The sequence below is a fragment of the Ipomoea nil genome, unplaced genomic scaffold (genome assembly GCF_001879475.1).
Source record: "Ipomoea nil cultivar Tokyo-kokei standard unplaced genomic scaffold, Asagao_1.1 scaffold2759, whole genome shotgun sequence".
Classification (NCBI taxonomy): Eukaryota; Viridiplantae; Streptophyta; class Magnoliopsida; order Solanales; family Convolvulaceae; genus Ipomoea; species Ipomoea nil.
In genome coordinates, this window is record NW_017619187.1 from 2563632 (window position 1) to 2627687 (window position 64056).

At 33.1% G+C, this 64056-nt stretch overlaps 5 protein-coding genes and 1 long non-coding RNA gene across 6 annotated transcripts; 3 read left to right on the forward strand and 3 right to left on the reverse strand.

Moving 5' to 3' along the window:
- The first annotated feature begins 1631 nt into the window (after nt 1–1631).
- Nucleotides 1632–2635, forward strand: LOC109156889 (HMG-Y-related protein B). The gene is made up of 2 exons (XM_019304769.1): nt 1632–1811; nt 1897–2635. Exons 1-2 carry the CDS (start codon nt 1758–1760, stop codon nt 2389–2391), a joined length of 549 nt encoding a protein of 182 aa, XP_019160314.1. The 5' UTR covers nt 1632–1757; the 3' UTR covers nt 2392–2635.
- An 8468-nt stretch (nt 2636–11103) lies between these two features.
- LOC109156858 (phosphoglucomutase, cytoplasmic) lies at nt 11104–21711 on the forward strand. The gene is made up of 19 exons (XM_019304723.1): nt 11104–11208; nt 11336–11435; nt 12685–12766; nt 14427–14482; nt 17304–17417; nt 17622–17684; nt 17847–17966; nt 18068–18168; nt 18577–18636; nt 18748–18847; nt 18954–19111; nt 19219–19314; nt 19429–19492; nt 19697–19778; nt 19883–20052; nt 20169–20245; nt 20870–21002; nt 21163–21279; nt 21370–21711. Exons 2-19 carry the CDS (start codon nt 11355–11357, stop codon nt 21439–21441), a joined length of 1746 nt encoding a protein of 581 aa, XP_019160268.1. The 5' UTR covers nt 11104–11208; nt 11336–11354; the 3' UTR covers nt 21442–21711.
- Nucleotides 21712–22818: 1107 nt separating this feature from the next.
- On the reverse strand, nt 22819–23815 carry LOC109156860 (21 kDa protein-like). Its single transcript, XM_019304724.1, has one exon. It carries the CDS (start codon nt 23736–23738, stop codon nt 23109–23111), a length of 630 nt encoding a protein of 209 aa, XP_019160269.1. The 5' UTR covers nt 23739–23815; the 3' UTR covers nt 22819–23108.
- Nucleotides 23816–34608: 10793 nt separating this feature from the next.
- On the reverse strand, nt 34609–40268 carry LOC109156824. Its single transcript, XR_002050121.1, has 3 exons — nt 40181–40268; nt 35072–35074; nt 34609–34620 (listed from the first exon to the last, which is right to left on the reverse strand). It is a non-coding gene; the product is annotated as an uncharacterized LOC109156824 (long non-coding RNA).
- LOC109156823 (protein PLANT CADMIUM RESISTANCE 2-like) lies at nt 38855–40449 on the forward strand. The gene is made up of 4 exons (XM_019304681.1): nt 38855–39154; nt 39287–39358; nt 39768–39980; nt 40207–40449. The coding sequence occupies exons 1-4, from the start codon at nt 38938–38940 to the stop codon at nt 40281–40283; spliced, it is 579 nt and encodes a 192-aa protein (XP_019160226.1). The 5' UTR covers nt 38855–38937; the 3' UTR covers nt 40284–40449.
- A 4585-nt stretch (nt 40450–45034) lies between these two features.
- LOC109156819 lies at nt 45035–60012 on the reverse strand. Its single transcript, XM_019304677.1, has 19 exons — nt 59912–60012; nt 58325–59396; nt 57852–58079; nt 56480–57756; nt 56077–56321; nt 54914–55700; nt 54687–54724; nt 54034–54125; nt 53773–53883; nt 53561–53686; nt 53360–53488; nt 53136–53231; nt 51888–52055; nt 51620–51795; nt 50478–50635; nt 47820–47940; nt 47718–47734; nt 45398–47578; nt 45035–45299 (listed from the first exon to the last, which is right to left on the reverse strand). The coding sequence occupies exons 2-18, from the start codon at nt 59216–59218 to the stop codon at nt 45444–45446; spliced, it is 6798 nt and encodes a 2265-aa protein (XP_019160222.1). The 5' UTR covers nt 59219–59396; nt 59912–60012; the 3' UTR covers nt 45035–45299; nt 45398–45443.
- Nucleotides 60013–64056: the final 4044 nt, after the last annotated feature.

A 64056-nucleotide genomic window follows, 5' to 3' on the forward strand; every position in this document is an offset into this window, starting at 1 on the left:
TTAATTATTAACACATGAAATCTATATTAAGATAAAATTGCTGGAGTATTTTGAATTAATTAATTTGTATTATGTACCATATTGAATTTAGATTTCACCACATATAATACTCTTGCCCTTAGCAATACAAAACAATTTAGTATCCACATATCTCTCTCATATCATGTACATGTATTCATCAATACAAGATGGTAGACATTAGTGGCAATTGTAGACAAATTGGTTGAACAGTTGATTTGATAATCATAAGTGATGGAACTAATTGAAATGAGATCTGAATCAATCAATCTCGAATAATGAATAAGAACAAGATAAAGAAAATATTAAAGAAAAGGACAAAGATTGTTATAAAATTACTCATTGAATTCTTCATGTATTACAAATGAGATGTAGTAAATTAGTAATTAGACCAATAACATGTGTTTACTAAGAAAAAAAGTGTGCTATTTAAATTACTCATCTTAACTAATTTTCTGCAAATAAGGCGGTTCAAAAGAATAAGTTTTTGCTTTATCGATACGTCGCCTAATCCTGGAGGCTGACCCTTGTGAGATAACCTTGGAAGTCGACCTCATTGTCCAAGTATTTTCGTGGACTTCGTTTCCTTTGACGTGGCTACATCTAGTGGTCAAGTCTAGGTAATGGGGTAACATCGGGACCGTGAGGCGACATGACCTTGACTTCCATAGGTAGCTTTTTGTTAACTCCGAGTCTCTCTAGCACATATTATGAGCTCATGCCTAGTCGACTCGACTTTCCAATACGATTGGTCTTTTGGTTTGAATGCTTTGCCTTTAATTCGTGCAACATCTCTTAAACTTAAAAGTTTAGACCGAGTATGATATATCAATTAATAATATTCCAAGTTCAATTTCACAAAATTGTCTATTGTGCTTAGAGCATCCGCATCAATTGGGGAGATTTAGGGGATAATGTAAGAGTGATTAGGAAAGAGAATGTGGGAGTGTGGAGAAAAAGAAAAAAAAAAAAACAAAAACTGAAATTGAAAAAAAAAAATTAATAGAAAACTGTAGCGTCAGGCGTGCTGACAGCGAGCCTGACGTGCCACACGGGCGCGTGGAGTGCACGCGCCCGTGTAGCAATTGGCTGTGCACATTTTGCGCACAGCCAGCTTTTTATTTTTAGTTTTTTTTTCTGACATTATATTGATATTTGTAGGACAAATCTTTTCTAAAATAACTCTACTCCACATTTGTTATTAACCCCACCTAAAATAATTCATCTGACAATAATTCCATAATAACCATTAATGTGGATCCTCTTATTATTCTTGTGGTAAAATTTTTGTTCGCATTAATTAATAAGTATACACTATACACTCCATGCCACTTTGCAAGTTTTGAAGGAATAGGATACTAGGAGTGAAGAGCCAAAAAATTCAAATTTGGATTTGAAATTGTGTGGAGACATAGGGCCATAAACGTAAATTCCTGCGCTCAAAATTTTTGAAATCAGACAAGGAAAAAGCACAGCCACGTCACCGATCCGTGGCACACCCTCCACAGCCTCTCGCATACCGTCCAATTCAAGCCGCAACGATCACTTGACAACCGTCCGATCTCCACTTCCTCCGCTCTTCTCCTTCATCCCTTTTTTTAAAATCCCTTTCGCTCTCAAAATTTTCACCATCCCCAATTCTTCTCCTTCTCCCTATCCTCTAAAAATTCGTTATTTTTCTCTCTCTAGAACTTGCGTTGACCGTTGACCGCGGTTTCTTTCTCTAAGGTTGTAACATCATGGCCACTGTCGAAGACCAGCCGGCTAACTCCTCTCTCCCACAATACCCTGAGGTAGTTAGTTACTGTTTTTTTTTTTTTTTTTTTTTTTTTTTTCATAATTTATCACCTTGGAACTAACTATTTTGTTGTTGTTTAGCTGATAATGGCGGCGATTGAGGAGTTGAACGAGAAGGGTGGGTCCACAAAATCGGACATTTCGAGGCAGATAGAGGCGGCGCACGGCGGAGAGCTGCCGGGATCTCACGCCACACTGCTGACGCACTACCTCGACAAGATGAAGCAATCCGGGCAGCTGGTGTTGGTGAAGAACAACTACATGAAGCCGGACCCAAATGCGCCGCCGCGCCGGGGCCGCGGCCGTCCGCCGAAGCCGAAAGCGCCTCTACCGCCGGGGTACGTCCCCCCGCCGCCGCGTCCTCGTGGCAGGCCGCCCAAGCCGCGTGACCCGTTCGCTCCGGTGGTTTCGCCCATGAAGAAAGCTTCCGCCGGCGGCGGCTCTGGCCGGAAACGTGGAAGGCCCCCGAAGTCCTCCACTCCCGCCGCCGCTCCCCCTCCAGCCAGCGGACCTCCGAGAGGGCGAGGCAGGCCGCCGAAGGTGAACCCGGCCGTGGCAGCCCCCGTTGGGGCTTGATTGAAATAAGAAATAACTTCAGTGACTGTAGTGCTAATCATTCTCCTTAGATTTTGCATTTTAGTCCTTGTAGTTTTGGGTTAATTTTAATTGTAGCGCTTTGTTTTGTTACTGTATGTGAGTCGGTGAATGTAACTAGGGATGCTGTAAATTTGTAAGAGGCAAATGAAGGTGGAGGCTTTATAGGCCCTTCTTGTTTTACTTTCCTCTTTTTAATTTATTGGAGTGATTTTTATTTTATTTTTACATTTTTGTTACTTTTTTTATTTTTACTGTCTTTGTAATGGGAGAATATATAAATGGCTATGAGTTGAATGACTTTTAGGTATATCATGAAGGTGTCTTGCTTCTATAAGGCCTTCTTTTGATATTTATTGGATCCCTATAATGCCAGTGCTTTTTAACTTTTTAGAAAGAAAATATTCCAATTTGTATTTTTATATCATTATTATATTTTTACTTTGTAAGAAAAGGGGAGCACCCAAAAAAAAATAAAAAATTGATTATTGTTTTTAATGTCTTATTTAATAACTTTAATTTCTTTTTAGAGGTGTAACTAAGAAGAAAAAAAGCACTAAAAATTATATTTTACACATTTGTCTTTCATAATTTATGCTTCAAAACAAATTTCTTTAAAAAAATTAAAATTTTAATAGACCAACTATTGCTTAAATAAAAATAAAAAATGAAAAATGTCAATAGTTAAACTATTTTTTTTTGAAATTAACTCTTAAAGGGATTACTTCTCAAAATCTAGGTTGAGTAACACAATAATTTTGAAATTAAAACAAAAATTAATGAATATGTACAACAAAAATTAGGTTGTATACTTGTATAGTTGTATATGTATACGGCAAGCATGTTATATATTGCATGAAGAATGCAGTTTTGATGGCAGCAAACATTTTCTTTTGTTGTTTCAATTCAGTCTTTGACATTGACAACCTACAACCCTCTTATACTTAGGTATAGTCATGTCACTTGCAAGGTTTTTTTTTTTGTTTTTTTTGTTTTTTTTTTTTGTTTTTTGTTTTTTGTTTTTATACTCGGAAATAAAAATTTTGTCAGTTATCACATATTCACATATTCTGATTTTATTAAAAGCAAAAAATTTGTGGACCGATCAATATATGCAGTATAAAAAGAAAGTAAACAATAAGAAGTGACCAAGAGGGTGTTGTTGATATTTAAATATGAAAATCATGCTCTACTATTTTGACTACTATTTTTGAGATTATATATATATATATATACACATACATACATACATACATACATACATATATGTGTGTGTGCGCGCGCGCGTGTGTGTATATATGTATGTATGTGTGTGTGAGAGAGAGAAATATATCTAATACTCCGTACCTTTTAATGCAATGCTTTATGGTTTAAAAAAATAGGGAGAATACTTTTTGTTGGATGTAACTTCTTTTCATTCTTTTCCTAACTAATAGATATAATCGAAGTACTTTTAGTTTAGTTATTTTTTTAAAACATTTTTAGACAGAGACATTTAAAAAATTCAAGATAAAGGGAGGTAAAATTCAAATGAGAAAATAGTTTACTTGTAAAAAGTGATGATTGATTACAGTCGCACATTATGATTCATCAATATGATAAAAATTTTTCTCAAACAACTAACCTAACAACTTAGTTTTGTTAGTGATCGAATTACTAATACAATTACAATGTTGGAATGCCGAATCTTGTATGCGTGTGATGTTAAAGAGCTTCAAGCTATGCCTTCTATTTGAAAAATTGTTAATTAGAGTTTATTTAACTCTTGATTTCTTTACTATTAGTGAGATTTTTCACTTTGATTATTGACTTCTTTTACAAGATTATTGAATTTACTTTGTTTATTTTAATTCTCAATTTAAAAATTATTTAACTATTCAGTTTAAAATATCCTAAATTCACCCATTTTGTGAAAATTTAAACAAACTTCACCTAATTGCAATTAAAGTTATTTTAAACTAAAGTATAACGAGTCTAAATGTTGATAACTAAAACTGAAACAAATTAAAATTGAAAGTTCGAAAGTGAAATAAACTCTTTTAATTATATTCTTTATGTGTCATCTTTTCCTATTTTAATTTATTTGAACCCTAATATTTATTTTTAGGGATGCTTAAAGATTAAGATTTTTAATTTTTTTCTCAAAAGTGGAATTTATAATATCAAAATTAAAAAAAAATGATGATGATTATGACTCTATAACACAAAAGAAGACAAGCAAATTGAGGTTTATTAGAAGTTTAACTTAAATTTAAGGATATTCTTGCTTTGCAAATTAATAGAAAAGATAAATCGTGAGATGTGTCTCAACTGAATGATATGCACCAAATAAAAACTAAATTTTATATTTGGTCTTTGGTAGGATCAGAACTTTGCACATTATGAGTGGTAGCCAAGGAAAGTTTATGGAGTTGTACTTTTTTTTTTTTTTGGGGGGGGGGGGGGGGGGGGGAGGGGTAGTGATTTGGTGCCAAACATTAAATATTAGGTGTTTGATGGGTGAAACCTTTTGCCTTGTTAGGTGGCAGTATATTAGAATCTGTGTTGAGTCTGTTTTCTTGCTTTCCATTGACATAAATTTCTTTTAGCATAAAAGAGGAATGGAAACAATTGAAGCAAAGAATATGAAATGATGGCAATAATATTTAAATTGTTTGTACTATCTTTGATGCTACTCATACTCTCTTTGCTTGGGGGGGGGGGGGGGGAGGGGGGATTATAATTTAAAAAAATACCACATTTAGTCCTATGATTATCAAAGTATTTTTAATTTTGTTCACGAATTTAAAAATTGTCAATTTTAGACTTTTAGTGCATAAGAGGTATCATAATTACAAGGTGGGTATTACAAGTAGCATAATAACGCAATTTTGGACTACCTTTCGAAATTTGTGCTTTTTGTTAAGATAAAAAGTATCAAAGAGGTGATCGGTGTGACTCCAACTGTAATATGATAGTGCTGTACGGAAGTCAAATTGAGAGTTGATAGTGGACATATTCATTGTGGTGCAAATGAATGTGCCTTTTTAATTGTTTGAACTGATTATCTTCTTATCATTGAGTTGCAATGTTTTGGTACCCTTTCAAATGGTCTAAAATTATTGTGTTTTTTTTTTTTCTTCCTATTTTATCAGCTATAAATGATCTAAACCTTTTATAATTTTATTTGTTGTTATTCTCCTAGTATGTTTAAAGAAAATACAATTGTCACTTCTTTTACATACTAGTTTTTTACGCGCATTGCGCGATTGGGATAATGCCCAATGAATTTTTTTAAATAAGTATTTTAAAGTATATTAAGGCAAGATTATATTGAAATTGTTCGTGCATAGATAATTGAAAGTTGAATTTGCGTATTTAAATAGGTAATTCTTCTCCCAAAGGTTGAGTCCCCAACCCCAAGGGCCCCCCACACTCCGACCCGACAGAGCATTGTGGGAAGTTGTAAATCACGGTGACTCAATGGTTTAGCAGACCCACTTTGGACATAATTCCTGCATTGCCGCCGCCGAGGTTCAAACCTTGGTCTCTTCTCCGAAATACTACCCACTACACCATTGAGCTAAGCTCGTGCGGTTTAAATAGGTAATTCTAAGTTTACAAATGCAAGATAATATAGTCAATATTGATTATAATTGTCAATAAAATAATTGTATAGGTATGGTTGAAACCAAATACGGGACATAAGGGAGAACAAATAAAAATTAGGGCATAAAATATTAAATATATACTAATATTGTTTGAGGAGATTCCGACATTAGGATTTGTGGTTAAGTTCTATTAAGACTTTAATATTAGAATTAAATAAATGGTGTAGTTATAATTCTATATTAGACTTTAATATTAGAATTATACTAACGGTGAATTAACGAAAAAGTTAAATGGATAATCATATAATTAAGGATAAATTAGAAAATCTTAAAAGAAAAAAAATTAAAACCTGAACAATATGAACCATTCATTTGATTTAATAATTTGGCGGTCATTTTTTCTACCCAATGTTAATAATTAAATAAATTCGTTGGTCAAATCCGCTAGTATAATCCGTTAATGCTAACCGCTAACTGCTGATTGTCAAACAAGGACATTGCGAGGTAGTTCTCACTTCAATTTGTTGTGTGATTTGAATACTCTCTTTGTCACAAAATCTCTCAAAAGTAGTTAACATGGTTGGCTTTATTAATTATATTTTTTTAAATTTTTTCATGGTATTAATAAAATACTTGATAAATAAATATATAGCATTATTTTATGTTATAACTTTGATATTTAATTAGAAAAATAGTGCACAAAAAAGATAATAGATAATGTAGTGAATATAATTAATTGATGAATTTGAATGTAAAAAATTTTACATTTGAGAAAAATAAAGATAATATAACTAATGAAAATATTTCTTTTAATTAATTTATTGATAATTAATAAAAAAAAATTTCACTGAATAAAGACATTGTAAGGACAATGTAGCGAATATAATCAATTAATAAATTTGAATATAAAGAATTTTTATATTGAAGAAAACTAAAGACAATATAACTAATAAAATTATTTATCTTATTTAATTTATTGATAATGAATATATATATATATATATATATATATATATATATATATATATATATATATATATATATATATACATATTTTGAATAAAGACATTGTGGACACATAATTCTAAATTAAAGAAATGCATATGTATTATTTTTTGTTGTAACTACTAAATTATTATTTATATAATTTAATAAGGGTAAAATAGAGTACTAATTATGCCAACTTTGATTGGGATGAGGTTCGAACCTAAGACATTTTTTTTATTGAAATCAATGAGTAAGTTAACGGTGAACTAACGGCAATTCTTAAAATTTTAACGGAATTAGTAACGGTGTGTGGGTATTTTAGGAAATTTTAGTGTAAAATTTAAATATGATCAATCTTTTAATCAATTTGAGCCATTCATTTGATTAAAATCTGTGACCGCCATTTTTTCTACCCATTATAGGCCTAACTCTCTTGGGCTCTTATTAGTATAGTATATATAGTAGATAGTAGATGTTGGTGTGCACGCATTATTTAATGGCTCCCTACCAAATGTTTAAAGAGCATTTAATTTGGGATGAGAGAACTTCCAATCATATTGTTCTTCTCCCAATCAGTTAAATTCCCAATCCTAAGACAATAGTGTGAAAATTTTGAAGAGATTTTACTGATGTGATTAGGAAAGAGAAAATATGAGGAAAAAAAAGAAAAAAAATTAAAATCTAAAAAAAAATAAATTAAAATTACGCGCCCGACTGGGCGCGAGAGTTGCGCCTCACTCCCCCCATTTGGGAATTGAGGCGCAACTCTCCCTCCTCACATGTGGATCCCACGGTCCCACCCCTCTGTAAAATCCTCATTTTTGCAGGACAACCCCATCCCTCTCTCCTACATCTTCCCATTTTCTTTTTAAAATCTGTGTAAAATTCTCCTATTGGGGATGGCCTAAGGGCCTCTCACACTCCGCCCAATAGAGTATTTGGAAGGATGTAAATCATGATGACTTAATAACTTATACATGACCAAATGTCGGTGCGCACAAGAGATCTGCACTTTGAACATAATCCTTACACTATCGTTGCCGAGATTCGAACATTGGTCTCTTCTTTTAAATATTGCCTACTGAACCAATAAGTTAAGTCTGTAAAGACTCTTCCAACCATATATGTGACATTAGAGGTTGCATGCACCAACCAATTTAGAACGTGAAAAGTGCAGAGAGATGGATGCTCAATCTTTTTCACCGTGACAATGCCATTCTACTTCCACTCTATTATATTAATTGCAATTCATTTTACAAAGCATACACTGACACACTGTACCTAATTAAATTAGTAAGTACTAACAGGAAAAGAGAAATTAAAAAATAACATGATAATTACTTTCTACGGAAGAGATAGTTTAGACAGTGTAATTAATAAAAACTGTGACTCATAATTTTTTTTTTTTTTATTAATCAAAATATGTCAAGTAAGTAAGGAGAATAAATGGAGCAAAAAGTGAGAGCACGCGTAATATTACTCTTAACTTGACTTTGATGTCTTGTCATTGCTAACATGACAATTATAGAATTTCATTGCACAAATTTGGTAGTTGAGTCATTCAATTGAGTATATTTTAATTTGGTGACTATTATACTTTTGTCCATAATAAAAAGGGTAATTTAACTAAGGGAAAATGGCACTTTTTCCCCCTAAGTTATATACTTATAGCATTTTCCCCCCTCAATTATTTATGTAAGCACATTAGCCCCCTCAATTATTTTAAAAGTGGCAGTTTTTCTCCCTAATATATTAAATTGACATTTCTACCCTTAAAGTAAACATTTTATTTATTTTATTTCTCTAACAAATTATTGCGTATATGTAGCGATTACCACGGTTCGGTTCGAACTGAACCAGACACTATAGCAATCGAATTAAAAGTTTTCAGTTATGATTTAGATCTAGAACCCAATATTTGAATTTCAATTTATTAAATTTAAGAATAAAAAAAAAAACTGGATCATGAACCGTGAACCGGCGATTCCGGATCCAGTTCGCGATTTTGAACCGTCTTTATTTTAAAATTTTATTTTTTTATTTTAAAATAGTCTAAATTCAACAATAAATGTATTTTATTTTTTCATTTCGGAACATGAACCGTCCATTCCGGTCTGCGATTTTAATAAACTCTAAATATCGCGTTTTGATTATAAATTGTAATTGAAATATTTTGGTTTGGTTGCTATAGTATCTGTTTTGTTTGAACCAAATGATAGTAATAATTTGTTGGAGAATAAAAATAAATGGAATATTTACTTTAAATATTTATTTTAAGGTAAATATGTCCATTTAACATTTCAGGGGAAAAAAGAGCCACTTAAATAATTCAGGGGGGAAAAGTGCTATAAGTATATAACTTAAGAGGAAAAAGTGCCATTTTCCCTTTAACTAATGTTTGCTTTTATTTTGTAGGTTGTCAAAATATATACACAACAAATCAAACCAACTATATATATATATATATATATATATATATATATATATATATATATATATATATATATATACACAATAAATCAATACTTAAATCGCGAAGTTGCCAAACAATGAAACAAACAAAAAGTTAGAATTATTGGACTAACTTTGTTGATACTAATCAACTTATGTATATAATTTGCCAAAAACCAGCTGAAGAATCGTACTTGGTTTATTGGAGATCTCTTCTAAAGTAGTTCTAGAAGAAAGGAGAAATATATGATGACTTACTATTTAAATTTAGAATGAATTAAATATTTGTTGTATCAAATGCGTATAAAATATATTTTTATATCATTACAAAATTAAATTAAAATGGATAAAAATATTTTATTTGATTTTATTTTAGGTGACAAGGGAATCTGTAATCACTTTTTAAAGATATAAATATATCTTGAGACTGATTCAATATCTCTTTTTATGTTGTTGGTGTGTATATATTATTTTCACTTTATTATGACTTAAATTTTAAAAAGTTTACCTGTATTTTCAAAAAAAAAAAAAAAGTTTACATGTATTTTCAAAACAAAAAGAAGAAAAGTTTACATGCAATATCAACTTTTTTCCGTTTGATGGAAAAGTTTACAGCTTCGAACACGGTTTAGAATTTTATCCTTTAAGAAGCCTAAAATCACCTTCTTGTTTCTTCCAACCAACAAAGGAAGTCCTAGACACTTTCCAGCTGTGTCCCCTTGCCTAACACCAATTCAAGGATATTAACGACATCATTCATGTTTTGTTGGTCCACATTGGAACTGAAACAACCACTAATTTATCAAAAGTAATCATTTGGCCTGAAGTTGCTGCATACAAATCCAAAACCTCCTTCATTTGGTAGCCTTTCAATTGTGTTCGCACGCAGAAAAATGAAGTAGTCATCCGCGAATAAGAGATATGAGATTGGCGGTGCCCCTCTCGCAATGCTCACCCCATACAACAACCCTCTGCTCATTCTATTATCAATCAATGCACTCAAGCCTTCGGCAACCATTAAAAATAGATATAGCGATAAATGGTCACCCTATTGGAGTCTCATTCCCGGAATGATAGGCCCCAACTGCCTTTGTTCATAAAGAATATGATATTTGATAGAGCTTATTATTTCCAAAAAGATGTTTATCCATTTTTGGTTAAATCTCATTTTTAGAATAACAGCTCTTAGAAACCGCCACTCCACCCTATCATAGGCCTTGCTCATATCAATTTTAAGAGCTGCCACTCCACCATTCCCCTAAGTCTTTCGTTTAAGGTAGTGGTGAGTCTCGTATGTCAACATTATGTTATCTATAATTAGAAGTCGCGGACTCGCGGCACAAATGCACTATGCATTTTATAAATGATCTTATCAAGGAGGGGTTTCAATCTATTCGCACATACGTTTGCTGTAATTTTGTAAGGGACATTACATAGTGCGATGGGTCGAAGATTCTTCATTGTCTCGAAGTTAGAGTTAGAATAATGTATTTTATAAAGTAAAATGATGTATTTTATGTGTTTTTGGACAGATTGTGAAAATGAGGCGTATCATTCTTTCAAAAACTTGCGGTTCCCATAAAAGCCCATAGGAATAATCCGTTCATCGTATTTTTTGATACCGCGACACGTCATACCTTACACCGAGGCTCTCGCCGAAGTGGGCCCCATTTCCATTTATTTATATTTTTCCACTTGGGTTATTTCACTCTCTTCCGAAGATCCCCAAAACACCACACACGTCCCTCCCTCATTTCGCCAACCTCTTCCTGTAAGCTCTCTCTCTCTATCTCTCTCTGTATGTATTTATGTATGTATGTATCTATGTATGCATTTCGTCTGTGCAATCGCTTAGCTAAGCGAAGTTACGTTTTTTGTGTATGCTGATTGATTTGCAGTTGGAGTGAAAACGGAGAAATGGCGATGTTCAAGGTCAGTCGCGTTGAAACCACGCCGTTCGAAGGCCAGAAGCCTGGAACTTCTGGTCTCAGGAAGAAGGTTCGACTTTCGAGACCTCATTCATTCACTATAGCTACTTGTTTTGATTTATTCTTTTAAATTTTTTTTTAGTTATTTTCTGGAATCAGCTAAAACTGGTTCCTGTTCAAACTCCTATACGTATCTGTTAAATCGACTCGATATGATCACTGAAATGTGTTTTGTTCAATTTGATCTACTTCAGTGGCTTTCTTATGTTGCTCTGTTTTGATTAGTTGTGATCTGTGATTGCAATGCGTTTTGATCGGAATGCGGATTTGGATCCTATGCATCTATGATCATCGGAAGTAGATCTAGTGGGAAAACTTTCATCTCTTTATACTGCTTTACCTCTAGACCTCTATGGTGCGACCATTTAACGTTAAGATTTTGCTCCAGACACTGTCATTATAAATGCACAACTTTTATGTATATATGAATCAGATCAAGCATCTACACCAATTAAAACTGCTACAGATGTGTAGAGAATTTGGTGATTTATTAATATTATTTTATTGGCTTAATGGTGGAAAAGACAAATTTTTATACTTTATATTCTAATCTATAAATTTTAACTCTGTATCTTGTTATATTCAATTATGCTTAACAATTATATTTAGATCTTTACTTTCAAAAAAAAATAAAAAAAATATTTAGATCTTTAAAATTTGACAATTTAACCTTTGTACTTGCTAATTTATATCTTATTATTGATCTAAGAAAAAAATCAACTTACCTTGACTTTACTGACTTGGCTATTAGTTGACACAAATTATTTTAAAAATAGCACCTTAACTTCATTTTTAAACACAATGTATCAAATATCTACAATTTTCAATCTAAAAAAGTTCTACCTATACAAAATTAGGTTCAATATTATAGCCACCAACTACTTTCTAAATCATGAAATCAAGAGAGTATTATTTTTAGGGTTACATAATACAATTGTATATAGTTTTCACATGATACAAATGTTTGATATTAAATTGTAAAAATTTAGATGTTTGGATAATTGTTTAATGGCACGAAGTTCCTTTTTTTTTTTTTTTGGTTTTTTCCCCCCACCAATAAATTTACTTTATTACTTTAATATTATTAAAGGATTCTTGAGGCTGTTAGACAATCCAATTTCTGTCCTACTTATGTTAAATGCTTGTAATTCTATATTATTTTACAGTTATTTCCATGATTTTGCTTCAGAAAATCTTGTAAATTTCACTTGGTTGGTTAGTGCTTGATTTTAATAAATTATTCTGATGAACTGTTTCAGGTGAAGGTATTCAAGCAGCCTAAGTACTTGGAGAATTTTGTTCAGTCAACATTCAACGCCCTTGGAGCTGAGAAAGTCCGAGGTATAAAATTGTGATTTTTTTTTTTTTTTTTTTTCCTTTTTCCTCCTGTATTTTTAAGTTCTATTATTGCCAAAGCAATGTGCCCTGGGTTTGTTTGATACAACAATTCCATGTCGGTTAGAATTTTAGGTGGTAGAATTGTTTGGATTTTTATTTGTTTGACTTCGGTAGTTTTCATTAAATTGAAGTCTAACTATGTTTTATAAAGATGTGGGCTATAGGGTGCTCCATATTTTATTTACTGTTATTATCATTTCTATAATTGCTACCATTATTTTAGAAATTATGGTGTTGATACTGAGGTAGAGAGAAAATTTTGTCATATTTGAAATGCAGTTTTAATTTGTTTTTGATGATTTGATGATATATGCAATTAATTGAAGATGACTGCCTTGCACCTTTTTTTTTTTTGGTTCCATTTCCTTTTGAAAGGAAAGATGATATATTAATCAAATAAGTCAAGCCTCAAGCAGTCTAAAATAACTGGAGATGGAACAGAAATTCTAGAGATACAATCAGACATAGAACATACTGCCCTAGCTAGTGTATGAGCAACTCTATTCGCTGACCGTTTTACATAAGTAAAATCAACATTAGGAAAATTCCTAGCTGTTTCTTTAATGTTTTCCATGATAAGACCTGAATGGGAGAACACTATTGAAGCTTGCAATTCTTGAATAACTTGAAGGGCATCGATTTCCACTTGAACATTGTTGAACTGCATGTCTTTAATCCAGCTTAGTGTTTCCCTTACACCCACTGCTTCCACTCCTTTAGCCATAAAAATCCCTCTCTAAGGAATGCATTCGCTGCCACAAAATCCCCATTTTCATCTCTAATATCACACACCATTCCCATCTTCCTTGAGTTCTGATCTATAGCTGCATCTACATTAATTTTAATCCACCCAGTTGGGGGTCAAGTGACTGACAGCGACTAGGAAAAACCTGTGCTTGCATATTTTGCACTGAAATCTTCCACAGAAAATAAAAGTAATGCAGGTTGAAAGGTAGTTTCATTCCCTAATTGTTAAATTCACATTTGATTGAGTTAAGGCTGACTTTACATCTACTCTGCTATTTGTCCAAGCTCTTAAAACAAAACTCTGTCTAAGGCATAGTTCACTACTCAACCCGAGGATGAAAGAAGTAACCTTAGAATATCATTTTACTTATATATATATTTTGATCATGTGTTCCACTATGGATATGAATCAGGGTTTGATTCCCATTGTTTTCTGTTGGCTTACTGTATTAAGTTTGGTTAAATTGATGTGTAACATGAATTTCATTGCGTAAGTTTTTGATTAAGGCTAGTTCATACATAAAGTTTTTAGTGATTATGATTATATGAGGAATTGGTGTCTTCATTATGGAAACTGTGTTTATGCTTTCATGGAAGATATTTAGAGTTTCATGTTTCTGTGATATCTAAATCTGTGTTCTAAGTGCTGGGGATGAGATTGGGTTTCCTTTTATAAGTTTATTAGCGTTAATAGTTAGTTTGGCATCTGCATTACCAATTAAATGGCTTTCCTTGCCATTACTGTATTAAAACAGTTATTTTCTTTTTAAGTGCATCTCGATGATATACTTTCTATCAAATTATTGATAGTCATACGACTACGTGCATCCTTGTAATTGCATTGCCATCTGTGCAGGTGCTACACTTGTTGTCTCTGGTGATGGTCGGTACTTTTCCAAGGATGCAATCCAGGTGAGTTTCATGAATTTCTTAATGGAACTTTTAGGTTGTCTTAACTAGAAATTATCATTTAATTGGGGGGAGAGAATTTGGTCACCGTAATCCTAAATCAGTGATCACAACTCAATTCAGACCATATTTTATAATTTCATGGTTAAAGCTGTCTCCTTGCATTTTGGGGTGATCTGGCATCTTCTAATTTGCCTGTGATATTCAGTGTTGCTTATCCTTCCATAAACATTTAGAGGAACTGGGAACATAAGTAAAAGCTTATGTTTGTGATTCTGTGCTGCTGCTTTTCCTTCTATAAATGTTATAGGAACATAAGAAAATTGAATATTTCAATTTGTAAATTCTGAAGAAACTAAAGGACCTTATACTTCAGGTTGTACAAAAAATTTTCTTGTGGTACTTCTATCTTCCAATGTACAAATGCTGCATCTATCATTATGTAGCGTGTATGCCATATCATCTTAGTTTTTGAAATAGCATATGTGTCTCAATATCTGTTATGCAATAAGGAGTTGTCTTCAAATCTTTGCTTATTTGATCTACTGGCTGTTATTTAGACAGTAAAACATCTGCTTATTAGAGTGTATTTTGGGTTTTATAGTGAGATTTTTAGATTGGCATTCATGGTGAAGTGATGATGAAACTATGCCTGTAGTGTTGGGTATGTGACCAAAAGCAAGAAACCCAATATAATTGCTTTATAAATGGTATCTGTTGTTGCTACAGTTACTGGAAGCCATTATCATAATATTCTGTACAACCCCCAAAGATGACTTTGGAAGTAACTACATACTTGACCCAGGCAGTTGTTTCATTGTGTGTGATTTTTTGGTATTGAATGTTGTGGGTGAATATTATGGTTTAGTCTTGAGCTTTGGAATCCATATATAAATATATATTTATATTGAAGGTATGGGGGTGTTAGGAGCATAGGCTTGACTTATCTCCATGTATCTAATGTCAAGACTCAAGAACCCGCTAAATATAAACAGGCTAAACCTTGGAGCTAACTGTACATTGACATTTGTGGCCTGAAAGAGTTGAAAGTTGCTTAGTTGGCATTGGATTTGCTGCTTTGGTTGCACTGTCTTGGTGTAATGCTTGTGTGTTGCATGTGCTTATCACTATATGGGTTGAGAGATATTAGTGGTGAATTAAAATGTTGTTGAGAAGTTGAATTCAATTGTTGAAAAGTTATGGGAGGGGTTGATAGAAAATGGTTAACTTCTTTAGCATCTCCTATTTTCAAAAAAATCAATATTTTCAACATCTCTTATTGCAACTTCAGAACCTATCACGCAAACGTCCATCTTAGTATTTTCAAAGCCATGTTCTTCCTTCAAATATTATTGAATATCATGAATGAATCTCAGCTTTGTATTTTCATTGATCAATTTAAACTAAGTCCTCTATAACAATTTGTCAATTTCAACACCTTTATTTTTTCAATTTTAGCAAAATTGTTACAATTTGCTAGGCAAGCAAGATCTATTGCAGGTTGTTTATCCTGCATGGGATCTAAGCTCATTAGCAAACTGTAAGTTCCTTCAGTTTCACCTTGGGGGAATTGGATGATTGTTTTCTAACCTCTTTAAGCATGTGATTGTCCTCCCTTCAAGGTAGTATTCTTCCTTTGAATTCTTGGTATCAGCTATAAACATATAGCACATGTTGGAATATATCATGGTAAAACTCCTTTGTTATGGTTGTTTGAGTATAGGATATATTTCTTTGGATTGGTGCAAGTGTAATCTTCATCCCATCCTTAACAAGCTTGTATGATAATCCCATTCATCAAATTGTCATGGTCAACTAAACACAAGATGGGCATGCACTCTTTCATATATGTAATATCATGTACTACTTATAGCATTTTCCAATTGACAAAGGGACTTGACACCTCTCTGCCACCACAATTTCTTTTCTTTTTTCATTCATCCATTTTGTAAGGATTTTGTGTGTCTTTTAATGTATTCCCAATAAATTAAATTTGCAAGGCTATATGTAATAAACTAATAATGTTCTCACAACTCCTTCCTTCCATCAATTATAAGATTGAAAGCACATTCTGATAGTGGACCTCTGGAACAGGTTGTGTTGTGAGCTTTTGTTTGTTTTCATCTTTCAAACCAATAAGTGCTGGACTATATTCTCCTTTATATGGTCCTGATAGGATAAGTTGATTTTGGGCAATTCCCACAATGGTCTGCTGGCCAATAATTTGAATGCCCATGGGTACATTAAATGGGAACAGTACTATATTGTTGAGCAGCCATTGACCTTGAGGAACCCCTGGCTCTGATGACACTTGATACTGGGAGAAACATGTTAGGTCTGATCTTTCTGAGGCAAAGAAATTTGTAAAAGCCCTAAGGTCTTATTTTTGCAAGAAACAGGCAGAGAAAGAAAATCAATTTTTCGTTTCTAGAACAGTTCTATATTTCGATATGCACTATATTTCTACAGGTGTATTTATAGGTATGAGATATGCTTAATATATCTAGTGAATTAACTAGTTTTAGAAACTAAAATTAAGAAATTAAATTAAAAATAAAGTTGGAGCCAAATTAATCTAGGAATGTAAAGTATTAGGATTTTAATTACTAAATCTATGAGGAAAAAGTGAAAACTATCCCTAGTCATTTTAGGGAAATAGTATTGATGATCTTGATTTTTGCCAACTTGTTAATCTTGATGAACTGGTGAAAACCAAAGGAGCTCCTGTATTGATCAGGATATTGCTTATCAAACTATTAGTCATCCTACAGCGTTTCATATAGGGTTGGCAATTTGAACTTTATTCTATCTGTTCTTTCTGCAGATCATTATTAAAATGTCAGCTGCAAATGGAGTCAGACGTGTTTGGGTTGGTCTAAATGGATTAATGTCTACTCCTGCTGTATCTGGTGTCATTCGTGATAGAGTAGCGGCTGATGTAAGTTCTTTCCTGCAGTTGTTTCTTGTTTGTTTTTCTGCCTCTTAGTGTGTGTTTCAGGGCTTATGCAAGTTCTTTCCTGTGGAAAGATATGTTTTGTTTCTTGTTTGTTCATTTGGCTGTTAGTGTATTTTCTTCTCTTGTTACATAAAACTATATCCATAACTATTCTAATCTCTGTTTCTCTACTACTCCTGAATGCAGGGATCAAAGGCAAACGGGGCATTTATATTGACTGCTAGCCACAACCCTGGTGGCCCGACTGAGGTTGGTTCCTGCAGTCCTGCATTGTTTATTCTGATATCCTCTTTTTCCTTATGGCACAAGCTGTCAAAATGATTGAAAATACCCATGTTTCTTGTGCTGATGGATCTATTGCATGCTCCTTACTAGAATCTTTTACTTTTATTTGTTGTGGCTCTCTTATAGGATTTTGGAATTAAATACAACATGGAAAATGGTGGTCCTGCACCAGAAGGTATTACTAACAAGATCTATGAGATCACCACAACAATAAAGGAATACTTGATTGCAGAGGACTTGCCTGATGTATGCCTTGCTCCTTGGGAAATATTTTTTAAATTAATAATTTAATTGTCCTTTGATAATGTAGAAATCTTATGTATTTTTATTCTTAAATTAAATTACAGGTGGACATCTCTGCAGTAGGTGTGACAAGCTTCACTGGACCAGAAGGACAGTTTGATGTCGATGTTTTTGATTCAACTACTGACTATGTGAAATTGATGAAGTATGTTATCTATGCCATTTAATTTGAATAAGTGGCTGCTCCTCATTGATAGTTAGTATTGAATTAATAAGTTTCCTCTAATTTTTATGAAGTTATTAATGCTGTGCAAGTTATTGCAGAGTTAAAAAAAAAAAATCTTTTTAAAATCAATTAGTAAGTTTCATGGTTGCTGAGTGATACTACTTTTATAGTTCTGGTTTGCTGTTTTGTTTTTCCCATATCTTGCTCTATGTGATGAACTTTGAGATACATAGGGAGTTATTTTGTGACTTATTTATCATTTGAATTTTATTTAAAAGATTTTTTTAGCTGCAGTTTATAATTTTCCCAATTTTTAGCATTCCTTGGATTACATTTCTTTCTTTTTTTTTTTTTGGCCAAAAATATGACATGCTGATCTCTTTTCAGGTCAATTTTTGATTTCCAGTGTATTCAGAAATTGCTTTCATCTCCAAATTTCACATTTTGGTAAGTGCTATTTTATTGTGTTTTGATCCATTGCTAGGAATTCCTTTCTTAGAATTCTTGTTTTCCATTTAAGAATGTTTGTTGAATGCTAAAACATGTATTATGACTTAGCTATGATGCACTTCATGGTGTTGCTGGAGTTTATGCTAAACGTATATTTGTGGATGAGCTGGGTGCTAAAGAAAGCTCCCTGCTAAACTGTGTTCCAAAGGTCTTGATCTTATCCATATTTTGTAAGAATGAAATTATTGATGTTATACCACTTGTCTCCCTCATAGCAGTATTTCTCTGTTTTCTATATTATTTCATCTGAGCAGGAGGACTTTGGTGGAGGTCATCCTGATCCCAATCTGACCTATGCAAAGGAGTTGGTTGCTCGCATGGGACTGTCTAAGACTCACCCCGAGTCAAACCCACCTGAATTTGGAGCAGCCGCTGATGGAGATGCAGACCGCAACATGGTCCTTGGGAAGAGGTGATTTTTTCTTTTTCCCACTTAAAATTCCTTTCATGCTCAGTGTTGTGGGTTTTATTTCGTTTTATTTTTATGAAAGTTTATAAATTTATTGTTTTTGATTGCAGGTTCTTTGTGACTCCTTCTGATTCTGTTGCTATAATTGCTGCTAATGCAGTTGCTGCAATCCCATACTTTTCTGGTGGCCTGAAAGGAGTTGCCAGGTCTTCATTTTGCTTGACACTCTTTTTACTATAATCTAGAATCCTGTAAATGGTTTCCCAAATAATACCATGCATGCTTAATGCCATTACTATATGCAACTGCTTTAATCACAGGAGCATGCCCACATCAGCTGCTCTTGATGTGGTGGCTAAACACCTCAACTTAAAATTTTTTGAGGTATGGATTCTTTTGCCTTTTTTTGTTTTTTTTTTTTTAATTTTATTTTATTTTATTTAATTTATTGCAGTTTTTGGGTTAAAGGGTACATCAGTTGTGACGTGGGATTTGAACTGCTAAACACTAAGCCAAGGAGACCTCTTAGCATACACCAAGGGTCTTGCCTAAATCTTTGTTTTAATTAATGTTGCTATCTGTTTCCAGGTGCCCACAGGTTGGAAGTTTTTTGGTAACTTGATGGATGCTGGAATGTGCTCAGTTTGTGGTGAAGAAAGCTTTGGAACTGGTATGAGTTCTGGCCTCGTTCGGTATTTAATTTCATACCAATATCCTTACTTCTGCGGGCATTTTATATATATTTTGGTTTTATTTATATATATATATGAACAGGCTCAGATCATATTCGTGAAAAGGATGGAATTTGGGCTGTTTTAGCCTGGCTAAATATTCTTGCCCATAAAAATAAAGATCTAAGTGGCAAGCTTGTAACGGTAGAAGATATTGTTCGCCAACATTGGGCCACTTATGGACGTCACTATTATACTAGATACGACTATGAGGTATCTATTACTCCGTATTATTTATTAGTAATTTATACATGCATTATTCACATCCATGAATTATTATTGTAGGGGATTATGACATGTTATTAACAACTGACCTTTTGTTCTGCAAGAATGTTGATGCATCTGGTGCAAAGGAACTGATGGCTCATTTAGTCAAGCTGCAATCCTCCCTTGATGAAGTTAACAAGTAACCTACTCTTTATTTTCAGGAGACTTTCTTTTATAAATTTTCAGAATTCTCATGCATACTTTTGGTTACTTTTCAAACTTGTTCTTGGTTTTAATTTTTGGTTACCTCCTTGTATATGAAAAATACAACATAAAAGAATAAAGGTCTCTGTAACTTTTAATTGATTATACTAAAGAATATAGCATCGATGCCCGAATAACTTTACAGCAACCACCTTTTTTTATTTGTCTTGGAATATCCTGGTTAGAAATTCTGTGAAACCAAGAAGATATGATCAATATAGTACCTCTACTGGGATTTGTTTAATGAGCCAATGCTTGCTTTATTGTGTGCTATTGTTTGATAGATGATTTCAAGGTCAACTTTCCTCTTCGATTTTTAAGTACTAAGTTGTTGGTTATGGTATCACAATCACCCACATCTAATGAAAAGGTCATACTGAGTGTTCCCTGAAACTGAATGCGAGATGCTTTGACCTCTGCATTAGGATACCAAAGTTTGGAGCATTTGTTGCCTCCATCCGAAACCACCATTTAAATGTGCCCTGTTTAGGTTATTAACCCATCACCGCTGTCCTTAGGCTATCGAACTGACATTGTTCTGTTTCCTTCATATTTACAGGATTGTAGCAGGAATACGGAATGATGTTTCAAAGGTTGTCCATGGTGATGAATTTGAGTACAAAGATCCTGTTGATGGCTCCATCTCAAGTCATCAGGGTATCCGGTATCTCTTTGAAGATGGGTCACGATTGGTAAGGAGTTTTCCTCTGCACTGTCCATGGTTTATAGTGTTTGTGAATTTGCACTGACATGCTACTACTTTAATCTATATTGATGTTCTAAATACATTTCTCGATATTTATGTGACACATTAATTACTCTGGAATCTCCGATTTATGTGATACACGCAAGGTTTTCCGTCTGTCTGGAACTGGTTCTGAGGGTGCAACCATCCGACTGTACATTGAGCAATATGAGAAGGATGCGTCCAAGATTGGAAGAGAATCTGCGGATGCACTTGCCCCTCTTGTAAGCTTTCTTGTAGCAAGCTTTACTATACCCTTGCTGCCTGCTTAGTTTTTTCTTTTTCAAAATATTGACTCTTTAATCTTGGCACAGGTGGAGGTTGCTCTTAAACTGTCTAAGATGCAGGAATTCACTGGCCGATCCGCCCCAACTGTTATAACATAAATAGTTGGTCTGCTTTAATTATTAGTCTGTTTTTTTTGTATATCCTGACAAAACTATAATAAAGTGTTTACCGTTATTATATTGACCGTTCGGTCAAACACACCGCATATATGAACAACTATATATGCAGAGGAATGAGAGGATTTTGGGGTTATCATTTTGTAGTATTGTATGATTCTATGAGTGTATTGCTGATTGAGTGATTGGTTATCCATATCCTCCGTAAGTTTTGTTTTAATTTTTACAATATAGCTTTGAGCCTTTCATACTAGGGGGGTGGGTCTTCTTTTGCAAATTGCCTACTCTTGAGTCTTGATGCATATTTTTAGTATGAGATTGTCGGTCTAGGTTTCAAATGGATTTTGACACAAATATAATTAGCTAACAGCTAAGCAATTACCTAAAAGCTAATTAATCATCCAACACCTAAAAGCTAATTAATCATCCAACACCTAAAAGCTAATATAAGTATGGTAATATCATATGTGATCTATAATAATATTGGGTAGCTACAACAATTTTAATGTTTATGATTCAAATCATTTGATTGAATCAAACATTACTTATATATTTATCTCACTCAATAAGAATTAGGTAAAGAGATTGTCTCAATCAATAGCAAGGACAGATACTGCAAAATATTGGTGAGGATCAAAAGTTTTATTTAATGTAGCTTAAGGATCAGAAGTGAATAGATTCCAAAGACAACATTATATTGTGGTCACCTTACCACAATATTCTTTCTTCAACAATTCCATCTTCGTCTTACAACTGTCCCTTATTTTTATACGGAGACAACTTTTTTCATAGTTTATGAACTTCATTTGTTTCTTCATGTTACAAAATAATTTATATTAACAAAACTTACCCATTAAATTCAAGAAAATTTGTATCCTGTTTGGTTAATTGGGCAAGTCTCTCTCAGATAGTCTCGATTGTAGATACAGATAGCTAGGTGATCATGATTGCCATCCAATTTTTAAGACTATGAAATTTGATTTTAACATTTTTCACTTGCCAATATGGTAGAAATAGGAAAAAGAAAACACATACAAAAGGAAAAAAGGAGAAATTAAGAGAGAGTGTGGGGAACCACTAAAAAAAAGTGTATGATTGAATCATAGTATACTAAAAAATTGCATGATTAACAATTTAATGAACTCCATTATTAATTCCCCATAACAAAAAATTGCAATACGTGTATAATATTTAAAAAAACTCACACAACAACTAGTGGGTGGGGGAGGAGGGCAGCTGCTCCCACTGCCCCACCGTAGCTCCGCCCCTGACAATAACAACAAATATATATACTTATGTATAAGCTAAGGTGACAAAATTGTATAAAAATATACTCAAGTTTTAATTTTCTTACTAACATACAAAAAGACAATATAATTGATACCGAAATATCTTATACAAAGTCTTACATTTATACCATTGGATATGAGAAATTAATTTTTTTTAATAAAAAGTAGTAAGTTTAGCAAGTATATATGTGGACTCAATATAACTCGATCGATCTCCTGTAGCCATTTTCCATGAGCGGAGGAATAATAGCATAATGGGCGACAAACCAAAAGAAACTACATATTATTCCCTCATTTATACTTCACTTTTTACTTTTTACAATTCACGATGACGCCGTAACTAACCTAACGCCTCATTCATCACGGCGCCGTTATATTACTCGCGAAATAGTTAACCAAAGCCAATGCATTGCTCGTCACCTGCTTAACCTTCATGACGCGATCACAGACGTCCGTTTTCAGCGGCCCATCCCCCACGCCCTCGAATCCGTCCGCACACGTGTCCTCGTTCGTCTCCGCCGCGCTCATCCACGTCTGCACATTGCTCATCTGGAACCTCAGCTCCTCGTCCGAGCCGCCGAGCTGCTTCAGCTGCGCCAGCGAGTCGTGCATTTGGTCCACGCTGTCGCTGAACGCCGAGGAGCAGTCCTGGAGCGCCGCCGCGGCTTCCGGCTCGGCCCCGCCGAGCCGCGACAGGTTGTCCAAGTGAGCCGCCGTGTGCTTGGCTCCGTTCAGGCTCAAGCTGATGGCGGCTCGAGCCAGCCGGCCGCGGTCCTGCTGCACGCGGCTCGCGAACGGCGCCATGGTGTTGTAGCATATTTCCGGGTATAGTGTGCTTTGGCAGCTTGTACGGATGAACTCCGAGTCGTTCTCGGCGCCGCCGGGAGCCGGAGTTGGGGCGGCGGTGTCGAGCGGCCCCACCGCGGCGGAGCGGTGGAGGAATATGACGGTGAGGAGGATGTAGATAGAAAGTGAAGGTGTGGCTTTCATGGCTTAATTAGCTTGAAGCTTTTTAGACTTGTTTGGAAAGTTATAATACTACAAAGTGTGAGGGAAAGGAGAGGTTGATGGGGGTATAAGTAAGGAAAATGTTGTATCTTTGAAATTACCTTTATGCCCTTGATATGTGTGAATTGGCTACATTTGGTGGATTTGGCATTATGCATGTTTGTATGTTGCATGTCTTGATTGTGAGGATGTGATGATGAGTTTGATGTGGGCTTTCACACATATCAAGGGCATAAAGGTAATTTCAAAGATATATATATAACGTTTTCCTTACTTATAAGTTTGATGTGGCTTTCACCCTATCATACATCAACTCTTACTTTTGGAAAATGATAACTAGTGTATCCTAAAAATAAAACTTTTACTATATATTTTAATTTTATTTTATTAGAGAAAGTATGAGAAAGAAATTAAATGCAAAATAAAGGGAAAAGAGTGAGATACATATAGTTGAATAGGATTAAGGACAACCATCGCTTCACATACAAGAGCCTCGGCTTCAACTCACTCTAGATTTTTGACCTTGGCCCAAAATAATAATTTGGATAGAGTAGTCCTTTAGTGAGTGAGGGCCTACGACCCAAGACAGAATGGTGTGAGACATAAGGCACGCTCGATCTATCACTGTTTTGGAAACTCAACTATATAGTGTTAGGGTAATTATGGAAACCGTTGGAACTTAAGAAAGCTAGACAATAGTTATGAAAAGTTATTTACCTAATTTATGTGGTGGACCATTAAAGAGACTCCCTAACTTGTCATTTTTTTATTTTATGCGGTAAGTCAATTCACCAGTAATCTATGAAAATAAATAATTTTTCTTTTAAAATGTATGAGTGACTAATATCTTTGAAATTACATTTATGCCCTTAATTTGTGAATTGGCTCCATTTGGTGAACTTGGCATTATGCATGTTTGTATGTTTGCATGTCTTGATAATGAGGATGTGAGGCTGATATGGGCTTTCAGCCTATCATACATCATCAATTCTTACTTTTGAAAAATAATAAGTGTATATTAAAAATAAAATTTTCACTATATGTTTTAATTTTATTAGAGAAAGTAAAAAAGAAATAGTAAAATAAAGAAAGAAAAATGCGATTATTTTTATTATGAACTAATTAAAATTAAACATGCTAGGTAAGTAAAGGAAAAAATGAGTAAAAAGAAAGGAGTTGAAAGTGAAAATACATACTATTGAGTAAGTTTATAATAATAGTATAAAAGTCGTTGGAACGATTATAGAAAGTAGTTTGTATTGATGAGTTCTGAGTTCAATATTGAGCATGTCCTTGTTGTTACATGGACTCATCTTTTATACTATATAATGGTAATGGTTACAATAATTGACACAACGTAACGGCCTCCTAATCACTGGAATAACTCCCCTCAATAAGTGTCATGACTCCTTAGAAATTATTGTGCGCTCTCCTTTATAACTTATGCTCTTTGATGATGCGGTGCTCTAATAAGTGTATTTGGCTCTGCATTAGTGCATTGTTCCACATACTCTCTGCTTGACTCTGACCATTACTATATGATTATGTTAATTGCTTTGACTCCTTCAGACCAAGAATTTTTTGGGTCGGATATAGTACCATGTAACCCATAATATATATTTCATAAAACAAAATACTCCGTAATTAAATCGTACATCCTCATATAGTGCCATCATATTATATCATTTTTCTTTAAAAAAAATTTCCACCCACAGAATATTCCCCAAGCCTTAGTCACCTAGTGTTGGGTCCATGGGACTATACCTATTTAATCATAAAAACAAATAATAAGACTAAAATATTATTCTCAAAGTCCCACACTGCTTATTTCATTGTCATTTTTATAGTCAAATGCAATTAAATTTTAACTTTTTAACTTTTTATGTTTCCAAGTTAGATGTTGACAATTTATGTACGGAGTATTAACTATTATTTCCAAATTTAATTTAAAAATTAAAGAATTACTCGTCTTGTTTTTAATTTTATAAGCTTAAATTCCAAATTTAAAAGCTTATTATATATTGCTCCTACTTTGAAGACTGATGGAGAAAGTAAATCGCAAGAAATGTCTTATCTTTACTTATTTTTATCGAAGTACATATTCTTTTTTTAAAAAATGTTATATTTTTTTTTTTAAAATTGCAATTAATGTTAAATTGTTCATAATTTTATTATTATTATTATTATTATTATTATTATTATTATTATTATTATTATTATTATTATTATTATTATTATTATTATTATTATTATTATTATATTCATTGGTTGTCCATGGCGGCATAAATTATTTGACCTTATCAAGAGTTTTAAAAAGTATATATTATGAATTAAATTTAGGAAAGAAATTTGGCAGCAGGACTCTTATTTTTATTATTAGTTAAATATTGTGTTTTGCATGTTTAAATAAATGTTCCATGAGAAATTATATTAAAATTATGAGAAAATAATGACAATAAAAATGATTAATACATTTAAAATGAAAAAGAAATGTAAAAATTGAAAAATAATTGAAAGTATATAAAAATAAACATAATGTTTTTTTATACCAAAAAAAAAAACTTAATATATAAGCTATTATATCTAATGGTGTTAATTATTTAACAAATTTTTACGACTTAAAGTGGAAAAAGAATGTGGTAATTAAAATTGAAAAAGATTTGTTAGTGTATAAGAAACTAAACACAATATACAAGCTACCAATGCAACTAATTATACCAAAAATACATTTTGTATTTTATTATTAAAATCTTAATTATCATTATTAACTCTTATATAATTTTTAAGTATACAAAATATCAATATAACTTAATTATTACATGGACAAAACAATGGAATGTTTCGGTGCATCATATCATATCTTTACATAGTAGAATAAGACGGTTGATTTTCTTACAAATGATTCCCTCCATCATCGTAGGGGCTTACATGTTATTGAGTCCCCTAGACCCCTAAAACGACGCTTTAACAACGATATGCTTGATGTTGCTTCACTTCATAGAATAATCAGAGAAGATTAAGTTATTACTTTTCCCTCCAATCTAAAAAATATATATTACTTAAAACTTTTTATTAAAACTTTAATATTATTGATTTTTATATAATTTTTATATTAGATTAAATATAACACACATTTCTATGACATTAAAGAAGCAAAGCGTTATCATTTCGGATCTCACACTTTATTCATTAGCAATATATTTTTACTTTATTGTTTGGCCTCTAAAATAATAGCTTTTGCAATTTTGCCGCTCTTGGGTCATGTCAACGATATATATATATATATATATATATATTCTCATTAATCATATAAAATTTTAATTAGAGTGGGGATAGATGGATGTAGTATCAATTGTCTAGCAATACCAATACAAAATTAGATATGAATCTAGCGATGCAAGTACACTTGAATATGGTGTTAGAAGATACTTAATATTGATTCATAACGCATTTTTTTGAATACTATTAACTCTATTACAATGCAGTATATGTCCATACTTTCTCAACCTACTGAAGCACAGAGAGTCAATAACGTCTACTGAAACTCAAACGCATTTAATATTAATTATAATTAATTGTATGCATTGATCGTGAATAAGTAAATATATAACTGGTGTAAGGTACTCAACTCAATAATAATATTTTAAAAGTGATTATTTTGATAATTTAAAAAAATTATTATAAATACTTTTCACACTACACCTATCTTTAATTATAATTGATGGTAGATGCCTCCAACACTAATGTTTATGGATTTTTTTAATGATATTTGCTTGTTGGCTAAATTGTTCACTAGCAAAAAAATAAAAATAAAAAATTCACTAGCATCACATTTTTGTCCATCTCTCTAGAAAAGTAGTTATCTCCACACCTTGGTTGGCAATCAACTAAGGTATGCCCTCTTGGAATTGATGATTTTTCAGTTACATATGATTGTTGCAAAGGTTGTCCACCACACATTCGATGCAACTAAGGTATGTATAGCCTCTTGGAATTCATCAACTTTCAACCATCAAAATTTGCACTCCAATTCCAGAGCCTACTACATCTATTTTAGAGACTTAGCGGGTTTGATAAACAGTTGTTAGCTGATTGTAGAAAGATATTTGGTAAATTAGCTATTAACTGATATTGATTATATGTAAAATAACTTTCTCAAAAAGTTGATTGAAAAAAACTATTTTGAGCAGCTTTTTGAATTTTAATATTTTGAAACAATAAACTGTTATAAAATGCTAATCAATTAAACACTTATATTGAATGTTTAACCAAGTCAAATAACTAATAGTGATCAAATAAGTCAAAATTGACTGATAAACTAACTAAATCAATTAATTCTGCACTTTACTGGTATACGTCAACAAAGTTAAATTATCAATTTCATCATTTTAAGTTGATCAATCGGTTGAGCTATATCCGAATTTGTTATCTATGGTTGCTACAAAGGTTGTTCCACCATTGATTATCAACTATTTTGTCATGAGAGAGAGAGAGAGAGAGAGAGAGAGAGAGAGAGAGGATGAATATTGTGCCTACTTTTCCATTCACAGACGGCAGACAAAAAGCAAAAGCTTGTGAAGAGATGAAGACAGCCCCTTTCCACTTGTGACTTTGTGTCTATGTTAATGGCCCATCTCATAATTCATAACTACCATTATATTTATTTCCGTATCAATAAATATCCCACTTTCTTAACACTCAATCATATCATCATATACTTTTATTTATTTCAATTCTGTCTTGACCACAATAAAATAAATCAGTCTAAATTGCTTATAATTGATCAACTCAAAACAAGAAGACTAACAAACCATTTCTACTAAGAGTTGAACTTGAAACTTTATGCTTATTAAGCCAACAACTCGACCAACTTTACTAGTATTATAGCATATATTTTTTGATTTATGAAAAAGTCTGTAACGCCTAATCGAATGTGCATTCTAGGTGAAACGTAACCTGTCTTGTGACCCTAACTGACAAAGGATTACAATGAGCTAGGTAACCAACCTACGTTGCCCCAAAATTGACCAGTTCAAACTAAGAAGAGTAATAAACTGCTCTCACAAAGAGTCAAACATGAAACTTTGTAGTTATATCTCGGACATCGGTCTAGTCTCTAGTGTATTAAAAATCTTACTTGAGACTTGTTTTTAGTACCAGGGTGAAATTCGATTTCTGCCATAAGCCCATAAATATTAGGGGTTTGAATTAGGCTCAATGTGCATAGAAATGTACAGTTTAGTGTTTTTTTTTTTTTTAAAAAAAAAAAAAAAACTAAATTAACTAGATTTATTTTTTCATGGGTCTGTATGTAGGTGAAATCATATATGGAGTCTATGATATAGTTTGGCGAATCGGAATCTTAGTACGTTATAAAAGGATTATTACTTGCTATTGCATATCCAATTACTTCCACCATCATTTTATACAAAGTGACTTGGCCAAAAAAGTTATGCAGAGGTGGATTTCGTGGTCCCACTTATGGAAATATAATAGAGTTCTACTACATGTATACTCAAATTCTACTCCCTCATATCACTTGTACTTCCTGATATGACAAATAATGATAGGATCTTTTCATCATGTGAACCCTAAAAAAAATGTTTACATTAATGACTTGTGAGAGGGAGTATAAATTGAGAATAAAAAGTAGGAGTAGATGTAGTATTTTCCAATATAATATGGATGGAGTTGATGAAGGCTGAAAGTGGAATAGTCAATGGTGGAGAATTTGCTCCATAAAAGTGACCCTAATTGTAACTTCATTACATAGTTTTAGAGGTATGTGAAGACACAGTTAGATTCAATCTGAACCACATGTTGGTAAAAGTTACTCCGTATAGAGGAATAACAGTAAACAATATATATAGGAAAATTACCAGATTTTTGAGAAGTAATATACCTTTTGTGAACTATTTAGCACACAAATAATGTCAAATTAGTGACTAAGGATCAATAGAGAGACTACATCTGCGGGAAACCCTAATCAAGATAGTTGAATTGTTAGTTTTCATGAGCACCCCAGGTACATTAGAGAAAGTCTCTATACTATACAATTCAAAGCATTTTAGAAAGACTCTTGTATAAATAGTGATGCAAACCCACTTCCCAAATCAATGTGGGACAAAGGCTACTTTAAAGCATTTTCTCTTTATTTTTCCAACTCAAATGGGTCTACTTTGAGAATCAATATCTCATTCACCCATTATCCGTTTTGAGCGTACAATATATCAATCTCTTCGTCTTACTACAAAGAACTCGAATCCCACTTTGTTGAACCGACCCAAATCAAAAATGAATCTTACTAATAATTGTACCACAAAACAGCCACTTAAAATGTCATTTTAAGCTATTTTTCCCAACATCTATAGCATAGATTAAAGTTGAATGAAAACGAAAATGTACTCTCCTATGAGTTATCAAGTTCGAATATAAAATCTCTCATTAAACACTCCCATCGTTTCTAAAATAAAGAAATATATTTAAAATACAAAATAGACTAATCTTTCTTGTTCGTATAATTGAATGATGCCATTTGAACATGCATTCTAATGGGGGGGTTATTATATATATATATATATATATATATATATATATATAAGAAAATGGATATAGGATTTGATAAAGGATACGCATGCCTAAGCTAAGTTGTTTTTGTATTGCGGCTATATAATAAATACTATAAACACCATTTGTTGTGTTCTGTCACTTTCATGTTGATTTTTTAATAGACAAAATTCATTGCACTTTGTATTATTTATTAGTAGGAAGTACAGAGTATATTCAATCGTGACTTTCATAGATTTTTAAAAACTTTAAAAATTTGAAGGTATTAAATTCAAACTTTTAGAGAGTTTTTAAAAGTCAAACGGTATTTAATCAAGATTTTTAAAGAGTCGTTCAAAACTTGCCACTAACTATTATATCATTGGTCATGATCTTATGTTCACTGCTGGAAATTATGAAATTTCTGACCACCTAAAAATGATCTTAAATCAAGTTGAAAGCAAAAAGTGGTCAAAAATAGCAACAAAGGTTTTTCCGGACACCAAAAGTGGTCGGAACAAGATTTTCAACTTGATTTAAGATCACTTTTAGATGGTCGGAAATTTCAGAATTTCCAGTAGTATGTATAGAGCACCATTCACTCAATTAAGGGACAGATATTACTAATTAATAACTATCTCTCATTGTACTAAGCCCTCACATTTCAGATATTACTAATTAATAACTATCTCTCATTGTACTAACTACTAAGCCCTCACATTTTAATTAGTCGAATAGCTCCGACCCATTTCGAACCGACTGATTGACTTGTACTCATCTTATTAATACATTCTCATTCTCATATCTTAATTTCTAGTATTGTAAATTGTTATTAATGTAACTCTAAACTCCTACTTGCCGGTCTAATTTATGCCATCAAGTATATATCAACTTGCATTTATTTATAACACCGCTATTAAACAACAACATGTTGTTTGAGTTGAAATTTTTTAACTTAACCTAAATTTCAAGGTTGAGATGTATAAATGAAATAGAAAATGTTAAAAAAGGTTCACCTCGTGTAAAGTTTGACAATAACTCATCTCTAAATATAATCAATCAAAATCTAATATAATTATAAAATCATAAGATGTATATTACCAAAAAATAATTAATAATAACTTGATTAATTAATCTAAGTGTACAAATCCCATTAATGACAACGTACGCACATGCCACTAACTAAACGTACGAATGTCATCGGCTAAACATGCTTGTTCTATCTGTCAAAATTTAATTTACACTAGCTGTTTTATTTCCATTTAAATTGTATACACTTTTTTTTTTTTTTTAATAATGAGTATATAATTAATTAATTAATATATTATAATTAATCATCGTTAAAACCTACGATATTATGATGTTAACAATATACGTTTATAATTTATACAATTACAAATTAGTCTAACCTTCTTTAGTGATACTCAATAACACAACACTAAATTGAACGTCAAAATTGCTATAAAATGCATAGTTGGATGCAGGGACGGAGCCAAAGGGGACAGGGGGCAGCTGCCCACCTCACCCCACCTCTACCCCATATATAGTCTTTGTATGTATATGTGTATATATAGTACAAGTTTTAGTATTAGTATAAAAAAAACTATTAAATATTAATAAGAAATGAGTTAGATTAGTTGGTAGAGTACATGTTTTATACTAGTAAGGTCAAGGGTTCAAATCTTTGCATCAACATAGTTTTACAATTTTATGACTCCTTCCCCTCACGTTTTTATAATATTTAATAACACACAATTTTTTGACTCCTTCCCGTATGACTTCAACACAGTCACGTTTTTAATAGCTTTTTTAATATTTAATACACGCGCGCGCACACACACACACACATATACAACATTCTTTTATATTAATAATGAGATGTGTAATTTATAATGTGTTTTCTATTCAAATTATTTTATCAAATTAATTATGTTTTATATTTTGTTATGAATATTTTTATAAAGTTTCGATGTGTTTTATTTCTCGTCTATATCCAATAATATTTACAACTATATTTTTTAGGTGATTTATTTATTTATTTTAAAATTATCTCTTTTGTTTTAATGTTTCGCCTTTACTGGAAAAATTTTCTGAATCCGTCTGTACTTTTTCGCCCCCCCTCAACCGAATTTCTGGCTCCGTCCGTGGTTGGATGCATATAATATGTTAACTAAATGCACATAATCACATATCTTTGATTAATGAGAAAGTCCACAACCACTATACACTTTGAGTGAAGACCACCTTGTAACCCTTATCGATAAAGGACTACAATGAGGTAAACCATTATAAATTATCTATAGTTGGCTGGCTCAAACCAAGAATATTGTCAATCCATGTGGTTACCAAACCAACAACATGACCAATTTGGATAGTATTATCCTCACATAATCAATTACTATACGTACGTAATCTCGATCAGGGCTCACAATATTCATATTGAACCGTAATATTTGGAAGAAAAGACTAAAGTTTGAACTTCGACAGTGGCATAGTGGGGATTATGTTCAAAGTGGGCAGATCTCTAGATAGTTATTGAGTCACCGTGATTTACATCCTTTCAAATATTTTTTCTGGTCAGAATGTAAAGAGCTCTTGAGGTTGGGGATTCAACCTTTTGGGAGACAAAGGGGCAGGGTCGGTCCAAATTGGTTACGTTTTAATGGTGTGTGAATGGCAAGGGCAATGGCAATGGCAATTGTTGGCGGCCACTAATGAATAGAAGGTGGTTTGGATATATAGCGGCTGGGTGGAGGAAGGCCACAACCCACTATTCTTCCACATATATTTTGAGTATTTTCCAAAGCATATATGCATGCGCTAATAAGCCAATTAAAAACAAATTTTGGTCCCCCATCATATCAAACCCATGCTATGCACCATGTCTACACCATCACTAAAAATGAAAGACTTTCTCCTTTCTTTTTTCTTTAAGATATGGTGTTGATAGGATTATTGAATACACTTGAAATAAGTAATAATTTTTATTGACAAAATAGAAAATTCAGTACTTCCAAGTTTCAATCTTGCGTAAAGCAAACAACTTGCCATAAGTTCGTAATAGAAATTATTAAGTATGCTATGTAATCTCATTCCTACCTATTCACATCTTCACATACCTCAGTCCTAAAGGGACTCATCCATCCTTAACCAAAGATCAAGGATTCGATCATTGGCTTTGGGAACGAAACAACCTTAAATTTTCAGGTCAATTGTTCCACCCAAAAAAAGATATCTACAATCCAGCGAGGGAATTAGTCACTGTGTATTTAACGGTAAAAATCCTGAGTATACCCAAAAAATACCTCAGCCCTAACTAACTATCCACAGCCTACTTTTGTCGATGCCACCCCCGCTCTCTCTATCACCATTTATCAATTCTAGCCATATATATCTACTTATCTCATCCCTAACTTGTTAGAGCATTATATTAGACTATATTACAGTAGAAAATTACCAAAGATTTTCCAAACTTTTACCATTTGCAATTCTTAGCGGCCTTTTTTTTTTTTTTTTTTTTTTTTTTTTTTCGTTTTCTTTTATTGCAAATTATATTGTGGACCCTAGTCCAAATTATGTACTTAAAGTAAAATGAATGTACATAATATATTAACTATACATACATAACGGGGATAGATTTCACATGTGTACATGTACATAATTTTGCACATGATCCACAATGTCAATGAGCCCTAAGTCGTGATATAACTATTGTTCTTGTATTTTCTCTTTTATCTTTAGTGTTGGATTTTCCCTGTTCATTGGGTCAAGTAATATACCTCCCTTTTCAAAAGATGAGATCAAACAAATGATGTGTGTGTGAGACTAAATGAGTAGAACATAATTATCGTACAAAATATTTTAAATTCAACTTTTCTACAATTTTTTTTTTGAGTTGAGCTCTTGTCATGCTCATTGATACAATATATTGATTCTATCATGAATGAATATATAAAAGTTTGAAAAATATTTCCTATAATTAAACCGTTGCTACTATTTTCATATAAACTTCATTTCTTCAAATAACATTTGATTATTTTAACTAGGGACGTACATGAGATGACACGTCTTTTCTAACATAATTAATTAATTAGAGTTCTCAAGTTACTGACACGAATATGCATGATTAATTTTGACGTATGATTTTAGTTGCGTGGACGAAAAAACATATGAGATAACAAAAAGGATAAGCTTGAGAAGTTAGGAGAATAGATTGCAAAGAAAAATGAGAGGCAGGTCACGTCCTCACATGCTGGAATTGAAGGAAATTCACATGCAGAAAAGACAGACAATCTTGGATACAGGCAAAAATGATAAGCTGACAGGTTGATCTCGTGACAGAATTATTGACATCAGAAAACTAAAAACAAATTTGCATTGCTAGGCCTAATTTAGCACACATGGATCGATCTTTTGTTGTTGATGTTAACAAATCATATATATATAACAACTTTAAACATTCACTGCCACAATTTTATAAGGATTATGTAAATATTTTTGTCAATAATTTTTATAAGGATTATATAAATGTTAGTCCCATAATATATCCCATGTCTCATTTTATTTGTTAGGTTTAGTGTTTATTGGTTAAATTAATTTTTGTTTATTATTATTATTTTTTTAATTTTAATAATACTTTTAAAATAGTTTTTAAATATATAATTTTTTATATACTAATATTACATCTAATATTATGAAAAATTAAATTGTAAATAATCTAAGTAAAATTTTGTTAACTTAACTAGACATATAAAATGGACAAAGAGAACCTACTAATACCATGAAAACTATGCAGGAAGTGTAAATCACATTAAAAATTTTGTGCGACTAATTCAACCAAAAGAGTATTTAGTAATATAATAATCAAATTTGTGACTTTTAAAATATGATAGTCATGCTTTAGTCACTCGGTTACCCTTTTGGAACCAGAATGACATTTTTTTTGGGGGGAGGAAGGGGGGGGGGGGGGGGGGGGGGATATGAGGGGGTTGGGGGGAGGGAGAAGAGGTTAGGAGGAGGGAGTAATAAATAGCTTGAAAACTGTGCAAAATGAAGAATCATTGTTACACGTAGGTAATAAGAGAAATAAATCAAAAAAAAAAAAAATCTTCCATGATTGGGCTTGGTGGATACCAAGTGGGCCGTATTATTATAGGTATTAGGCTATATATTGGATTTCAAATCTTGAGTTGATTTCTTTTGGTCCATAAAAAATTATTATTATTATTATTATTATTATTATTATTATTATTATTATTATTATTATTATTACTATTATTATTATTATTATTATTATACATAACAAAAAATAGGCAATGATAAATCAGTCATTACTTAAAAAGTTATTACATAGATCTCATGAATACCCTAGCTAATATTAGACTCCTATATTTACTCTCCTTTTAAGGGAATAACTCATTCTTCGAAATACTATTTCAAGAATAAAATGCCTTGTCAAACAATAAAATAGGACAATTCCTATAAAGTTATTATATTTTTGACCTATTCTGTAAACCAAATATTAGACTCCTATATTTATCTTGAAGGCTGCACCATTCCCATATGAATTTTGGGCTTTACTTAGGTTGATTGAATGATGGTTTTACTGATTTGGCAAGGTTGACAGAAGGCTTCATTTGGGCCTTTAATTTTTATTTTTATTTTTTGTTTGAAACGTTTTTGTTCCTTTATTATTTTCTGCTGATATGAGTTTTTTTTTTTTTTTTTTTTGGATTAGGGGTTCCATTTATTTATTTCATGGATTAATTGCACTAGCATTATAAAACATTTTTTAATAGTGGATTGCTATGACTTCGATTACAACCCTAATGCAAGTGAGGATCTTGGAACAAGGCAAATTATATAATGCATCGGGATCTATCTTGCATTTATTATGAATCTTGGTCCAAAGTAACATTTATATTATGTCCATACACTTAATATATTATGTACATATTATAATTAACATATTATGTACATGAGTTTTTTGCACTTTTGGTCCCACGACTATAGTGGCACTAGCAGACTTGATCCACGACTTTTGAAACTTGCAATTTTAGTCCACGACTATTGATTTTTTTGCAAAAATGGTCCTTCCGGTCACTTTTCCGTCAAAATTCCACCGGAAAATTTTTGGTATCCATTTTTAACAGGACTAAAATTGACATTTCACTTATCTCAAAAAATAAAAGAAAAAAATTGACATTTGACTACATACAATATTACTGGGCTATATACTACTGCCCCAGGCGGCGAAGTTCCTGGAGCAGGTAGGGCTGTCAGTAAGCGGCGGAGCGGCCGTGGCGTTCCCCGGGCTAGTTGGGTTATCCGGCAGCAGCATTGGAGGCGGAGCCAGCACGCCTGCGGGATCATCCGAAGACATCGGAAAAGCTTCGTTGTATAGATTTCCGGCGAGAGAAGCGGCGGAGATTCTCAAATGCAATCGCTTTTACCTTTCCGTTTTATGTATTTCCTTTATATTTTGAGATAAGTAAAATATCAATTTTAGCCCTGTTAAAAATGGATAAAAAAAAATTCCGGTGGAATTTTGACGGAAAAGTGGTCGGAAGGACCATTTTTGCAAAAAAATCAATAGTCGTGGACTAAAATTGTAAGGTTCAAAAGTCGTGGTTCAATTCTGCTAGTGCCACTATAGTCGTGGGACCAAAAATGCAAAAAACTCTTATGTACATGCAGTTATTTATATATACATGTACATAATTTGAATGTTGTTTTAGATTAGAGTTTACATTATAAGATAAACCTTGGTCGATATGTATCATGTATGATAATTGGTGAAGCAATGTCCTAGCACCAATCAAAAAAAAAAAAAAAAAAAAAAACCTTGCTAGAGCTGGCACGTGAGTTGACCAATCAAAATACAATTAATAATACCAATATTTAAAAACTCGACACACCTCAGGTATTAATTGAAAATTATGTGTTGACCTGGCTTGTATACTATGATGATTAGAATTGATCACATAATCAAGATTTCAACATAAACATAATATTTTAGATCTTCAAAAATTATTAATTGTTTAATAATCTTTATTGATCTTCAAATTTTTTAAATTATTTTTGAGTTCTTGAATTCCCTGCATACTTCACAAATCTATCAAGACGGTGATCTTGATTCACAATACATCCGCACAAAGAAAGTTTGTGTTTGTGAATAGTACAACGTAATAGGAGTGAAGAGTTAAAAGGGAGAGGAAATTCATCATATTAACATGTTATGTGTATGCAATTAACATATTATGTTGTAAATTAAAAAAATTAAAATTGTATATATATAACAAAATCGGGTTAAGTTAATGTATATAATTTAAAATGAAAATACAAAATCTCGGTATAAGGTCTCTTAATTCTCTACTAAAATGAAGATCTAGCTGTGAATTACGGTCCACACAATTGACTGACTTAATTTTTTTTATTTAAAAAAAAAAGGAGAAGAAAAAAGAAAAATCTCTCAAAAGGTCCATTGACTTGTTCAAGTCTTCCTTCTAAGCTTTTAATTTGGTGCCCAACTCTCATCCGTATTTTAGTGGAACGGTCCATTACACACATCTCTTTCAATAATAAATAGACATTAATAATAGTAATAGTTTAAAAAGCAAAACTCTCATTATATGTTCAGATTTTATTGGGGAGGGATAAAAATTATACTTTACTTTTTCTTTTTAAATTAATCAGATTATGTTATATTCATAAAAAATTAAAAAGATATCAAATGATAATACGTACATATAGTATAACTCGTTCTTGTACTAAAATATTACGAGTTCGATTCATGTTAACATCATCTCGACTGAGACAATTACAAGTGATCTTTTTAGTGCAACTTAAATCTCTTGTGTAGTTTACAAGTTATTACATAGGAATATGATTTACTCATTGCATACTTTCAATTCTTGTTAACACCCTCTTGGTCGAGCCCATCCCACATGATCTTTTTAATACAATTTATATTTTTTTGTGTAGTTTGTGATATATTACACAAAAATATAATTTATCTGATGTACACTTCTAAGTAGTGATGGTTAATTTAATAACGAGAAGTATTAGTGGCGTAATAAATATTCCAAATAATAAAAGCATTTGCAACTTGCAAAGTATAACTCCTTTTGAATAGTATGCCCATCTTATCAAGTTGGCAAGTCTTTGTTTTTGTAGAAAGTTGGCAAGTCGTTAGTCATCATAAAATAGACTAAGCATTAATAATGCCAATTTGACTTCGATTAGGATAAAACACAATAGAAATTGAGTGTTTGTCATTTGTTAAATTAAAAAAATAAAAAGATGAAACTAAAATATATAATAGTTAAGTTTTTTTCAATTCATTTATAAATTTATGTTATGCATTATCTGAGTTACACTTTAAAAAAAAAAAAATGGTGTACATTTTAGCATATGAATTGGTAAAATGGCGTAAAAAAAAAATTGCGTATTCGTCATATTTGACTAGTCAAGATTCAAAATTATCTTGACGCGTTTCAGTTTGTGTGTGTCCAGTCAAATATCTGCACTCACAAACAAACATGATGGAGTGCTTAAATACTTGAGAATTTCTGCTAACTTTGTTATCCAAAATTCCAATTCATAAAAACAAAATACTTTTCAATCTTCCATAGCCATGAATTCTTCTTCAGCTTCATCTGACTACCACAAATTCACACCGTCGCCGTACGGCGACGGCGTGAAGACCGGCGTGCCGGTGAGCTCGTCGTCGACGACCAGCCATGCCTACAGTTCCGAGGGCTCTCATATTGCGCCCAACCTGCAAGTTAAGCCTAAGATCCGCGGCCCCTGGTCGACCGGCCTATGCGACTGTTTCTCTGACCCCCGTAACTGTGAGTTTTAATTTATTATTATTAAGCTTGAACGACGACTTTGACTCCGCCGGAGCGTGCGCGGCACGCTCCACCCCTTCTCTTTAAAAGGTGAATGATGTATTATTGATTTGTATGTTTGTTGTGGCGCAGGTTGTATAACTTTGTGGTGTCCGTGCATCACTTTTGGACAGATTGCTGAGATTGTAGACAAGGGTTCTAATTGTAAGTCTTTAATTTTGTCTTCGCAATTCACATAGTAAACCACTCCGAACAATCAGACCTAGAAACAGACTGCCTTACAACCATATGAGCTGCCATTTGCTTTGCAACAATATGGGTTGTCATGTTCCCTGATCGTTTTGCCAATTGCATGCAATTCACATAGTTAATACAACCGTTTCTTGCATCAAATTAAACCTTTTTGGCACGTTACAAATGTTGTATAGTAGTTTAATTAGTGGCTCCAATTCTTAATTTTAAGCCCAGCCCAGTCAAGCTAATCAGACCATTGACGTGATAATTTACAAGTTCAACTCCCTCAAGAACATCCTATCATATCAAACTTCTTGGTTTGAGTCAATTAGCTATGAACAACCTAGACTAGTTTATCATTAATTGTTTAAATTTGCAGCTTGCGGAGTGAATGGAGCCCTTTATACAATTTTAGCTTGTGTGACTGGTTTCCCATGCTGCTACTCATGCTTCTACCGGTCAAAGATGAGGGAGCAGTACATGTTGAAGGAAACTCCCTGTGGGGACTGTTTGGTGCATTGCTTCTGCGAGTCCTGTGCCCTCTGCCAAGAATACCGCGAGCTTAAAAACCGTGGCTTTGACATGTCTATTGGTAATTTATTAACTCTAAAACTTCATATTTTATAGTATATGTTAATGTGACATTTTTCATTAATGCATGCACATAACTGTGGTGCAAGGTATTTAGCGCCATTACCACTAATTGAAATTAAGGTTGTAATAGAAATATAAGTCTATATATATATTGACGGCATATAAAACAATATAAATTACAGATTTTGTATCACAAACAATAAAAGTTATTTGTTGTTTTATAGGATGGCATGGAAACGTGGAAAGGCAAAATCGTGGAGTTGCCATGGCGCCATTAGTTGAAGAAGGGATGAGCAGATAAGAAGGCTAGTTGGGCTGCCTTTTCAACTTTTGAAAATACTAAAATGCTCTTTTAAATTGGGTGTATCTTTTAAACATTTTTACTTTTTGGAATGTATTTATTAATTTTACTTTGTGTAAATCTTCGGATATAAATAATTTTAATATTTACTAAAATTCGCATGCAATTTGTGTCCCGGAAACAACATTCTAATAATGCAATTTACACATTATATTAAAAAGTGAGGCAAATTATGTTGTGCATCCGTATGCATCATTCGTGATACGGATACAAAAACGACGTCGTTTTGTATTAAAACGCGTGTCCTACTTAAAAAAAAAAATCAGTTTCGATTCCTAGTAACAACATTATGTTATTCATTTTTTAGTTCATTCATTATTGATTTTTAGTTATGCAATTCTGGATGTATAGTTATGCAATTCTGGATGTGTAGTTATGAAGTTATGGATGTGTAGTTATGCAATTCTGGATGTGTAGTTATGAAGTTATGGATGTGTAGTTATGCAATTCTGGATTTATAGTTATGAAGTTATGGATGTGTAGTTATGCAATTCTGGATGTATAGTTATGAAGTTATGGATGTGTAGTTATGCAATTCTGGATTTATAGTTATGAAATTATTGATGTGTAGTTATGCAATTCTGGATTTATAGTTATGAAATTATTGATGTGATGAAATTATGGATATGTAGTTATGCAATTCTGAATTTTATTTTTTTTAAGTTAGACGTCAAAACGACGTCGCTTTTGCATCCGGATGCACCATGCATGGTGCATACGGATGCACAGCATAACGCTCCAAAAAGTGCACCATTGGTGGAAGGAATAAGGAGTCCATTTGATAGAGGAAAGAATTATAATGGCCCAATTACAAGGTTTAAGTCAAAACAATTAGACAACTCTACATTGGTTATGTTCAAAGATGGTAGAAATCTAAGTCAAGCCTAATTGCAAAACATGAAGAAGAACTCAATGCTTTTTATAATTTAGTCATTATTGTGTGGACCATAACTAAAAAGTATATTATTTGAAAGTACATTATTTTGTATATTATCAAATAATGTACATTCAGTATATAAATAATGTATTTTTAGTATATTAAAAATGATCCAAAATGTTAATGTGTTTTCTTTGTTTTTTAATCCAAATTTTCTAACACTAATTTGATTAAGATTTATGTTCTATTTAATTTAATTAGATCAGAATATATAATTAGTCTATGTAAATAGAAGTAGCATCAAGGATTGATGTAGTTCGAGACCACTCAAAATAGTGTCTTACTATTACTAAATCAAGATACAAAATCCAAAACTCTATGAAGTCATATTGCCCTGTTTGGTAACATAGTTAACTTACCAATCAATTTGACTTGATTAAACAATTAATATGATTATGTTTGGTAAACTTAATTGAAAAGGTAGGTGAAAGCTGTAAAGCTATATAAGTTAGAAGCTGAAAACTGAATAACTCTAAAGCTAGCTGATTATGTTAAAAATATTTGGTAAAATTAACTTTTTGATAAGCGGATAAATAAAAAGACTAAAAAGAATACTTTCATAAAATTTAAATAGATTTGTTTACATACTAAAATTAAACATTTTCAAATAAAACTATTAGCATAATCATGATCTAACATCTTATAATTAATGAACTAACAATATTGTTGTGAATCTTCTTCATCTCAATAGAGGTCTCACCTAAATTTCCATTAACTCAATCAGTTAACAATTATTTACCAAACACCTCATTATTCTTATTAAATACTGAAAATATAATGCAAGATGATCTCGATATTATTATATAATAATGACCATCATATGAGTGGAATACACATTATTGAATAATTAGCATTGGAAATTGCACTGGCACATAGTTGTGCCAGCTCCATTAATCACACAATATACATACATGATAGGTTTCTTCACAGCTGCGGTGCACAGTGGGAAACACGCACTATCAGGTCCAAATTTGCATTGGTTTATACCAGTCACACTTGTGCATGTCTCCCCATCAACCATGACAACATCTGCAACCCAATAATATACAATTAATCATAATAAATAATGAAATCTATTTTGAGTGACTGACAAGCTAAAGAGAAACCTGCAGCTATTATCCGAAGATGTGCACTAAGTAAATCTTACATTATAGAAATAAACCAGCCTAGGAAACCAAGAAGGCTAGAATGTCAATAGGTCGTTTCTGACCTTATGAACCTAGTTGGTATTTGACCACAAAGAAATCAAAAAGGCTAAAAGGTCAATAGGTCACTCCCAACCTTGTAACCCTAGTTAGTAAAAGACCATAAACCAGCCTAGGAAACCAAGAAGGCTAGAAGGTTAATAGGCCCCTTTCAATTAACCTTGTGACCCTAACTAGTAAAAGACCACAAGGAAATAAATCAGCTTAGAAACTAAGAAGGCTAGCTAGAAGTTTATCAATAGGCCGCTCACAGCCTTATAACCCTAACTGGTAAAGGATTACAAGGTGGTAACTAGTCTAGGATACCAAGAATGCCAGGAGGCTAATAGGTCGATCTCAAATGAAATATATGTTTATTGCCTACAAATGGAAGTAAGAATAATACCATAGGAGAGGAGAGCAGCGATGAGGACGACGAAGACCAACAAAGCTGATGCCTTTGGCATTTCAACTTCGATCAACCTTAAATTTTCTTAAACAAATGTGTTTGTTTTCACTCATTATTTTTGCATCTTTTATAGTGCTGGACTATAGCTACTTAACCCAATTTATTGCTTGCCGTGTAATATTAGATGAATCCCAAAATTAATTATCCCATAAATTCAGTAAGCATTAAGAAATTGTACCCAAAAATATGTGGTTAAATGATGACTGGTAACTGTAAGCTAGCATTAATGAATTCCACTCAAAAATCTGCTATTAAATGACATACTCTTTGCGTCATCAATTATTTGTTGTATCTTCATTGCTTACTGTATATAACAATAGCGTTTTCTCTTCCTTGATCTGTTAGCACACCTAGCTACCAAAATGTTTACATAATCGAAAAATGGTCACATACATGAAGTCTAAGACTATTCTAATCTTTAAAATTTTGCTTCTTGAAAAGTGATATGGCATAAGTCATGTCACTCTATATTAATTAAAATTTCTTTTAAGGGCATCTTCAATAGTGGGGGTTTTATTGTGGTTTTTGAGGAGTTTTTGTAAGTATGATTAGGAAAGAGAAGATGATAAGAAAGAGAAAAAAGAAAAAAAAAATAACAAATATTGATTTTCAAAAAAAAAAAAAAAAAGTGAAAGAACGGCCAGCAACACGAGTGCACGCGCCAGCTGGGCGCAATTGTAGGCTTCACGCGTGAAGCACGAGACTAGCTTTAAAGTGTTGTGGGTCCCACTATTCTGAAAAAAAAACCCCAAATTAACAAAGGAATTGAGTTATTCTCTCTCTTCCAAATTGACATCTTTTTATTAATATCATTGTAATTTTCAAATGTATAGGGATGGCAACGGGGCGGGGCGGGGGCGGGGAGTATACTCCCCGTCCCCGTCCCCGTCCCCGCTACCCTGACCCCATCCCCATCCCCGATCAACTTATAGTCAAAGTGTGAAACTAGTAGAAATAAAAAGAAAAAAATTGAAATGGCAATTAAAATTCAACTATTTTTAATAACATACGAACTAATGAAGTTCAAATTCCAATTCGAAAGAGCAAATATATACTAAAAAATAGTTTAACATTCAAACATTATGAATTATATTGACTTATTGTTGTTATACACACAGTAGTGCAATACACGTATTATTCCAACGTATACACATTCAAATATTCTATTTCCTAATCCTAAAATAATATTCTATATATATTATTTATTTATTTTTTTAATTTTTTTTATTTTCGGGGACGGGGCGGATTGGGGAGTGGTATCCCCTTCCCCATCCCCGTCCCCGAAATTTTTTCCCGTCCCCGTCCCCATCCCCTACGGGGGCGGGGATCCCCAACTGGGATGGGGCACATTGCCATCCCTACAAATGTATGAATAATTTAGTAATAACACTATGTTTTTTTTACGTTGACAATAGCTTCTCTGTAACAACTTTACTTTATATACTGTACACAATTTAGTCTGTAATTAATGTGTTAGTGAAGAGTTGAACTTCTTGGACTATTTATCTGATTCCTTCAAATATTTTCTCTCTGATTTTTTTTTTCTAACTTTAATTCAAACAATATCTAACTTGATATACACTATGAATCACTAATTATAGCAAATATAAATGTATAAATTGCTTGAAACTGATGCCCTACTGTCTTTTGTTTCTTTATTTTACTAAATTTTTAGGCTAACTTCTATCAATATGAACAAATTAAGTACTTAACACTGTATTTCATATTATAGAGTAACTTTACTTTCCATACTAATGTGTTTTTAACTTATATGGAACCTGCAACTATAAAATAATTCAGGCATACATATGAAATAAATTTAAGTCCATGAAGGAATATGTTATACTTCACAGTTGCTGATAAGAGTTTAAAGTTAGACTATTGGGAGAAAGTTAGACATTTTGTCGCACACATAACTCATATGTTTTCTGAGAAGTGAGAGTACTCTAAAACTGCATATTGTGTATCTTATTTCCATCAATGCAAGCATATAAGAATTATATAAGCATAGTGTTAGATAAACCAACATCAATTCATTTAGTCCTACCAAAAAGTCTTAATAAGTCTAGTTAATTAACTTCTACCACCATACAAAACCAAATGAAAATCAGAGAAGAGCAAATTAAAAACTGACTAGAATAGTTCAAATAGTTATACAAATGTTTAATGATGAAAAACATTTCACACAAAAACTCAGAATTAAGCACACCACCCAACTGGATCCAAGCTCTACATATGAAATCATATGATAATATATATAGATACATGCCCCTAAGGAAAATACCAACAAAGAAAGCGCCACAACAACCATGACAAGAAGCCTTGGATCAGAGCAAACATACATCTGAAAATGTTATTTGTTAGCCCTGCACCAATTTATTTAAAACAATATTAACAATAACAACAACAACAATAACTTAGAACCATAAAACAACAAAAACTAAATAAATAAATGACAACACACCTTTTTATTGGAAGAAATATGCAAATGCATCAATAGAGTTGTTAATTTAGTGATCAGGAGGATAAATGGAGAGATCAAACCCATCCTTTTGCTTTTGTTCTCGGATTGTTATTGCAGAAGCAGCAACGTTTTTGTTGGTACAAAACAACTCCATAAATTTAAGGCTTTTAACATCCTTGAAGGCGAGTGGGACTGCCTCAAGGGATGTGCAATGTGAGAGGTAAAGCTTGTTGAGTACAGGAAAACTACTCTTCTCACAAGTCCAGCGCACCAAGTTCGTTCTCCCAATGTGCAAGATTCGGAGACTCTTAAAAACAGTGTTATTTACGTCCCAATACTCCCCCAGCTGATTCTTTAACTTGAGGACCTCCAGCTCGTTAAGGGATCCCAATACACAAATGTGTTTCCAATCTATGGAGGTGTTGGATAGAGTGAGCTGCCTTAGTTTTGACGGAAATTTGTCATCCTGAGGAAAGTTCCTTATTGTGCTACTTTGGTCATTGGCAGGTTCGTGCACAAGTTTCAGATTTTGCAGGTTATGCAGCTTTCGAACATTGTCAAATAAGTAAACTCCTCCTCCCTCGCTCTCGAGAAGCTCTACTAAATTCCCACGAACCCCCAATTTCAAAAGGTTGGGCATCTTCTCTAAGATGGCTTTAGTGCAGCTCTCAGGTGATATGGGGGAAAGAGTTTGCAAGTTTTCACACTTGTCTTTGCAATTTTTGGGAGTAGGAAATTGCAGCGGAGCATTGGCTATGATATGCCTTAGTTTTGTCAAATTCCATATCTCAGCCTTAACATCAACACTACTTTGGGAGGTATTGAACACAAGAGTCTGCATGTTCCATTGGTCTGTGAATGGCTTTGGAAGGATATTGAGGTCGGTTGAGATGGCCAAGTAGCGCAGAAGATATAGCTGATAGAACTCTTTTGGCAAATTTTCGAAGTAGAGGTTTTCCCCATCAAAGACTTTGAGAAAGGGGTAGGCCTTTGGGATAGTTGCCAAGTGCTCTTTTGGAACATCTAAATGGTCAGATGTTAGAAGAGAGCAGATGTGCTCACCTGATGGCTTGTCCTTCGAACCTATAAAGTCTTTAATGGAGGAACGGATGCACAAACGACGATATTTATCATGTCTTTCTATTCTTGCCCCATTTATCTCATGGAAGAGATAATTCTTTACAGCTTCATCCTTACAAAACTCGTGCAATGTGTCATGAAGGCGGCATGTTTTGATATCACCATCGGCTCTTCTTTTCACCACCATCAACAGATTCCTGCTCACAATTTCCTTCAAGTATGAGTCAGCTGTGCGCTCCATGGTGGAATCAGATACTGGAGGAATAAATCCTTCTGCAATCCACAACCGAATCAGTTTCCAAACAGAAATCTCATGCCCCATTGGGAATACTGCAAGATACAAGAAACAATCTTTTATGTGGTTAGGCAACTGATTGTAACTCAATCTTAGTATACCATTGTAGCCTGGACTGAGTATTGGAATACGATTTTCGGCCAGTTCATTCCACGATGAGACTTGGTCGTTATTACGGAGGAAACTAGCAATAATCACTATTGCTAGCGGTAACCCATTGCATTTCGCTGCAATTTTTCTCCCCGGGGATTCAAGATACTCAGGAAAAGCTTCATTGCGGAAAACTTTCTTTTGTAATAACTCCAAACTTTCCTCATTCTTCAAAAATTTTAAGTTATGTGGCTTGGCATAAGAATCTGCATGTGTAGCCACCCCAGTATCACGTGTTGTTACCAATACTCTACTCCCATTATAGTTATCAGGAAAAGCAATTTTCAAAAGGTCCCAGTCTTTCTTGTGCCAAACATCATCCATCACAATGAAATACTTCCCGCTTTTCAAATATTTCTTGATCCTTTTAGCTAATAGTTCCTCCGATACATTCTTGAAATCATCAGTTTGCTTGGTAAACCTACTTATAATGTCCATGAATATCTGTTTCCTATTCATGCTTCTAGATACGTGAACCCAAAGCTTAGTAAAAAACTCATAATGAATATCAGTATCATAGAATATCATTTTAGTCAATGTGGTTTTGCCCAACCCAGCCATTCCCACAATTGAAATGAAAGTCGTATCTTCTGATCCTTTAGTGAGACGATCCTTTATAGCTTTAGCCTCACCATCAAAACCTACCACATAATCAACTTCCACCACCGGGTGTTGTTCGTTAATTATTTATAAAAAATATTTTGTCTATTTCAAAATGGATATATATTAATATAAAATGTTACAAATTAAAGTATAAAATATATGTAATAGAATGAAGGGGAGAAGTATGAGTACCTGAATATTCTTGCAACCTGAAAAATGTTGAAACACTACACGTAAACCTCATTAAGTTTATGTAGTCAAATGAAGAACGTAGAAGTTAGTATTTAGCAGTACCTTTCTCTAACTTCGCAATTCTTCATTTGCAATTCTTCATAACTTGACACTTCATCGTCATCACCAAATATAACTTCGCCGAACCCATGTCTATCCTCTACTCCACATGCATTATTTTTCTCTTCAACATTACTTTGTATAAGTAACACTACTAAAAATACTACGGAGTATATATAATTAATCATCCAAGAAAAAAAAAAAAAAAAAAAAAAAGAGTTGTGGGTAGTTTTATTAAAAATTTAAAATTGATGAATTGGAGCTACATGCATAATCTACACACTAACTTACTATTTATAATTAATCATTTAGCTTATTTCAATTTCTTTTTAAGTTTATAGACCAATATTTATCAATTTCACATTATTTTTTATGAATAATACTACATTTATTTCACTTTTTCCACTCCTCTTCTTTTTTTTTTTTTTTTTTTTTTTGAATTGTTGACATATCATACTCCAATTCATTAAGAAAAAAAAATAGACTACAATTTTTATTAATTTCTTTTCTTTCCCCTAATAAAATTAAGACGTGGAGAAGTTTTACATCTTAAGAATATGTTGATCTTTTTTTTTTTTTTTTTTTTTACTATAGCATGAACATAGACTTAAGATGATAAAGTAGGATACACTTCAAAGCACAAACTACGTTCACTTTCCTAAAGTTAAAACAAAAAGAAGTATAACAATATCGGATTACATAACAAACTCACCATTTAGAGGACAATTATATTTGTCTAAGTGTTTATAAATTCCTATGTTTAATTGGAATTTTAGTACCTTTGTTTAATTAGATTTTTAGTATTTAATTATTAACTAAATTTCTTTTTCTATCTAATTAGTAGCAAAGTCAAACAATTTATGGGCACCTAATAAATAAAAGTCACATTAGAAAGAAAATTTAGGAGAAAAAGCATTCAGTAATGCTAATCACCCCTCTAAAATTTTCCACTCCATGAAATTTAGGATGAGAAATTTTAAGTGGGAAACAAAGCATTTTCCATTTAAAAAATCTTTCAACCATACAGCCAAAATCCATTCAACCATTTACTCAATAATTATGGCCTCCCCTTACCACCTTACCAATTACAAATCATATAATTTTTATTGCAGAAATTAATTAAAAACCGTTAAAAATGAGTTGTAAAATTTTTATTTGCATTAAAAAAAATTCTTAAAAATCAAGATAAATTGATATGTAAACAAATTTTTAATATAAGTTGAAAAAATTGACAATTTCAAGTAAAATTTTATTTTATTTTTATTTATTTTAGCATTTTTTTTCACAATTGACATTTTAATTTTTCTAAATTAAAATACATGTTTTTTTTAGTATTACTAACTCTGTTACAATCCTACTGAAGCACAAAGAGGCACAGTATCCGCCCTCCCTTCAGATCAAAAAAAACAAAGAGGCACAGTCAATGCCCCTACACTAGGGTTTGAACCTAAGATCTCTCATTTGAGAGAGGCACAGATATGCTTCTCATCTCGACCACAAGGTCTTTGGCAAAATACATGTTAATTTATTCAAAAAAAAAAAAAAAAAAAAAGATTTAACATTACAAAAATATTACTTCTCTATTTATAATGTAATTTATTTCATTATAACACAAAATTCAAAATTATTACGGAGTAATTGTTAACAGATTGCATACCAGAATAAAGTCAAATATTAAGCCAAAGACCTTGTGGTCTACTGGTACCATGTTACTTTCAGTAGTAGTTATGAACAAATACTACATTCTAACAGAGTCCGTAGTTCTCAAAAAAAGTCAAATACTAAAATTGTACTCTTCATTATTAACTTTTCAGAAAAAAAATTAATTAATATTTTTAAGAAACTATTTTTTAAATAAAATTAATTTTTTACACCTCCCATTCATTATTGTTCTTTAATTAATTTTTGTAATAATAATAATTATTATTATTATTATTATAAAATGTATACTTGGTAAAGTGGTAACGAGTGGTTTTATGTTACTACGTATATAATTAAGGGTTAAAGTCCCGTTACAAGCATTTAAATGTCAAAAAAGGTTAATTGACAACTCTAATGGGATATCAAGCTTGAAACCTCTATCCGACCAACTTGGCTAGAGCACATTTTTATCTTTCTCGTATTAGATGGGTGTTCATAATATTCATCACTCCCGGATTAAAAAATGAAACTATTTATTCTCATGGATTATGGGTTAATTGATTAACACCACCTTGAATTAATAATGAATCTACGTATCTAATAAAATGGTGATACTCCTGTGAGACCGTCTTATAAATCTTTATTGATGAGACGGGTCAAGTCTATATGAAAATGTAATACTTATGATAGAAAATGTACGTAATATTAATCAATGATAAATTGATTGTTACTTATAAAAGGTGTAATACTTATGAGAAAAAATGTGATACTTTTGAAAAAATTGTTATAGTTTTACATTAAAAAAAAAATGTAATATTTAGGGATTGAAAAATTACTTATTAAGAAAAAATGTAATAATTATAAGGAAAAATGTAATAATTCTGAGAAATCCGAACCCGACTCGCAGATGAGGATCTGTGAGAAAAGTCTCATAGGAGTTTAGATGACAGGTCAGAAAATAACTAATAGGAATTCATAATTATAAATGGTCCAAAATATCAAAGATTATAAAATACCTACCATTTAAAATGTGATTATCAACCGCCAAAGATACTTTCCACTTCACTTTGGATTTCAGTAGTTCTATGACTATAACAGATCCATCTGTCAATCCAATTGCAAATTGGATGGGTTCTTGTGGATGAGCTGCAATCACAACTTGAAACACAGCCCCACTACTGCAATAATATAACACAGACAACACAAAAATTAACATTCATTAAGGAAATGAATATTGTAATTATTAAAAAAAATAAAAAAAATCTAGACCAGGTCGTCAGCATCATTCTTTTTGCCATACCAAAGGGATGCATAATTATTTACTACGGAGTAAACAACTTTTCCAATACATACAACATTTACCCTTCGTGGACATTTAAGTTTTTAAATTAATTATTTTCAATAATTTCAACCCCATTAACTAAATAATGGAATATAAAGGGTGTGTTTGGTTCGCACATGGGAATTGGAATCGGAATGGGAATTAAATACTTGGTAATGGTAATGGGTTTTGGTGAAAATATTTTGCATGGTAGTAGGGTGGAATTGGGATGACTACCAATATTTCTGTTTGGTTATGTATGATCCTGTAATGAGAATAAAGGTTTTAAAAATACAAGAACAAAAAATCAAGACAATTTATTTTAATATAAAGACATCCAAAGCACCAAATGAACAAAAAAAATAATAACAAAAATCTAAAAGCACTAATCCAAACTTAAAAATCAAATTACCAATTAGGAAGGGGGAATAATGGAATGAAACCCTTATTTAGGGAATGGGTTTTCTAATTGAGGGGGTAATCAAATCTCAAGAAATCTGCCAACCAAACAATAACAATGACTTTGATTCCCATTCTTGATAGTTAAACCCATGAACCAAACACACCCTAATGTCTCTAATTTTTTTCCATAAAAAATAAATTTCATTCTTTATAAATTCTTTTCTGCCAACTAAATAGGACGTTTTTTGACACTACAAAGAGGGAGGAAGGCACTTGACAATATACATGTTCACGAAAAGAATGGGTCTTGCAATAAAAGTAATGCTATGAGATATTTTCATATGTGAATAACTAAATTTCCAAATACTTGCATTCAAAAAAAATTTCCAAATACTTTACCAAGTCATCAAAATTTCTAGATGTAAGAAGGTGCTCTTACTCATTCAATACGGCCTGAGATAGATAAGCAGATGGAGCAATACGACATCTCAATCTTAGGCTATCGGCATCAAGAACTCCAATATTCCCATCTTTAAAGGATGCATAAACTAATTGGCTATTGCAGGAGTATGTAGCAGAAGAGATTGGTGCAGAAAGGGAACCACATGGGATCCACTGTGACAAATATACTCCAAATTTAAATCCTACTATACAGTGCTCTGATCATGAGCATATTTCAAGATTTGAAAAAAAAATAATGTGTTTACCTTTCGTATGCATTTCATCTCGGATGCATCATATATTGCTAATTGAGTTTCATGTGTAACAAGTAAGTGGAGTTGGTCAGCATGGAACATCACCTGTATGCCACTGCCAAACAAGTAGATGCAAACTGATTTTCTCTCTTGCCATGTATCAGTGCTCCACACACAAAGCTGAAACAAAAGTTGGTGTTTGAAATGAGCAAACTACCTATCACGAGTACAAATATTAATTTGGGTTTCCAATTAATTTTTTGATAAAATAAATTTTGGTATGCACAGAGTGGAGAACAAAGAAAACACAAAGTTTTGGTCAGTTTGAAACTGTTATGGAATATATATTTAATATATGGAATTTCTATAGATCAGACAGTCTTAGGGATTTAGGTAGAGCAAATACCAATTTTGGTCCCATGAGTATTAGCAAAATGACGGTTTTGGTCCACATGTTTAATTCATACCAATTTTCATCCACGACTATTGTTTTAGTACCAATTTTAATCCACGACTATTATTTTAGTACCAAAATTCATCACGTCGGTCACCCATCTATTTAAGACATCCCGAAATCTAAAAATTTTAAGGGAATTTACGTCCTTTTCAACTTAAGATTTCAATTTTAACATAAATAAATGAATTTAAGCCCTAAGATCGTGTCCAATTCGCAATTCTCCTCCTCATCCTACCTTAATTTGAGGAAAACTATGAATTGAGATAGATCTTAGGGCTTAAATCCCTTTATTCATGCTCAAATAGGGATCCTAATTTGAAAAACACAAAACTACCCTGAATAATTTCATATTTCGGCATGTCTTAAACGAAGGGGTGACCGGCGTGATGAATTTTGGCACTAAAACAATAGTTGTGGATGAAAATTGGTACTAAAACAATAGTCGTGGATTAAAATTGGTAGGAATTAAACATGTGGACCAAAACTGTCATTTTGCTAATACTCATGGGACCAAAATTGGTATTTGCTCGATTTAGGTAGGTAGGCATATGGAAACCTGTTTCCTATTTGAAGTCTTCTAGCATGTATTTATAGGGATTTATATTCTCTTTTCTATAAAGACAACATATTCAGAAATCTTCTCTTTACTTTCATAACAGAAACCTTGAGGTTTTTATTAGATCTAAAATTTGAATTTAAATTTAAAGATTTTTTTTTCCTGTGTGCCAACATGATTAGTCATCGGATGTTCTACTGTTAACTAAAGGTATCATGCCATGGTTATTTATAATTCCTATGCTTACCCGGGCATCGGCACCCGATGAAACCAGGATGTTATAGTTGGTAGAGAATGCTAGACCAGTGATACGTTTCACATGGCCATGAAGCATGAACCTAACCTGCATTTTAATTAGAATTGATTAAATTAGTACTATACGTATTAAATTAGCATACACATAATGCAATAAAGTATGATATGTAAAATTAGCAAACACTTGCTGCAATAAAAATATGATAAGTGCAGTACCTTATCAAGCCTAACATCATATATATATATGGTTGAATCCTTCGTACCAATTGCAATAGTGTTGTTATCATGAGGATGGAAAGCTAAGAATGTTGATGCAGATGGCAGCCACATGAATCTTTTTTTTACCTACATTGCATAAAGATCATAGCAAGCGCAGAAATGGTCATCCATAAAGCTAAATGTGATAGCCATACATACCTTAAACTCCATGATATCAAACAATGAAACCTTTTCACCACCAGCTGACACAACATAAGAATCATCCTTGGAAAGGGCCATGCAAGGAATTGCTTTCATAGAAGGACCACCGTTTGGTTTCCAAGGCTGTGGAACATATCAGAATTGGCAGTGGTCATGCCGTAAGACATGAACATAAACAATAAAGCAAAACATTCTAATCGACTTACTACCTCTCCGCTTGGATTTTGTTCGTCGTGGGAACATTTCCATAATTTTAGAATACCATTTGAACTAAGTGCCAAGATGCCAACGCCAGAATTTGTATAAAAAAGTTGGACAACCTTAACAAAATCAGTTTGCATCAATTAGTCATGAAATTCACCATGAATTTCATATTTAATGCGCCTTATTTATTAGTTAAGGCACCCAATTGTTGGTCAATAAGAGATGAACCACAAGAAAAATGATACAGAGAAAATTAGTTCAAAAACCTTTGTATTAGAGCACTCCGGCTTGGAAACCATTTTGCTTTGAGCTAGATGTACAGTTTTAGTCAACTGCCAAAGTTTGGTTCTGTCTAGGCCTTGCAAGTTTTAACAAGTTCAGTTAGCACAATAAGGACGACACATGAGTTGCAACAAAACCAGTAATAAAATATAGTGACTATTTTCGTCTTTCAAAAATATAAGGGCCAAAATTGGCCCTTAAAAAAATTAGGAACTAAACTTACATTTTCTCTATAACTTAGGGTCCGTTTGGAAAGCAGGAAAATGACTTCTGGAAAATGTTTTCCGGTGTTTGGATGCAACAGGAAAATCTAGTCAACGGAAAACATTTTATGTTGACTGAGGAAAATGAAGCCATTTTGGCGGAAAATGACTTCCGCCAAAATGTTTAATTATACAATTCTACTCATTTTCCAGAAAATAAACCAAACACACCAAGTTTTCCAAAATGCAACCGAACACTGAAAAGGAAAATGTTTTCTGGAAAATGACTCATTTTTCAGAAAACATTTTCCAGAAGTCATTTTCCTGCTTTCCAAACGAACCCTTAAAAGACAAGAAGTGTAATTATTTCAAATATCTATAATATAGTAATATAAATAATAATATGAGAATATAAAGGGGTGAAATATGAGCACCTGAATCACTACAACCAGAATCGGTTTGTTCTTGCTCCCTGAAAAAGCAGAACTACCATCCATGAACAACGTTATTTTTTATTTAGTAATTGGTAAAAACAACAGAACTTGTGCCTTTCTTAAAATATATAATCCCTTAGCCTAAATAAAATAGAAAACTGAAGAAAAAAAAAAATTATTGAACATAAAAGAGGCCCAAATGATAATTTTTATTCCAATCTGTTTACCATTTTAGCCTTTTTGCTTCAGTTGTATATAACAAATCACAACTCCAATCTGTTGAAACTTCCAAATCTAGAAATGTCACCTCAAATATGGAATAATGATTAGGGGCAACATTATCCATGATACTATTAGATTCATTCCACAGACTACTAAATGGTATGTAGGCAAAGCATATGAGGCGCCGATCACCAAAGGTGAAATCAAATTCTTCATTATATAGTCTGCCAATCATAATTTTTTTTTGAACAACTTTATTTCCATGTGCCAATTTGGCTATGATCTCACAATGCCTGAAAGGATGAATGTCTAGATCTGATTCCCATATCTCTCTTCCTGAAAATAGGAAACATACAACAAATCCCATGAAGCTCTGATTATACCAAGTGGGATTGAGATCAATGGAAATCTTATTTGAAGCATGAGATGAATATTTGAACCATCTCATATTAATATCGGCCTGCTCATCAGTAGTTGTGTAGGTGACAGCGAAAGGAGTGTTTCTATTTAGAAGGTCAGTAATATGACTAAACTCCTCAGCTAACACTGAGGCAGAAAGAGTTACAACTCCATGAGAGAATGAGACAGAATGTAATTCTAAATACTTGGTTGCTAGCTCAGCTATGTTGCTCTCAGAGGCCATAGTATGGCATGCATATAGCTCCCTTATATTAGCTGGGAGTTGATGTTTCCTTTCACATCTTCTGAAATCGTTGGTGCAGTCAAGGTAATGATAGTGATGGAGTCTGCTGATGCATTCAGTTAAATGCCCAATTTTAGTTGTGAGTCTTCCTGAGATCAATGAATTGAAGTCATGAGTATAAGAAAAATAATACTCCGTAATTTATTCGGTCCAAAAAGTGATATTTATATAATTAATATAATGAACATGCGCGCACATATATATAGAGACATATTTGTTGTTTTGTTATTATTGGATTGGTGTTCATAATATATATTGAGTGGATATTATGTTAAATTTTGGAATAGCCTCACACAAATGTTTAGGTATAGTTAAAGTGTACTACTTTTTTTATACAAATATAGTTAAATAAGGTAACTAATCTTATTGTTTATTTAATTTATTTTAATATTGGACATGTATATTTGACAATCATTTTTTAAACACGTGCTAGTGTTGTAATATAAGGGAGTAAAGTATGATTACCTGGAAGATTGCCATCCCAACTTGCTAGATTTGTCCACATGAAATTGGTATAGTCCTCAATTTGTACCAGGGTAATACATGTATTTGACCCAATGCAAGTAATTGATCCCATTGCAGGCAACAATGTACAAACATTTTTGGGGACTTGTAGACCATTGATGCATATCTCATGATTTACCTCATTTTCCAGGGCTTCACAAGAGACCCTCGAGATTGTGATGCATTTCTTTATCTTATTTTTCTTCCTAGAAAAATGGAAACACTAACCATAAACATTGTTTTTTATTTATCCATTCCATAAACACTACTAAACTATATGTAGAGTAGCATGGTGTATTAAAAGTAGAAGAAATAACTTGGAGGCTAAATGAGGGGAAGAAAAATGAAAACTCATTCTATTTACCTTTCATGGTATAACAAGCTACAACCCCAATAATATGCTGAAGCTTCCAGATTCACAGATGCCACCTCAAATCTTGAATAATCATTCGGGGTTACACCATCCATTGTGGTTTTAGATCCATCCCACAAACTAGTAAATGGTATGTTGACAAAGCACATGTGTCCATCAATGTAGAACCCTAATTCTTTTGATCCAACAATCACACATTCTCTTTGGAGAACTTTAATTTTATTATCTTTGTGTGATAGTTTAGCTATGATCACACAATGCTCCATATGACCATCAATGTCTTGGTAAGGGTGTGGCCTCCACATATCTCCAGTTAAAGGGCGAAAACATATAGCAAATCCCCAAAAGTTTTTACTATACCAAGAGTTACTAAGATTAATGGAGATTCCATTATGTGCCCCATAACGTCGATATTTGAATGATCTCAAGATATCGGCCTTAGGTATAGGATAGCTAAAGCTGAAAGGATTCTTTCTATAAAGTGGAAAAGGAATGAACTTCATAGCTAAAGAAGTTCCAACTTCAAATTGATCCTCACAACAGAATGAGATGGAATATAATTCCGAACACTTGATTGCTAGCTCAAATATGTTGCTTCCAAAGCCAAAATGACAATCTACATAAAGTTCTTTCATACTTGCAGGGAGTTTTGGTAGCTTTTCAAGGTTTCGACAACTTGTGATGTCAAGGTATTGAAGATTACAGAGTTTACTGAAGCTTCTAGGTAAACTGACAAAACCACTTCCTTGAAGATTCAAATATTTCAATGAAGTCAAGCCATTGAGTGGCAATGACACTATTTTCCTGCAGCATGTAATCTTGAGAACTTTAAGATTTTCCAGCTTACATAAGCCATTAGAAATGCATACCAGATTTTGACATCTAATCAAACATAGCTTAGTGAGGCCATGTAGTTGTTGAATCGATGAGGGGAGTTCTTTAATCCAAACTTCTTCTAAATCCAACTCCACTAAATCTAGCATGCTTGTTTTGATTTCGGGAAATTTTTTTAAATTTTGGCAATACCGAAGACCAAGGAACTTGAGAGATGAAACTTGATTGAAGCTGGGAAGCTTCTCAAGATCAAAGCATCCACTTAAATCCAATGAAACAAGCCTCCTAAGATTTCCAACTGATGAGTGAATGCCTTTTAATTTAGGACAATATGAAAGGTTTAATCTCTTCAAATTTGGCATCCTAGCAAAATTCGGGCTTTCTAACAAAGAGTAGGATTGCCTAAGACCTAAATAGGCCAGTTTGTCAAAGTTCTGCAAATGAAGATCAAGAATAAAACAAATTTGATGATCGAAGAAAAAGAAATAACACAAAATAGCGATGAGTCGAGTTAGTATCATATATATACCTTAGTTATCTGTAATGAAGTGAAACCATAATTCTTGAAATCAAGCCACCTCAATTCACTGCTACAAAGATAATTATCCATGTCATGGAAAATTTTGACATCACCATCAACTATGAGTATCTTCAATTTTTTCATATGTTTGAAAGCTTCAATGGCACATCTAATATTCTCATCATTGTTCCATTCATCTGTGGAGGGGAATAAAATTCCTTCAATGTGTTTAGACTTCTGAAAGAAGAAAAAAAAAGTACACACTTTAATCTTTTTAATGCAATACATAATATGAATATCAAAAAGAAACCTTCAGGTTATGTTAGCTAATTATTATTTAGCAGGACCATAATTAAACCACAACATAGCATAATCTTACTACATGCATCATCTAGGAAATAAGAAAGCACACATATGCATAAGCTTCATTTTAACTAAGTAAGTTTGCTACATCATACTGTGGAAATATATGCATGCCTTACCAAATTTCCCCTTAGCACATCCTTAACATCCTCAAGCTGCCATACCCTTCTCCTACGCTTCTCCTGTCTTGCAATATGCCAACCCATTTCTTGGATTAGATCATGCATCTCAAATTTTCCATTTTTGACTGATACAAGACATCTTTCAATGAGCAAACGTACATCACATTCAAGCGCATCTTTTACATCTTCTTCCCTCCGGTTTCTGAAAAAACATGCAATATGCAAAAACATTTCTTTGTTTTTGGAATCTAGTCTATCATAACTTATCTTAAGCTTTGCATAAATATCATTTGGGAGGGTGCCCTTGAGTTGCTTTAAAGTGATTTTCCAATCAGCATCCTTTAGTCCACAAAGAGAAGACCCCAAAACTTTAAGAGCTAACGGAAGACCCATAGCATAACTCACAATTGATAGTGAGAGTTGTTCATAACCAGTATCAGGAATTTTTTTCCCGAACGCATACCAACTGAAAAGTTGAATAGCTTCCTGGTCTACCAATGAATCTACTTCATATATATACTTCTCATCAACTCTATGGGAACGAAATACTCCCCTATTTCTTGTAGTTATTATCACTCTACTACCCTCACCAAACCAATCATGCCCTCCAGCTAATTTCTCTGATTGCTCCAGCGGATTGTCTACATCATCCAAAACAATCAAAACCTTTTTACCTGACAGCCTATTCTTGATCATCTTTATTCCATCATCCACATTGCTTATATCTACAGGTGATCTTTCCTTTAGGATTTTTTGTAAAAGGGTCTTTTGCAATTCAATGATATTACCTTTCTGTAAACTGATATTCTCAAGAAAGCAAGCTCCAACAAACTGGCTCGAAAACTTGCTAAAAACAGCCATGGCAATTGTTGTCTTACCAATACCTCCCATACCATAAATGCCAATGAATCGAACATCATTAGTTTCCAATCTCAACAAGTGACCTATAGTGTCAACTCTAGATTCCACCCCCACTAAGTTCTTTTCATGGTCTAGCAAGGGTTCATTGGATTGATTCAATCAAACAAGTATGTCGGCAGTAACTTCTTGGACACATTTTCCTACATACCTGACAACATTGAACATGAATAATTTTAACAATTTAGTTACTCAGACTTAATAGCATTATATTCAAAATATGGAACAGATCCCATTCACAAAGCCACAACACATCAATATAAAATTTACATTCTTCATCAAAAAAAGTTGCAGTTCTTTTCTTAGTGAATATCCATGGACGTCAATCGACACTAACAAAATTATTCACACCCGAGGCAACCCCGCTAAATTGGTAGAGCCCAAGGTTCAAGTTTGACTCCAGCAAGAGCGAACATTTGGCCTTCTCAATTTGAGCCTGTTAGCTATGGGCAGCACACATGCACGAGTAGTAGGTTTCTCTCTTCACCCAAAAAAAATTATTCTCACCACTATTATCTTTTCCTTTTCAAAATTAAATACAGTTACATAGAACTTTTTCTTTCATAAATACAGTAACCACTACTTGTATAGAAACTAAGCACACAAAAAACAGAGCAAAATATTAAAGCAGCAAAGATGAATGAGAAGAGGAAGTGGAAAGCAAACCCGTGATAGTCATTCTGCAAATGATGCCCTTTGAGATAGCCCGCCTTTTTCAGCGCATCCTTCCATCTTCTTATCTTCTCCTTATCATCCTTGAAAATTTGTTCAAGTTCCTTGAACGAATCTTTGAAACTTCCTGTTTGATTCCGGACATCCGAAGGATCCACGTCGTAAAAAATTGGTACTACAGTTTGCTCCTTGAACTTTTCATGGCATTCCATCATGGTTGCAAGTTCTTCCAAACACCATTTTGACGATGCATAGCCTTTGGAGAAGATTGCGATCAAAAATCTTGACTCTCGAATAGCTTTCAGTAGACTCGGAGGGATACAGTCTCCTTTCTCCAGTCGATTATCATCTTTGTAGGTCCGAATTCCTTTCAGATCTAACCAAGTATAAAGGCAATCTACAAAAGTCTTGCGAGTATCTGGGCCTCTAAAGCTCAAGAAAACATCATAAGGCCATCCCTGGATTGATTGTGAGAGTCAAAGACAAAAATGGGAATAAAATTAGATTTGTTGACAAAAATGAAATCTCTCTCTTATCTCTGACAGTGTCCACTACCGTCTCCTCTTGGGAGAAGAAGAACGCAACTGGCACATAAGAATGAGCTTTTTGCTAACGAGAGTGAAAAATTTTCCTTGAAAAATAAATAACATCAAGTTCAAAATCACAACTCTAATAAAAATGAGATTTTACAGCATAAAAGAATCACAATATTCACTATTAGCAGAATAGCAGTACTCAGCTCAAGAAACCACATCAGTAAATAAACAGTACCATAAATATATTTACACACGGGCAGATTAAGATTATCAGAGAACCATGCCTGAGCGACGGGGCGGTGATCCGGGGCAGCGTCATGGTGGACAATCTCCTGGATTTCCTTGGAAACGACTGGGGTGAGCTCGGCGGCGGCGGCAACAGGGTGGGAGGAGCGGCGACGCCACGCTGTGATGCAGAAAGAGAGGAGGAATAGAATGACAACTGTAACGGCTCCAACAAAGATCCCAATCACCAGTTCACCACCCATAGCTTCAGTCCAAAAATCGAAGTCAGCTTCGAAAGCTCACTGTTCACAAACGCCGCATCGTACACCGGCATCTTCACCTAAAACACACAGCGAACACCCCACTCCGGGATCATGTGTATTCGCTCCGATTTGCTATGGCCGCAATTTGAATTCCTCTAAAACATCCAGGAACTCATTAAAAGGAGGATTAAACTGGCGGATGTTGAAAAACTGAAAAGCGTATGATCATATCAACAAACTAAGCTACCCGAGAGTATTAATCTGTTAATATAGGCGCGCGTGAGTTTGTACAAGTCGTTTCAGTCAACTCGGGAAATTTCTTTGGGGATTCAGTCACATTTTGTTATTAGAGCATCCACATTAGTTGGGGAGATTTGAGAGATAATGTAAGAGTGATTAGGAAAGAGACTGTGGAAGGGGAGAGAAAAAAAAAGAAAAAAAAATAACAAAACAAAATTTAAAAAAAAAAATAATATAAATCTGTCACGTCAGGCGCACTGACAGCGCGCCTGACGCGCTACACGGGCGCTTGCATTGCACGCGCCTGTGTAGACAATGGCTGTGTTTTTTTTTTTTTTTTTTCTGACACCAACCCTTAACTTGCAGGATAAATATCTCCCCAAATAACCCCACCCCACATTTGTTATTATTCCCACCCAAAATAGTTCATCTGACATTATCTCCCTAATATCCACTGATGTGGATGCTCTTAGCTGGCGACCGCTTAAAACTTACAAGCAATAATTAAAGGGAAAATGGCATCTTTTGTCTTTTCTAGGAGAGGGTAGCATACTTAGCATAGATCCCTAAATTTTATTCCAAAAATCAATTAAGCTCTTAAATTTTAAAAAAAAAATACAATTAAATTCTCAAATACGTTAAATTGGGTCAAGAAGCCCAAAAATTAATAAATAACATTGTGAACAAAGAAAATCGAATAAAATATTGTAATATTCAAAATTCTGGTTACATCGAGTTTCAATGCGGTGTGGGTCTGATTCTTCGATTGATGCCTTGAACACTCCACCATTGAAGGGCATCCGGGTTTCTAGTGACTTGATCTTCAAAGAAGGGCTTGTATATATAGCTTGTTCTTCTTGAAGGGCCTCCGGGTTCAAATGGCTTGATCTTCAATAGAGGTTTGGATCAACAGGCATGATTGGATTGGAGGAGGTTTGGATCAACAGGCATGATTGGATGGAGGTTTGGATCAACAGGCATGATTGGATTGGAGGAGGTTTGGATCAACAGGCATGATTGGATTGGAGGAGGGGTTTTTACTTTCAGGATCACATTTTTAAATGTTTACATGATTTTTTCATAGGATGTGTCTAATTATATAGAAATAAGATGTGCATTCAAAAAAAAAAAAAATATAGAAATAAGATGTCCTATTTATAGATGTAGGATAGAGAGTTTTGATAAGCTCAAACTCTTTTGATATTATCTAATTAACAAATTAGATAATATCAATATTATCCATAAATATATTCAAATATACTTATATTGATAAATAATCAATATTTATCAAAATTTAAGTGTCTACAAATGTCCCCTCGAGACTTACTTGTACACCACTTGAGAGCATATAACACTCGAAAGTATGTAGTGCAAGAAAGTCTCGACACTACAACTTAAAGATATAAGGTCGTTTCAACTCGTGCCAAGAAGCCTTGAAAAATATGAGGCTATTTAAACTCGTGCCAAGGAGTCTGAGGCCGTTTAAACTCGTGCCAAGGAGTATCATTTAGCCTCCTCCGTTTCAAATTTCATACAGGGTTTGCCCCCATATCGGTTGAAAGTGTCTATGAAGAGATGAGAGGCAGAGCTGTCCCACTGGGCGTGCCAATTTGTGAACAAAGAAAATCGAATAAAATATTATAATATTCAAAATTCTGGTTACATCGAGTTTCAATGCAGTGTGGGTACAAGTCTCTGGATGGTCCTCTGATTCTTCGATTGATGCCTTGAACACTCCACCATTGAAGGGCCTCCGGGTTTCTAGTGGCTTGATCTTCAAAGAAGGGCTTGTATATATAGCTTGTTCTTCTTGAAGGGCCTCCGGGTTCAAATGGCTTGATCTTCAATAGATGTTTGGATCAACATGCATGATTGGATTGGAGGAGGGGTTTTTACTTTCAGGATCACATTTTCATTGTGATCTCTGAATAATATATATTTCTAAATGTTTACATGATTTTTTCCTAGGATGTGTCTAATTACATAGAAATAAGATGTCCTATTTATAGATGTAGGATAGAGAGTTTTGATAAGCTCAAACTCTTTTGATATTGTCCAGTGGAAAACGACCGAATGACAGGATTTTATCGCCGGTAGTCGGATTTTTTTTGCCGGTAGCGCGGTCGTCGAAATTAAAATGACCTATAATAACATGTCATTTACGTGTTTTTAGGTTTCATTGACCCAATATGACATGTTTGAGGGTTTAATTGCACTTTTTAAAAATTTAGGGGCCTAATTGATACTTGGGGTAAAGTTTAGGGGTATATTTGACCCATTTCTAATTTTTTTTAGCAATACAAGAGGAGGGGGACCCAACTACGGGTGATCGCGGTTCCAGTTCCAGTTTAGTTTCGGTTCCGATTTCACAAATGGAGAAATCGGAACCGAAATCTTATATTAAAGTTCCGGTTCCTATTGAAACCGCCGGTTCTAACAGGAATTATAAAAAAAAAAAAAATGTTTTTAGTTTTTGTCCAATGGCCATGCTATTGGCGTTTGGTCTAGAATTTTAATCTTTTCAAATTTCAACTTCATTTTATTTTTTTTACAGTTTGGAACCGGAACTGTCCGGTTCTTTTATTACACAAACCTTAACCGGAACCGAAAATGTACGGCCGGTTCGGTTCCGATTCCGATTATACAATGCACGGTTACGATTCGAACCTCTGGTTCGAATCGAACCGTCTAACCATCTCAAGAATGAGACGATCACAAACAACTAGGGAAAATTGTATCTTTGATCTTGATCAGTTATAGTCAAGTTCTTATTTAATCATAACTGAATAATCGTATTCATTTATTATTTTCTAGTTATTAATGAAGTCGTGAGTTTTGTCTTCAATGTTAGGTTTTCGTCTCTACTTGATAGAAA

What these genes read in the sequence shown, in the direction of transcription:
- LOC109156858 (XM_019304723.1), top strand. Translation starts at nt 11,355, where the DNA reads ATGGCGATGTTCAAGGTCAGTCGCGTTGAAACCACGCCGTTCGAAGGC. An exon ending in TGCTAAACTGTGTTCCAAAG is followed by an intron (nt 18,848 to 18,953) that starts GTCTTGATCTTA and finishes TCATCTGAGCAG; the next exon opens with GAGGACTTTGGTGGAGGTCA. An exon ending in TCAACTTAAAATTTTTTGAG is followed by an intron (nt 19,493 to 19,696) that starts GTATGGATTCTT and finishes ATCTGTTTCCAG; the next exon opens with GTGCCCACAGGTTGGAAGTT.
- LOC109156889 (XM_019304769.1), top strand. Translation starts at nt 1,758, where the DNA reads ATGGCCACTGTCGAAGACCAGCCGGCTAACTCCTCTCTCCCACAATAC. An exon ending in CTCTCCCACAATACCCTGAG is followed by an intron (nt 1,812 to 1,896) that starts GTAGTTAGTTAC and finishes GTTGTTGTTTAG; the next exon opens with CTGATAATGGCGGCGATTGA.
- LOC109156860 (XM_019304724.1), bottom strand. Translation starts at nt 23,738, where the DNA reads ATGAAAGCCACACCTTCACTTTCTATCTACATCCTCCTCACCGTCATA.
- LOC109156823 (XM_019304681.1), top strand. Translation starts at nt 38,938, where the DNA reads ATGAATTCTTCTTCAGCTTCATCTGACTACCACAAATTCACACCGTCG. An exon ending in TTTCTCTGACCCCCGTAACT is followed by an intron (nt 39,155 to 39,286) that starts GTGAGTTTTAAT and finishes GTTGTGGCGCAG; the next exon opens with GTTGTATAACTTTGTGGTGT. An exon ending in TGGCTTTGACATGTCTATTG is followed by an intron (nt 39,981 to 40,206) that starts GTAATTTATTAA and finishes GTTGTTTTATAG; the next exon opens with GATGGCATGGAAACGTGGAA.
- LOC109156819 (XM_019304677.1), bottom strand. Translation starts at nt 59,218, where the DNA reads ATGGGAGGTATTGGTAAGACAACAATTGCCATGGCTGTTTTTAGCAAG. An exon ending in ATGTGCTAAGGGGAAATTTG is followed by an intron (nt 58,080 to 58,324) that starts GTAAGGCATGCA and finishes TTCTTCTTTCAG; the next exon opens with AAGTCTAAACACATTGAAGG. An exon ending in TGATAATCACATTTTAAATG is followed by an intron (nt 47,941 to 50,477) that starts GTAGGTATTTTA and finishes GTAATGTTGAAG; the next exon opens with AGAAAAATAATGCATGTGGA.